The sequence below is a fragment of the Adiantum capillus-veneris genome, chromosome 6 (genome assembly GCF_014529385.1).
Source record: "Adiantum capillus-veneris isolate H3 chromosome 6, ASM1452938v2, whole genome shotgun sequence".
Classification (NCBI taxonomy): domain Eukaryota; kingdom Viridiplantae; phylum Streptophyta; class Polypodiopsida; order Polypodiales; family Pteridaceae; genus Adiantum; species Adiantum capillus-veneris.
In genome coordinates, this window is record NC_140936.1 from 159,014,359 (window position 1) to 159,079,190 (window position 64,832).

The 64,832-nt window shown below is 40.8% G+C and overlaps 1 protein-coding gene and 1 non-coding gene across 7 annotated transcripts; one reads left to right on the plus strand and one right to left on the minus strand.

Moving 5' to 3' along the window:
• Positions 1-23,779: 23,779 nt before the first annotated feature.
• TRNAD-GUC (transfer RNA aspartic acid (anticodon GUC)) lies at positions 23,780-23,851 on the plus strand. Its single transcript has one exon. It is a non-coding gene; the product is annotated as a tRNA-Asp (tRNA).
• A 934-nt stretch (positions 23,852-24,785) lies between these two features.
• Positions 24,786-31,598, minus strand: LOC147456591 (pentatricopeptide repeat-containing protein At5g27110-like). 6 transcript variants are annotated; one of them, XM_086515025.1, is made up of 8 exons: positions 31,371-31,598; positions 31,227-31,286; positions 30,952-31,011; positions 29,765-30,869; positions 29,619-29,681; positions 27,180-29,431; positions 25,488-25,531; positions 24,786-25,400 (listed from the first exon to the last, which is right to left on the minus strand). In XM_086515025.1, exons 1-8 carry the CDS (start codon positions 31,531-31,533, stop codon positions 25,380-25,382), a joined length of 3,768 nt encoding a protein of 1,255 aa, XP_086371151.1. In that variant the 5' UTR covers positions 31,534-31,598; the 3' UTR covers positions 24,786-25,379. The 6 variants fall into 6 exon arrangements, with proteins under 6 accessions (XP_086371151.1, XP_086371148.1, XP_086371149.1 ...); XM_086515022.1 differs by lacking the exons at positions 24,786-25,400; positions 25,488-25,531 and having other exon boundaries at positions 25,629-30,888; positions 30,965-31,011; positions 31,371-31,597; XM_086515023.1 differs by lacking the exons at positions 24,786-25,400; positions 25,488-25,531 and having other exon boundaries at positions 25,629-30,869; positions 31,371-31,597.
• Positions 31,599-64,832: the final 33,234 nt, after the last annotated feature.

Genomic DNA, 64,832 nt, shown 5'->3' on the forward strand with positions numbered 1-64,832 from the left:
GCTTGCATGTGATAACCTGATAATGTTTTTACTATATGACATCTGATATTCTTGTAGTTGGGCTACTACTTGGTTCTATAACTCATGCTTCGGGTAATGAGATTAATTGACATTTGGAAAGTTAGCTTCTTTCTTTCTTGATACATTCAACCTTAGCAATACTTATTGCTTGCGGAGACGATGGTTGCTCCTAGTTCTTACCACTTTGGAGTTGGTTCCTACACCTTGTGAATACATCTTGGAATATAATGGGATCCAGTCAGTTTTTGTTAACCTGGTGTTGGTTGACTCTTTTACTAAGGCCACTAGCTTTATGGTTGCACGCCTCCTAAATCACTCATAGATAATGCTTGTTATGAAATATGAAATATTCTCTTGTTTGAAGGATAGATTGAGGATTGATCCTTTTGCCATCTTCTTGTCAAGAATTGCAAACTAGCTACTTCTTGTTTGAAGGAATTCAATGTCCCCTTCTAAGTGCTTCTGAATTTTAAACTGGCCTAGCTGTTCCAAAATTGGCTTTATCTTGTCAAAGCTAGACACTGTACAAAGGTGAACCCTGTGACTCTTAGCAAAATGGTTTAGAAATTTTTGAAAAAAAGAAAAGACGTGAAGGCTTGTTTAGTCTTTGTTTTGACCAATAAGGGTGGTTGCATAGGATGCATTTGACTTGCTTACTATAGTACTTTCCGAGACCTCGTTTATTGTTGGTAGTAAAATTTTCCCATCTCGTTTACTTGGATTAGGAGGCTTGCTTGTTTATCAAGGCCTTGAAGAAATATGTTGACCTATCATGTGCTACTTCTATCTTGTCCTACTCAAACAGTGTCTCTTAAGGAGGAAGGTGTATTAAACTGTCTCATCTTTTCATAAAATCATTAAAAGAACTTTAAAACATGATGGTTGATATTTGGAGGATGGTTGGCCATAATCGGTTTAATGATGAAATGAACATCTTACTTGTCTATGGTCCTTAGAATGACTAGTCACCTAGGGAGAAATGAGAACCTTTTCAAAGTTCCCTTTTATTTCAACATGGAGGCACATGAGTTATCATTCTTTTCTTTAAGAATTGAAGCAAACTTACAGTTTCAAATCGCCGATAGTTAGTGCCTCATAGCTGCCTCACAACAAAAGATAAGATAAGAAAAATCTCTGACGCCATGCAAAACATGTCAAATTTTTATCAAACATTCCACAAGCTGCCATTCTTCCATGCTTGAGGGGTATAAGTCTATGACGTGAGTAGTCTTGCTAAATCCAAAATAAAAATGCAAGAAATGAGGCACCCACAATATGGTGTGGGTGTAGAGGAAGATCGGAACTTTGAGGATGGAGATAAAGCTCTTTGTGCATATGCTTCACCTTCACTTACTTAATGCTATCTCACTTGGACCAAGTCTAAAAGTTTTTGCTCTTCCTTTCTAGCACAAGAGGATTGATTTATTGTGGAAGCTTTATTTCTCCTGCCTTGTTGCATGATTATCTGACACTCCTTGATTATTGATGTTGGACTCCACATTTTTTTCTTGTTAAGTGAATTGTAGATGGTCAAAAATCCAATGGATTGGCTAAGTCTTTTGGATTGATTGCCATAGCTAAGAGCTCAAGGGAGTGTGAAGACGATGATGTGCAAAAAGGGGAGGACTGAGGGGCTTGTGTCCCAAGACCCCTTTTTATACTAGTGCTTGAGGAGGTTAGGACTTTCTAGGTTCTTCTTGACGAGGTTAGAATCTTCTAGAACCTTCTTGATCCTTCTGAATCCTTCTTCAACTTTCTAGAGCTTTCCAAAAACTTCTAGATTCTTTCGAAATCTTCTCCAAGCTTATAGAAACTTCTTGATCCTTCTAGTTCTTCTAGAACCTTCGAGATCCTTCTTCAACTTTCTAGAGCTTTTCAGAAACTTCTAGATTCTTCCGAAATCTTCTCCATACTTCTAGAAACTTCTAGAATCTCCTTGATACTTCTTGAATCTTCTAGATTCTTCTTGAGCCTTCTAGCAATGATGTAGGCGATGACATAAGCAATGATGCAGGCAGCGAGCGACTGACTCTCAAGCATCCATGACATAGCTCCTTTCGGAATTCTTATGGCTTAATAATGATAAAGCCGTAGGCAAGTCTAAAAAGACTCCATTATTAAGATCAAAGCTCCCGAGGTGTGCACCATATCCCCAATAGTGGGCTCAACAAAATCGATAATAGATCCCAGTCCCACTTACCCTAATATAATTAACAAAATCAACCATTAATAGGCTACTTAAGGACCTCTCTTCTTAAGCAAGAAAAGAGAAACCAAATGCTTTGATACCAATGTAATGGAAATGGCCTATGAACTTTGAGAGTAGCGGAATTAAGAAATTAGATAAAGCATTTTTGTGAGATTACTTTGTGAGCATAGCGGGTGAACTTAATTGATGGTAGCAACATAAACATGGTACTTAGTTAACTTGGCATAAACAATACTTTTGCAAGAGAGAGAGTTTAGAGAACATGACAATAGTTGAAGACATGATTCATATGGAGCCGGTCCCCCCTCCAATAGGCATTTGTATTATAGTTTCTCCCATCAAGAGAGACTTGGTACAATACAATCTTTTTGTTCCTTGTGACCTAGGTGATGCAATGAAGATGGAAAGCTTCATGCATCACAAACATAACATAAACTCTATAGAAAGAACTAACTATCCCAAGCCTCAGTCCCAAGACCTCAAACACCTTCGAAGGTGGAGAGAGCTAGCGGGGAATAAGGGTAGGGAAGAGGAAAAAGAAACATTCCATAGGAGAAAGAAATAGTTCCTCACTTATCATCACTCTTCTTGCTAGCACACATAATAGCATAGTAATGAAGATAGGCCATTATGGATGCATGAATGCTCCCAAAGCATAATCACTTGCTTGTTGTAACATGAAGGTATCTCAAAATATGTTTCACTACTTCTTAGTGCTTCATGCAAGTATTTGCCACAAATTTGTTAACCATTTCCACTACAAATGGAATGTCTGGTCTGGGGACTGCCATGGCCTACTCTTGAAGAATATTGCACCTCAGTCATTTTTGCTTTCGTAACATCATTTTTGGGAGCATCATTCTTGCTAAGTTTTTCATATGCATGCATTGGGGTGCTCAATGTAGCTTTCCCCATCTGCATCTTAAGACATTGCAAGACCTTGTGGATATACGTTTCTTGAGAAAACTCCAATATTCATGTTTTCTATCAGTCTTGATATGCACACCAAGAAAGTGACTTGCATCTTCCAAGTCCTTCTGTAATGGAAATGGCCTATGAACTTTGAGAGTAGCGAAATTAAGAAATTAGATAAAGCATTTTTGTGTGATTACTTTGTGAGCATAGCGGGTGAACTTAATTGATGGTAGCAACATAAACATGGTACTTAGTTAACTTGGCATGAACAATACTTTTGCAAGAGAGCGAGTTTAGAGAACATGACAATAGTTGAGGACCGGATTCATATGGAGCCAATCCCCCCTCAAATAGACATTTGTATTATAGTTTCTCCCATCAAAAGAGACTTGGTACAATACAATCTTTGTGTTCCTTGTGACCTAGGTGATGCAATGAAGATGGAAAGCTTCATGCATCACAAACATAACATAAACTTTGTAGAAAGCATTAACTATCCCAAGCCTCAATCCCAAGACCTCAAACACCTTCGAAGGTGGAGAGAGCTAGCGGGGAATAAGGGTAGGGAAGAGGAAAAAGAAACATTCCATAGGAGAAAGAAATAGTTCCTCACTTATCATCACTCTTCTTGCTAGCATACATAATAGCATAGTAATGAAGATGGAGAAGATGGCAAGCTTAAGCATTGAAGCATGACTTTTGGTTGGATTTGTATTCCATAGCCAAGAGTGTTGGTGTAGGCTCTCACTTCTCACAAGCTTCGAGAAGGAGGTGGAGTTCGTCTACTTTCACCAAGTGAGAATGAATCCACAAAATGAGTGTGTGTGTGGTGTATATCCCCCCAGCACCTCCCTTGCTTGCTTGGGGCGAGTTGTAGATTTTACACATGTTTCAAGCTCATTGGACCCCTCTCCCCCCTAGCCAATCACATGCTGCATGCATTCAAGTACATGGGTAGTCTTTGGACAAGTGTCCTCCTTACCCCTTAGAGAGAGAGAGCTTGAAAATATCTAAATATTTTTTGGGTGGAACTAGAATCTCATTGGACCCCTCTTTAGCCCAACCAATAGCATTCAAGCACACCATGTGGTTAAGCATAGGGAGAGTCTGACATGTGTCCCATGTTCCCTTTGGGTGAGTGGAAGGTTAAGTCAAAGATTCCCCTAACTTTGGGACTTTCATGCATAGGAAGCTTCTCAAGCACCTTCCTCATTAAGTTTGTAGGGTCTCCTTTTGACTCAAGCACCTTACCCCCCCATGCATGGGAAGCTTCTCAAGCACCTTTCTCATTAAGTTTGTAGGGTCTCTTTTTGACTCAAGCACCTTACCCCCCCATGCATGGGAATCTTCTCAAGCACCTTCCTCATTAAGTATGACAAGCACCTCAAGTACCTTAGTCATCAAGCATGACAAGCACCTCAAGCACCTTAGTCATCACGCATGCACCTTAGTCATTAAGCACGACAAGCACCTCAAGCACCTTAGTCATCAAGCATGACAAGCACCTCAAGCTTAGGTCGTGTTCCCACCTCAAGCTCAGCCTTAGCTTGCCTAAGGTCAAAGGACTTTTAACACTAACCATTGGAGGTCTTTAATGAAGCTAACCCTAAGGTCTTTTAAGCTCCATTAGATGCACATTGCTCTTTGATAGACTACCTCCTTTTGGACCCCTATTGAGATGTAACAATCTTTCCTCTTGGTCCCCTGCTGAGGTAAGTCTAGAAGCACTTATTGCACATTTCTCTTTGATAGACCATCTCCTTTTGGACCCCTATTGGAATGCAACCATCTCTCCTTTTGGTCCTGTGTTGAGATAGGTCTAGAAGCACATGTCTCTATTCGAACTCTTGTTCTCATGTGTTCTCTTGATCAGTTTAATATGAGGTAAAGTTAGATATGATATTTTATGACATTACCTCTCTCTTGAAATCATAGTCGTCCTCGACTATGAGGTAGAGAAGATAAAGCATAGTCATTAGTCCATGTTTCTTAGCGGGTAGAGGATCCCTTGTACCCTATGACGTCATTCCAAGATGGATGACTAATCCATTTGGTGCTTGGGAGACGTAGTTGCCGCAAGCATGTCTGCTCTTTAGTCCATATCATACTTCCAAAGTAGAGTGACAAGTTCTACTTGGTGTTTGGGAGACGTCATCACCACAAACATGATCCTAAGTATGCATACTTCTTAAATTTGTGCACAATAAAAAGAGAACTAGTCTTATACAACAAAAACATTGTTCATTTAAAATACATTTTCAAATGATTATTCTAAGGCATCATTGTAAGCATTGACAAGGTTCATATTATCCTTAAGCTAGGTTCTTCGCATCCATCTAGCATCTTTAAAAGATAATTCTTAAACTTTATAAGATATCGTGAGATAATCTTACTGTTTCTTAATACCTTGTCTTCATGTCATAGGATGGACTCAGATTGAAGTACTTGATCTCCGATTTTTGGAAGGTCTGCAACTATTGCTTCTTTTGATGACGCTCCTTTGTAAGGCTTACATAGGCTCTCATGGAAAACATGGTGCATGAGCCAATGGTTAGGGAAACTTTAATTGATAAGCCATCTTATTGATTGGCTTAAGAATTTAAAAAGAAACATAGTATCTTTATGCTAGTTTAGCATAATACTCTTGGTAGCCCATAGGATTCTTGGTCGTAGTATGCCTTAGACAAGCCTTGAGAAACTTTAGCAAGACCCAATCATTTTACTTAAAGGCTAAGGCTCTTCTGTGCTTATTAGCAATAGCTCTTTTTGCCTCTGCTTTGAGATGGATATAACCTCTTTAATCTTTCGAAAAGATTCTTGTGAGTCTCGGCTATATTCATTAGTAGCGAAGATCTTCCCATGTAGTTTAAGTAGTAAGGGACTTTTGGATCTTCTCTCTTTAAATTCAAAAGGTGCTTTCCCCATAGAAGTATGTACAATGTCATTGTACTCCGAGTAGCTTGAATAAGCTTTTCCAAAATCTAGAGATGAATTGTGGGCCTCGATCAGAAATTATGTCATCCGGTAATCGGTGATAATGATAGATATGCTGTAGAAAGAGTTTGGCCGTACCTTCGATGGTGATGGTTTTAGTGGTTGGAATGAAGTGTGCCATTTTTGTAAACTGATCCACGGTACTAAAATGGAGTCAACTCCTTGTGACAAGGGTAGCTCTACAATGAAATCCATGGAGATGGATGACCATGGTTTGGTTGGAATGAGCAAGGGATGGAGTAACCCATGAGGACGATGACGAGTGGCCTTTGATCTACTGCAAGTGTCACAAGTGCCTACATACTCCTTGACAAGCTTCCACATTTGAGGCCACCAAAAGTCATGGGAGAGAAGCTCAATTGTCTTATTAACCCCAAAATGCCCTGCTGATGGAAGATCATGCCGTTGCTGAAGTACCTCCAAGCATGTTGGTCCTGGCAGAATATAGAGAAGACCCTTATAGTAAATTAGTCCATCAATTTCTTGAAAGTCCTCATTAACCTCTTGTCCTTGTAGTTGTTGTCTAATATTCTGAGCAAGTGGGTCTTTGGCAATTTGCATCGTCACCTTAGAAAGAAAAGTAGAATCTTCAGGAGCTTGGCTCATGGTGGCGTTTAGCTTAAGTTGCTCAGGTTTCAAAATCAATGACTCTTGTTGATCAAATGCTGTGTCACCTTCTCTAGGTGCAAGGTAGGACCTTCTTGATAAGGCATCTGGCTTAGCTTGTTGACGGCCAGGTCTATAAGAGATTAAAAAAATAAAACCTTGATAGGATACCACTCTACCTGGCTTGGCGATGATTCAAGACGCGGGATGTCATGAAGTATTCCAAATTCTTGTGATTTGTATAGACAATGATCTTATGAGGAGAGCCTTCAAGTAGGTGACACAAGTGTCAAAGGAGTCGATAATTGCTAAGAGCTCTTTGTCATGGATTTCAAATTGATTTCTGCAACTGAGAACTTGCGGGAATGAAAAGGGACTGGATGTACTCGACCATCCTCTCCTACTTGGGATAGAATAGCGCCAAGGGCAAAATCTGAAGCGTCTATTTCTAGGATGAAAGGCTTTGTAGGATCTGCGTGAATTAGAATGCGTTGGTTCGTGAAAGCTTGCTTGAGAGTCTGAAATGCTTTCACGGCCTCTGAGTCCCAGACAAACTTATTATGGCCTGTCAACCTTGTAAATGCTATAACCACCTTGGAGCATCCTTGTATAAAGATACAATAAAAATTTGCAAATCCGAGGAAACATTGAACATCTCTTACCGAGGTGGGTGTCTCCCAATCAAGGATGGTTTGAACCTTCTTTGGATCCATGGAGATTCCCTTTTCAGAAATTACATAACCAAGAAATTCCACCTTAGATTGATGAAAAGAGCACTTCTCCAACTTTGCATATAACCTTGATGCACGAAGCTTTTCAAGCACTAATCGTACATGGTGCTCATGCTCTTCTTGATCCTTGGATTATATCAAGATATCATCCAAATATATTACCACAAAATAATCCAAATACTCCTGAAAGATCGTTCATTAAATGTTGAAAAACAGCTGGGGCATTTGTGAGACCAAATGGCAGGACGGTATATCCAAAGTGGCCATACCTTGTCTGAAAGGCTGTCTTCCATTCATCACCTTCTTTGATTCTGACTAGGTTGTAAGCACCACGAAGATCTATTTTTGTAAATATTCTTGCCTTGCCAAGGCACTCAAGAAGCTCTGGGATCAAAGGAAGGGGATATCGATTCTTGACGGTGATCTTGTTTAGGCCCCTATAATCCACGCACATCCGGAGAATTCCGTCCTTTTTTTACAAAGAGTATTGGAGATCCTGCTGGGGACTTTGAATGCCGTATGAATCCCTTAGCAAGATTCTCATCAATATTCTTCCATAATTCTACCAATTCATCTTGAGATAGCTTGTATATTGGGCCAAAAGGGGGTTGGGTTCCCTCCTGAAGCTCTATAGCACAATCATAGGGTCGATGCTCCGGTAAGAGGTCTGCATTCTTCTTCTCAAAAACATCATTGTAATCTTGATATTGAAGTGGCAATGCCTTCATGATTTTTGTTGTCGACGTGTCGGTTGGTGTTGCAAATATCAGGAAAGTTGGATTTTTTTTGGCTGCACGCATGAAGACCTTGGCTCCAAGATATATAGGCCTATTATGCCTTCCCTTCTTCTTTTGTACTTTTCGTGGGTCAATTATCCGAGCCCTCCAATCGATGTCAGGATTATGTAATTCAAGCCACGGTAGCCCAATAACAATTGGACTGCTTGGGCTTTGTATAATATTGAACGCTATTCTTGAAACATTCTCCTGCAATGTTACTTCTATGGGGCGAGTTTTACCTGACATTCCTTGATGCGAGGGGATGACCATCAATGACTTCTACATTTGCTGGATTAGACTTCTCCACAAGTGGTATGCCTTGTTCTTTTGCAAATTGTTTGTCCATGAAGCACGCCGTTGCGCCTGAATCTAGTAATGCTTCACAATACATGTGCCTACCTAGCATATGGATCTTGATTGGTAGCATAAAACTTGAAGTGGAATCAGCGGGAAGAAAGAGACCTTTTTTTGCTTGTCTTTTGTCCAACCGGTCGATCTCTAGTGGGGTTGGACGTCCATGTTTTCCGAACACGTTGAGACCATTGCACCATGAACCTTCATCCTTCTCTTCCTTGGACACTGTTGAACTAAGTGCCCCTGCTCTCCACAATACATACATAAGCCATTAATGCATCGCCTTTGCTTCTCCTGGGCTGAGAGAGGTTGAAACCGTGCTGAATCAATTTGCAAGGGCTCAATGCTTGATTCATGGCCCTGTTGAGGTGTGTAGCCATTATGTGTCACTTCTGTTTGGGGTCGCAATGGTGCCCCAAGACGCCTCTCTCGTCTCCTCTCAAATAGTCGATTATCACATTCTATTGCTTGAGAGATGAACTCGCTTAGTGTGTGAACCTTTGGCATAGTCAATAAAAGATCTTTTGTGTCATCCTTTAATCCCCACCGAAATTGGCTAATGCAATATTCCTCATGCCAAGTCAGATTTTAAGTGAGATGTTGAAATTTGGATGCATAGACGGATGCAGATCTTGATCCTTGGCGGAGATTTCTAAGTTTGGTTTCAGCAACCCTTGCTCTATCAGTATCCCCAAAGGTTGTAGAGAACTCCCGCACAAAGGCTTGAAAGTCATGAAGAAGAGGAGATTCTTTTTCAAGTAAGGGAGCAAACCAGGAGAGAGTCGTACCCGAGAGGAGGGTCCCAATAAGGCCTACTTGAGAGGCATCATCTGGATAACACTCTCGTTGCATTCAAATGAAGAGACACACTTGTTGAAGAAAACCTCTAAACTTTGATCTAGTCCCATCAAATTTTTCAGGCATGTTGACATTCGGCTCCTTCTTATGTTGTTGAGAATAGCTAGATCTTGCAGCTTGTGCTTGATGTGTGCTTGTGTCTTGAAGCTCTTGAATTTGACGTTGAAGATTTTGCAAGGCCGGTCCCAAGATTAGGGGTTTCCCTGCTTGAAGTTGAGCATTACTCTCGTGAAGTTCTTGTAATTGCGCTTGGATGCTTTGCAATGCATTGATGACACCTTCCATCATCGGCTCCATGATGGCTTGAGAAGATTAAGAGATGGTAGTCTTGTCAAACTGTTATGAGCGCGTATAGAGCTAGAAGAGAGCAAGAGGTGGCGCTCACAATGTACAAGAACTTGGATTTGATGATAAGCTTAATATTGATTACAAGACTTAATACTTTATTAAGAGAGCTAGATACAAGACTTGGATTACATGATTTGAGTACAAGACAAGGCTTGTTTGCAAGGACAAGACTTGAACATGACAAATAGAAGAGGGATTTCCTCATAGGAGGCTCACAACTGGTGTTGGCAGGACTGAGGGGCTTGTGTCCCAAGACCCCTTTTTATACTAGTGCTTGAGGAGGTTAGGACTTTCTAGGTTCTTCTTGACGAGGTTAGAATCTTCTAGAACCTTCTTGATCCTTCTGAATCCTTCTTCAACTTTCTAGAGCTTTCCAAAAACTTCTAGATTCTTTCGAAATCTTCTCCAAGCTTATAGAAACTTCTTGATCCTTCTAGTTCTTCTAGAACCTTCGAGATCCTTCTTCAACTTTCTAGAGCTTTTCAGAAACTTCTAGATTCTTCCGAAATCTTCTCCATACTTCTAGAAACTTCTAGAATCTCCTTGATACTTCTTGAATCTTCTAGATTCTTCTTGAGCCTTCTAGCAATGATGTAGGCGATGACATAAGCAATGATGCAGGCAGCGAGCGACTGACTCTCAAGCATCCATGACATAGCTCCTTTCGGAATTCTTATGGCTTAATAATGATAAAGCCGTAGGCAAGTCTAAAAAGACTCCATTATTAAGATCAAAGCTCCCGAGGTGTGCACCATATCCCCAATAGTGGGCTCAACAAAATCGATAATAGATCCCAGTCCCACTTACCCTAATATAATTAACAAAATCAACCATTAATAGGCTACTTAAGGACCTCTCTTCTTAAGCAAGAAAAGAGAAACCAAATGCTTTGATACCAATGTAATGGAAATGGCCTATGAACTTTGAGAGTAGCGGAATTAAGAAATTAGATAAAGCATTTTTGTGAGATTACTTTGTGAGCATAGCGGGTGAACTTAATTGATGGTAGCAACATAAACATGGTACTTAGTTAACTTGGCATAAACAATACTTTTGCAAGAGAGAGAGTTTAGAGAACATGACAATAGTTGAAGACATGATTCATATGGAGCCGGTCCCCCCTCCAATAGGCATTTGTATTATAGTTTCTCCCATCAAGAGAGACTTGGTACAATACAATCTTTTTGTTCCTTGTGACCTAGGTGATGCAATGAAGATGGAAAGCTTCATGCATCACAAACATAACATAAACTCTATAGAAAGAACTAACTATCCCAAGCCTCAGTCCCAAGACCTCAAACACCTTCGAAGGTGGAGAGAGCTAGCGGGGAATAAGGGTAGGGAAGAGGAAAAAGAAACATTCCATAGGAGAAAGAAATAGTTCCTCACTTATCATCACTCTTCTTGCTAGCACACATAATAGCATAGTAATGAAGATGGAGAAGATGGAGAAGATGGAAATCTTAAGCATGGAAGCATGGCTCTTGATTGGATTTGCATTCCATAGCCAAAAGTGTTGGTGTAGGCTCTCACTTCTCACAAGCTTGGAGATGGAGGTGGAGTTCCTCTACTTTCACCAAGTGAGAATGAATCCACAAAATGAGTGTGTGTGTGTGTGGTGTATATCCCCTCAGCACCCCCCTTGCTTTCTTGGGGCGAGTTGTAGCTTTTACACATGTTTAAAGCTCATTGGACCCCTCCCCCCCTAGCCAATCACATGCAACATGCATTCAAGTACATGGGTAGTCTTTTGACAAGTGTCCTCCTTACCCCTTAGAGTGAGAGAGCTTGAAAATATCTAGATATTTGTTGGGTGGAACTAGAATCTCATTGGACCCTCTTTAGCCCAACCAATAGCATTCAAGCACACCATGTGGTTAAGCATAGGGAGAGTCTGGCATGTGTACCATGTGCGCTTTGAGAAAAGGGGTGCCCTTTGGGTGAGTGGAAGGTTAAGTAAAAAATTCCCCTAACTTTGGGACTTTCATGCATAGGAAGCTTCTCAAGCACCTTCCTCATTAAGTTTGTAGGGTCTCTTTTTGACTCAAGCACCATGCCCTCCTATGCATGGGAAGCTTCTCAAGCACTTTCCTCATTAAGTTTGTAGGGTCTCTTTTTGACTCAAGCACCTTACCCCCCATGCATGGGAAGCTTCTCAAGCACCTTTGTCTTTAAGTATGACAATCACCTCAATTACCTTAGTCATCAAGCATGACAAGCACCTTAAGCACCTTAGTCATCAAGCACGCACCTTAGTCATCAAGCACGACAAGCACCTTAGTCATCGAGCACGCACCTTAGTCATCAAGCATGACAAACACCTCAAGATTAGGTCGGGTTCCCACCTCAAGCTCGCCCTAGCTTGCCTAAGGTCAAAGGACTTTTAACACTAACCATTGGAGGTCTTTAATGAAGCTAACCCTAAGGTCTTATAAGCTCCATTAGATGCACGTTGCTCTTTGATAGACTACCTCCTTTTGGACCCCTATTGAGATGTAACAATCTTTCCTCTTGGTCCCCTGCTGAGGTAAGTCTAGAAGCACTTATTGGACATTGATCTTTGATAGACCATCTCCTTTTGGACCCCTATTCAGATGCAACCATCTCTCCTTTTGGTCCCGTGTTGAGATAGGTCTAGAAGCACATGTCTCTATTCTAACCCTTGTTCCCGTTTATTCTGCCACATTAAATGATTTGTTTAATATGAGAAAATCATTTGGTAAAGTTAGGTATTATATTTTATGACACCTTCATAGAAATTTACGTGTTGAAAGTGACTTCTTCAAGATGGAAATCTTATCTTTAAACTTCACGGTAATGAGCATATCATTGACATAAAGTATCAAGATGATAAGTGAACCATCGTTCAACTTTCAGGTATACAAGCAATGATCTTCTTGGCTCCATACATAACCTTGGGACTACATGTAATTTTCAAATTTCTAGTAACACTACCTTGAGCCTTGCTTGAGGCCATACAGTGCCATATGTAGTCTACACAAGTTATGCCCTCATAGTTCAGGTTCAAATTCAAAACCCTCTAGCTTTTTCATGTAGACATCTTCTTATGGATCCCACTGAAGGAAAACCATCTTCACGTCCATATCTCTCTCTCTCTCTCTCTCTCTCTCTCTCTCTCTCTCTCTCTCTCTCACACACACACACACACACACACACACACACATGCACTGAGCTTTCCACAAGACCTCTGCTTTGAACTCTGCTAGCACTTGTAGAGTGCGCGGTGTGTGCGGAGTGCAAGGGAGAAGAAGAGCAGACCCATAGAGTGGGTGGAGCACAGAGTGAGGATAACAATGCCTCACGGATCCTTATTCCATTATGTATTAATAAATAAAGCTAAATGGGTTAGTAAAGGTAGATGTGGGTGTTTGACCAATTGGCTTGAATCTAAATACACACACTCAAGACAACATTTCGAGCTTTACAAATCTAGTGTACATGCAAGTTTTCAAAGACAAGAACATGTGAAAAATCACCTTAATAGGGCACAAATTAGGTTCTAAATAGGTATTCTACTACAACATTGGTATAGGTAGAGGCCAAGTTGCAAATCAAAGAGTTGGTCATTGTCAAGACAACCACAATCAAGGAATTCGTAGACATAAGAAAAAAATTAATGCAACTACCAACAAGGGTGTATATGAGCTAGAGATATTTTTTGTTATGTAGCATATGATGAATACTATGTGGTGATATTGTATGGTATGTGAATTTGAGTGCACTGAATCACATGACCAACTATGGTTAATGGTTTATGGACTTGAGAACTTTGGACAATCCTAGCTATATGTTGAAATTGGAGGAGATGATACATTGCATCTTATTGCACATTTAAATTATGTGCCATTATCTCTGATAGATTGCAAAGTGAAGCACATGGATGATGCATTTCATGTACCCAATATTCCAAAGAACTTTTTGTCTATTGGGAAACTAGTTGAGTAGGGATTGCATCTTAGGTTCAATTCTAATGGTTTCTATGCATAGGATTACAAGAAGAATGGAACATAGGTTGCACAAATAAAGAAAGTGGACAGAATGTTTAGTTGATGTATATGTACTCAAGATGAAAGCTTCAATGTTTGCACATGATTTAGGAGTTGTTATAGAAATTAAAATACATTTGGAGTATGTGAAAATGTGCAAAGGTTGAAGTTTAGGAGTTGGTATAAAAATTGAAATACATTTGGTATAAAAATATTAGACATGCAAATGTGAAAAGGCTAAAAATAATGCATATGTAAAGATTCTTATATTTCTAATGTTTAAGATGGCTAGATTACATAAATTTTGTGAGGCTTGTAAGTTTGGGAAGTAGGAAAAGGAATCTTCTCTTCATGAAAATCTTATAGGAAAAAATATGTTGGAGTTACTACATTTGGATGTATGGGTCTTGCAAAAACTACATCTATGGGTGGATGCAAGTTTCATGTCACATTCTTTAATGAACACACAAGGAAAGTATAAGGGTAACTGAGGTCTTTACTCACTTTGAAATTTTTTGAGGCTATGGTTGGAAAGCATATTAGACAACATGTAGTGTCTAGCATCTTGTATGATAGACAATCAATCTTCTTATGAAAAGCTACAATTTTTTTTTCTGAGAAATTTGCTCTCACAACCAGGGGTATATTGGGAATTTTGGAAAGTTTGAAGGGAATTTTGGGAAATTATGACAAAATTTTGCAAATATCTGAAATTTGAGGGGTTTTTTGGGAATTTCCACAAGTTAGAGGGGTATTTTGCTAATTTTCCCTAGATAAAATTATAGATACTATCTAGAGGTGAATGATTAACATAGTGGACCCCATTAGCTTGGAGATTTTTCCGAGCTAATCAATACAAAGAATTTGCAAGGTAGACCTCCATGCAAGAGGTTAGCTTGTACTCTTCTCCATCTCGTAGAAGCCAAGGACAAACAACTTTGCATAAGGAGACGATTATCAAGTAAGATAGGTCCTCTCACGGTGCATATGACAGTCGATTGACGGCGGACATCTCCCCTGCAAAAATAGCTAACTGTCACCATATAACATAAAACAGAATTGTAATTAAATTGTTTCAATCATATCACCTAGTGCACACATTCAATTGTATGGCACAAACCATAACTGCTAATTTTATATTGTAATTCTTTTTGTGGGAATTCATGATTTCAGAGGGTGGCTTGTGTCTTGTTGTTCTTTTGCTATGTGCAAAGCATATTTTTTGGTTAGCACATGTTAGATTGGATGCAAACACATCTAACATGTTTTGGTTAGTACATGTTAGATGCTGATTTAATATGGTAATTATTTTTGGAAAATTTCGTGATTTAAAAGGGTGGTGTGTATCTTCAAGTCCTACCCCTATGTTAGATTGAGGATTCAATTGGATTATGAAATAGCAAAGAAATCTCCCTCCAACGAGGGCGTGGAAAGATTTTTTCTTGCAAACACTACTCCAGTGAAAGGATTAGAAAAGCTCTCTCCAAAAACTCTCTCTATTCCCATCCCCAGAGATACACACGCTCATGCATTGATTGCATCATTTGTGAAGTGCACTATTAGTGTAGTGGTGTGTAAACCTAAAGCAATGGCATGGTGAACGAGAAAATCCTCGGGACCAATCGTTAAAAATAACGAATTATTGCTACTGTTAACAGCGTCTAACTAGCCAGGTAACCACAAGCCTCGACCAGCATTACTTGCAGGACTATCTTCACATTAACTCAAAAAATCAACAAAATAACCTTGGGATACTCTAGTAGGTCTTTATGCAAGTTACTATGAGGAAAATACTGCATTTCTTTGTGATAAAAAGGTGGAGTCTAAGATTATGCAAGAGGAAGATGATATGGAAATTTTTCTTTCTAGTATCAAGGATATCACTAACCAACTCATTTCTGAAGGTGAGGTCATTTCTGACAGTTTACTTGTACAAATTGTTCTAGATGCATTGTTAGACTCTCACCAGACTTTTGCTAGTACTTGGAGACTTATGACCCAAGGAAATCCTCAAGTTGTCATACATTATGCACATTTATGTTACAAGAATCGCTTTCAAGAAAGAATAGAGATAAACAACATGCAATTAGATAGGCTTTTGTTGCTTCTCAAGGAGGAGGTGGTAATAGAAATGCAGCCCCTTCTCATGGTTCTTCTATGAGTAGCAGATCACCTGGGTCTAGTGATTCTACTAGCAAAACTCATCTAGGAATTCTAGTGAGAAAGGCAAGAAGAAGATGTGTTGCCATTATTGCAACCGTTGAAGATCACTTGATAAAGAAATGTCCTAAATTGAAGGCAAAATAATCCAAGAAGAATGACGTTAAATCTTTTACTAGTGCAGCTATTGTAGAATCTTCTATAAATGAAGATTGTGATGAAGATGTAGATACATAATAGAATTCAATGCAGAGTGTACTTTATGATCCTTATGTCCTATATCCCAGTTGTTGTAGAGTCACATGTTTGGTACTTTGAAAGCAATGCTACAAAGCACATTACTTTGCATCATGACTTGTTTACCTCTCTCAAGGTTGTTCCTCATGGGAATACAGTCACATGTGGGAACAATGCTGGGAGTTACAAATATTGTGATAACTATTGTGAATGGAAGTTCTTTCACACTTGTTGATAAAATTTATGTACCAAGGATAAAAAAGAACCTTTTATCTGTATCTACACTTGTAAGACTTCATCTTGTTATCAAATTTGTGGATGATAGATATAGAGTTCATGATTTCACTTATGGTGATGAAATTTTTGCATCTATAAGCTCACTTTGTATAACAATTGTGGGTTTGCAAACGTATTTGTGGATTAAAAGGCCATTTTAAAAGAAAAACTTTGGCATGCACGTTTTGGGTATCTAAATTTTTCCAATTTATTGCCTTTGTAAAAATCTAGTATGGTTGCTTATTTGCCACCTCTTGAAGCACCTTCTAAGAATGTTTGTGAAGGCTATATTTTGGGCAAGATGCAACGTTCAAATTTTCCAAAGGATGGTTCAGTAAGGGCTACATGCATGTTATGAATTGTGCATATCAATGTTTGTGGACCTATGCAAATTCCATCCTTGGGTAATTACCTATATTTTGTGACTTTCATTGACTCCATGTATGCATGGGTGTATCCACTTAAATTTAATTCAAAAATGTTAATGTGCTTCAAGAAATTTGCAGCTATGACTAAAAATGTCTCTAAAGGTACTATAGGCACCCTTTGTTTAGATCAAGGGGGAAAGTATACGTCTCATGAGTTTAACGTATATTTGGCTAGTTGTGGGATAAAACACCAATGTAAAGTGTTGTATACACCTTAGTACAATGGTGTTGCTCAAAGAAAAAATAGGTCTCTTATGATAGCCAAGAGTCAAGCTTTACCACATTTTCCTTGGCTTGAGGCTATCATGTATGCTACTTTATGTGCTTAAAAAGTGTCTACCAATGCCTTGCAGTCTAAGATGCCTTATAAATCATGGCATGATCATAAGGCATCTATTGATCACATTTGTGTTTTGGTTGCTTAGCTTATGCTTTGATACCACAAACGCGACACAAAAAATTGGATGAGAACGTTTTCAAATGCATGGTTTACAATTTTGAAAGTAAGGATTACAGGTTGTACCATCCACAAATATTGGTTACATGAGATGTTGTATTTGTGGAGGACTCCATTCAGCCCTTGTTATTATGTACCATAGACAATAATGCAAGGTCACAATATGTTTATGAAACTTTGTTGCCTTTGTTTACTGGTGGAAACTTGAAAGTAAGTTCGGCAACATCTAGGGAATATCCTGAAAAAGCTCACTTCAGAGCTCACTCAAAACCTCAACTCGGCACAATAAGTATTGCTAAGGTTGAATGTATCAAGAAATAAACAAGCTAACTTTCCAAATGTCAATTAATCATTACCCGAAGCATGAATTATAGAACCAGTAGTAGCCCAACTATAAGAACGTTAGATGTCACTTAGGAAAAACATTATCAAGTTATCACATGCAAGCAAGGAAACAACAACATCAAGAGTTAACAACCCAATGTAGTTTTTGTAAGGGAATTAATCCATTAATAGCATATTAACAAAAAAGATGGAGTCCAACATCAATAACCAAGGAGTGTCAGATATTTATGCAACAAGGTAGGAGAAAGAAAGCTTCCACAATAAATCAATTCCTATCGTTCTAGAAAGGAAGAGCAAAGGCTTTGAGACTTGGTGCAAGTAGGATAACATTAAGTAATTGAAGGTGAAGCATGTGTATATGCACAAAGAGCTTCATTTCCATCCTAAGAGCTACAATCTTCCTCTACACCCACACCTTATTGTGGGTGCCTCATTTCTTGCATTTACATTTTGAATTTCTTTTGCATTCAAAGAAGTGAACTTTTTATATAGCAAGACTACTCATGTCATAGACTTATACCCCTCAAGCATGGAATAATGGCAGCTTGTGGAATGTTTGATAAACATTTGACATGTTTTGCATGGCTTCAAAGATTTTTTGATCTTATCTTTTGTTGTGAGGTAGTTGTGAGGCACTAACTATCGACAATTCAAAATTGCAAGTTTGCTTAAAGTCGTTAGAAAAGAATGAGAACTCATGTGCCTCAATGTTGAAATAAAATGAAACTTTGAAAAGGTTCTCATTTCTCCCTAGGTGTTCTAGGGACCATAGACAAGCAAGATGTTCATTTCTATGAACTCTCTATAGGCACACATCATTACTAACCCATCTAACCTTATTCATCAATACATAATAGAAAAAGGATTGGTGAGGCTTTGTTATCTTCACTTTGTGCTCCACCCACTATGTGTGTCTTCTCTTCTTCTCCTTTGTGCTCCGCATGCACAACACACTCTACAAAGTAGAGGTATTGAACTCCTTTTATTATGGTTATAAACCATGCAATCAAGATTCCACCGAGGCTCCACCTTATAATGATTGTAAAAAATACTACTATTAGATGCAAAGGACTCACATGTGTCTTCTATCTTCTAAATATAGTGATTCACACACATGCCCTTAGCTATGTCTGCAATTGCAACTTTATTGACTCATTAATGGTCACATCTAGTGAGCCCATATTATTTCAAGACTCCTTGGGGGAATTTTTGTCATATATATGCTTACTCGTTGTATCCTACACATTAATAAGTGACTAGTACATAACCTTTCATGCTCCTTGGCTCCAATCTTTGAGGGCATTTCACTTGTTGAGGAGTTCAATTCTCCAATGGCAATATTGGTGCATCTTCAAATACTCCTAAAATATTTTAACCATCAACAAAATGTTCATTCTAAACTTTTTGGCATGAAATTTGTTCTTATCCAGCTTCTCTTTGACAATTTTGTGGATACCATTATTAGATAGATTTGCTAAAACCTAGAAATATATACAAAACTTGTAGTGGACTAAAAATAGCAAGTGATTGTCACAACTTGTGACCACAATATATGAACATGCACCCAATATGATGTCTCAGATGGCTATGTAGTAGATGTGAAAAATATAGCTCCATCTGAGCTTCTCGCTACACGAAACAATAGAACTACGCAAATATAAACCTTAGCTTTCCTACATGTGAATGCTATCTAACTCCAAAACCAAGTACATAACATGTTCACAATGGAAATTGGGGAAGTTTGAGATCAATTTTTCTCAATGAGGAGAGATCTTTTGTTATGGATTCTGTATTTTCAAAAATGGTCTTGAATTCCTAAAATGATAGCTTTGGTTTAGAAATGGTATTCAAGAGTAGGCCATGGCAGTCCCCAGACCAGACATTCCATTTGTAGTGGAAATGGTTAACAAATTTGTGGCAAATACTTGCATGAAGCACTAAGAAGTAGTGAAACATATTTTGAGATACCTTCATGTTACAACAAGCAAGTGATTATGCTTTGGGAGCATTCATGCATCCATAATGGGCTACACAAATGCAAAATATGCAGGTTGTGTGGATAGTCAAAGATCCATGTCTGGCTTTGTATAATTCCTATTTGTTGGAGCAGTTGTGTCATGGAGGTCATGTCTCTACGTTTGTACTTTGTCTTCCATCATAGAGGCAAAGTATGTTTGGTTAGCTTGTCTAGTGGGAAACCTTGGCATTTATCAGATTCCAATGCTGCATCATGATAGTCAGATTTTTATTGCATTAGCAAAGAACCCCTTGTTTCACTCCAAGTCAAAACACATAGAGGTCAGGTATCATGTGATACGCGACATACTAGCTAGCCAGCACAAAGAGATAGGCAAGGTTTATACGGATGATAAGACCATAGATGCTTTCACAAAGAGCTTAGCCTCAAAGTGGTCTGCACATTGCATTGAGACGATGGGTGTAGGGTGAAGCCATTGGAATGCTTCACGATTATATATGTTGTACATACATAGGCCACTTGGGCCACATTGGCCTTCAAGTGAGAAAATATTGGGGTTCAAGCCAACTAACAGACCAAAGTCCATTACTAATCCATCTAACCTTATTCATTAATACATGATAGAATAAGGAATGGTGAGACATTGTTATCTTCACTTTGTGCTCCACCCACTCTGTGTGTCTGCTCTTTTTCTCCCTCGTGCTCCGCACGTGCCGCACACTCTACAAAGTAGAGATATTGAACTCCTTTTGGATTCTGTGTTTTCAAAAATGGTATTGAATTCCTAAAATTATATCTTTGGTTTAGGTATGTGTCGCTTTCCTAAGGTGAACATGATGGTTTTCCTTAGAACAATGAATTTCACTTCTTCTTCGAACCCTAAGGTGTCACTTTCAATTGCAAAGAGTGACTTGAATCTTCCTTCTCATCCCTCAAAAAAATCTCCCCTTTTTGCACATCATCCTCTTCACACTCCCTTGAGCTCTTAGCTATGGCAATCAATCCAAAAGACTTAGCCAATCCATTGGATTTTTGACCATCTACAATTCACTTAACAAGCAAAAAATGTGGAGTCCAACATCAATAATCAAGGAGTGTCAAATAATCATGCAACAAGGTAGGAGAAATAAAGCTTCCACAATAAATCAATCCTCTTGTGCTAGAAAGGAAGAGCAAAAACTTTTAGACTTGGCGCAAGTGAGATAGCATTAAGTAAGTGAAGGTGAAGCATATGCACAAAGAGCTTTATCTCCATCCTCAGAATTCCGATCTTCCTCTACACCCACACCATATTGTGGGTGCCTCATTTCTTGCATTTGTATTTTGGATTTAGCAAGACCACTCACGTCATAGACTTATAACCCTCAAGCATGGAAGAATGGCAGCTTGTGGAATGTTTGATAAAAATTTGACATGTTTTGCATGGCGTTAGAGATTTTTCGTATCTTATCTTTTGTTGTGAGGCAGCTATGAGGCACTAACTATCGGCAATTTGAAACTGTAAGTTTGCTTCAATTCTTAAAGAAAAGAATGATAACTCATGTGCCTCCATGTTGAAATAAAAGGGAACTTTGAAAAGGTTCTCATTTCTCCCTAGGTGACTAGTCATTCTAGGGACCATAGACAAGCAAGATGTTCATTTCATCATTAAGCCGATTATGCCCAACCATCCTCCAAATATCAACCATCATGTTTTAAAGTTCTTTTAATGATTTTATGAAAAGATGAGACAGTTTAATACACCTTCCTCCTTAAGAGACACTGTTTGAGTAGGACAAGATAGAAGTAGCACATGATAGGTCAACATATTTCTTCAAGGCCTTGATAAACAAGCAATCCTCCTAATCCAAGTAAACGAGATGGGAAAATTTTACTACCAACAATAAACGAGGTCTCGGAAAGTACTATAGTAAGCAAGTCAAATGCATCCTATGCAACCACCCTTATTGGTCAAAACAAAGACTAAACAAGCCTTCACGTCTTTTCTTTTTTTCAAAAATTTCTAAACCATTTTGCTAAGAGCCACAGGGTTCACCTTTGTACAGTGTCTAGCTTTGACAAGATAAAGCCAATTTTGGAACAGCTAGGCCGGTTTAAAATTCAGAAGCACTTAGAAGGGGACATTGAATTCCTTCAAACAAGAAGTAGCTAGTTTGCAATTCTTGACAAGAAGATGGCAAAAGGATCAATCCTTAATCTATCCTTCAAACAAGAGAATATTTCATATTTCATAACAAGCATTATCTATGAGTGATTTAGGAGGCATGCAACCATAAAGCTAGTGGCCTTAGTAAAAGAGTCAACCAACACCAGGTTAACAAAAACCGACTGGATCCCATTATATTCCAAGATGTATTCACAAGGTGTAGGAACCAACTCCAAAGTGGTAAGAACTAGGAGCAACCATCGTCTCCGCAAGCAATAAGTATTGCTAAGGTTGAATGTATCAAGAAAGAAAGAAGCTAACTTTCCAAATGTCAATTAATCTCATTACCCGAAGCATGAGTTATAGAACCAAGTAGTAGCCCAACTACAAGAATATCAGATGTCATATAGGAAAAACATTATCAGGTTATCACATGCAAGCAAGAAAACAACAACATAGTTTGGATCAGGGTCATCACAACCCAATGCAATTTCCATGAGGGAATTATTCCATTAATAGCAGTTTAGGCTGCCAGTAACTAAAAAAGTAGAGACGCTAATGGCACTAACTTAATTCTATTCCTTAGCATCTGTGAAAGAGACAAGATCAAGAAAAATTAGTTCCACAAGATTTTTTGAAAATTTCTAGGGGAAGGCTTTACTTATTTTAGATTTGGCAACTTGGTTGCAACATGCGTGTGTATCCAAAAAAAAGTGTCCCTATACAAAATATAACTAGCACCAGGTTATCAAAAGCTTGAAAGGTCCATGCTATATCAATGGAGGAAAATTACATTCCGAATGACAATAAGCATGTGTTAATGGAACCCTAAGGCCAATAGTCAGACTAGCAATTCCATCAATCCAGACTGCTCAATAGGGTAAAGGGGCCAATAAAAAACCACCCCCCTTTAGGAGGACTGCCGGGGCCAGTTTTTTTGTGCACTTTCGGACCCATTGTGAGACACAAATGGGTGAGAGTTGGGGTGGACAATGTAGCCAACTTGCAATCGTGGCCTTTAGATCTTGGGTTCAAGCCTTGTTGGCACAATGGCTCTAAATGCCCCCCCATTTTGGTTTCCTATTTACACCCATTTTTTATACACATAAAAAATGTTGTGCGGGCGTTCTTCGCCTGTATAAATGCAACTTGATTCCAGATTTTTGTTGCTGGTAGAGACGATCTCGATCTTCATTTTGAGCATCTAAGCACTCGATTCTGTTTAGCGTGCTTTCCGGAGTGTGTGTTTCCTCTTAGGTGGCCTTAAGTTGGCCCCTTTACCCTAGCATATCCTTTGTTTCAAAAAGAGTCAAAGGCAAGCAAAAAATAGTCCCGAATTCATCAAGTGTATTAGAGATGCAAGCTATACAGGCTATTGTTTCAAAAATCCTCTCTCTAGACATAGTCGTGAACACCTTAGAATGAGCGCATCCCTACTCGTGACTCTTTCCTCGACCTATGACCCCTTTGTTGGAAGCAAATGTATACCATCCTAAATTTCCCCACAATCCCTGATGGAACATTGCTATGTAATCCATCTTCGATAAAACCTATTTCAATGCAAAACCTAAGAGAAATGGACCTACCTCTACTACTCGGGCCCTCTCAATTACATGGAATCTCTGCAGGTAGAGGTCGATCGCACGACCTTGACCGCAGTAGTGATGTCGTTGCTTTAAGCCAAGCCAGCGCGAGGACTCTCTCTCTCTCTCTCTCTCTCTCTCTCTCTCTCTCTCTCTCTCTCTCTCTCTCTCTCTCTCTCTCTCTCTCTCTCTCTCTCTCTCTCTCTCTCCCCAATCTTGCATCTCGAGCTTCTGAGTTAATCGCAAGCAGTGTGAACGTGGCACTGACTCTTGAAGTTGATTTTGGCACAGCAGGGAACTGTGATATTAGAGTCAATTCATGCTTGCATTGCCGCTACACCACACAGGTCGTTGTAGTATAGTGGTGAGTATTCCCGCCTGTCACGCGGGTGACCCGGGTTCGATCCCCGGCAACGGCGATTTTGTTTTTTGCAACAATCCAACTCGTCTCAGCTATGGCCGGTGCCCAAGTCTTCATTTTTGTAAGGTGGCCCTTTCTAGCCAAAAACCTGCCTGTCTTCGTGAAGATTGCTCTTCACATCATACATACATTCTCCGGTGCCCTTCAAAATATGAAATCTCCAAATCTACACCTGAATTTTGAAGCCAAATTCAACACAAAAATATATCAAGTCACATAGATAACTGCAACCTTGGGAATTTGGTCTCCAACATGATTGTAAACTAACATAACAATGCCAATACATACAGAGCTTGCCAATTGGGTCACGGGGCTATGGAGGCAAACATAGGCTTGCCATGTGCGCATTGAGTCTTGCAATTGAGTGTACGAAATGATGTTGACAAAATGCTGATACATGTGCACCGAAAAATGGCATGTGCTATCCGTCTGCTCATGGCCTCAGACGGCCATGCATTCAAATGTTAACGATCAAGAAAGAAGCATGAAGGTGTACTACCAAGAGCAGCAAAATAAGGAGTTCAAAATGTACAATATATGTTCTTGCATCGCATCACCTGGAGTTCATCCTTGAACATGGCAAGCAAGCAAGCATGTGACAACCGTTCCTCAACCTTGTGCTCACCTTCCATTCTACCACAGATGTTGTGCAAAATTTACCCTCATCCTTGCATACCTAATGCTTCAATGGTGGAAGATGCTATGGCAACTCTCTCTCTCTCTCTCTCTCTCTCTCTCTCTCTCTCTCTCTCTCGTAGTGTCCTCACCCTTGTTACCAAGTTGTCATTCCGTGTAAGTTACTGTTGATTTTTTTGGTAGCTTCAAGCACTATTGACTAAGCTGCTGTAGGCTAAACGTCGATCAGTTTTGCAAGTGCAACTACGAGGCATAGCTGAAATCCTCTCTAAAAGGACTCTCAAGACTATTTAGATGCATGGTTAGAGATAAGCCCATTTTCGACACTTCTAAAATCATCCAGAATCGCCCCATTTTTTTGCATCTAAACTCACATATGCGTCTGTGAGTACCTCTAAATGGCTATGCTGCACAAATTTTCTAAGAGAAGACCAGGAAAAACATCCACCTTGTAACCTTTACAAGTAGTTCTGCGTACAATGTACTCTACTCTAGGTCCTCTTATGTTCTCCATAGGCACACATCATTTGCTAAGGTGGTCAAGTGTGATGCTTGGGCCAATCCTCCAGCCTTTTCAACGACAAATTGAGGCTGCCCATATATAATGTTGTTTGCACCACCCAATAAGAGAATTTTATCTTTTCCTTCGCATTCGATACCGCCACAACCATCTCGTGCCTTACTATTGATCATGGAAATGTCTAAAGTCCCTCCGGCCAATAACAATCAAACAACCAGATGAGACTACAAAATATTATTAGCATCCAAAAAAGCCTCGATTCTGGTGTCAAATTTCAGGGCTTGAAATTCCTTCCTCATTACAGGGGTGTAGGTTCGGTTCCTCCATTAATACTCGCAACTATGGAAAGGGCCCTTTCTGACAATGAGCTTCAAAGGCAGAACAAGGACACCTACAGAAAAGGCAGTGCAAACTCTTAATACCAAAATTTGACTAGATCAAGACATGCAATTCTGTCATTTCAAGGACCCAACCTTACCACATTACTAACACCGTCAGCAGGCTCGTCCAACCTTCTCTTTACTACACAATAAAAACATAAAAATTGTGTCACTTTGTGTGCTCAACAAGCAATGTACAAACAGTTCCCATGTTACAAATAAGACAATGCGAGGCCCGATCATCAAAAGAAAGCCCAAGTTTAATTGGATAACCCATTGCAGTTGAAATTGCTTCTAAATGATGCAGAAACCCTTTTAGTGGATTGGCCCATTGAACTCGAACATATGAGTTCAATCAAATCTGCACTACCACACCATTGTTATTCTCACTGGTCATCTCATATAGAAGTAGATTGTAGCAAAGCTTCTATTTGTTATGTCTTGCACGCCTCTGTGGAAGCGTCCAACTCCTTTACTCTTGTCCTTATTCTTCTCTCTTTCAAGAGGATTCTAACACACATTCACTTGGACAATTTTCTTGGGGGAGAACTAATATCTATACCCACAATATTGAAACCTTTAACCACCACACAAAGATTTGGGGAAGACGCGCCTCTGCATTACTTTCGCCCACCTTCCATTGTTGATGAAAATCCAAAAGTTCCAAAAGTGAAACTCTTGAGAGTATAAACCAGCTTTCCTAAATGCTTGCAGAGAATGTTGTGATTTCTTAAAGGTGGTGAGGGGGCTTTGTGCTGCATTGAATCATACCTCTCAGCCATTCAACAACATTGCTCTCAGCGCAATGGTCATCCACGTGGTAAGGAACTTCTAAAATCTCTTGAAACAGATGACGCAATGTTCCTCTCCATCAACATGGGAATCCAAAAAATACTACAAACCTTCACTTTTTATTGAATAAGTGCCATCTTTGAGCAACTGTATCAATAGACATGTCTCGCATCCGATAGTTTACAATAGAAAATGTCAAAAAATATTGTACCATCAATGACATGGCTTTCCCTGCAATAACAAGACCCTCAAGCCTGGTTATCTGTTACTTGCTCCAGCACCTTTTCTTATTTCATTATCACAAATCGACCCTCGAACTGCCCACCTGTGCACATGCTTACATAATAAAAAACTGTGCCCCTTTAATTTCTCCTTGCCATTCCCTTTCAATAATAATCATCTCCTTGCAGTAGGTCCTTTCTGTTTAATCATGCATTTGCAACAGAACATCAGCGATACGCTTCCAGGGGCAAAGTCCACTGCACAGGCTGCACTAGCCCCTTTGCAAAGGCCCAAAAAGGCACAAACAGATGAAAGGTACTTGTACCAAATGAAGTCATATCAGTAATATGTCTTGCTTTGCACAATGTTCCTTGATTGCACTGTCCACAAAGAACATGCTGATGGTGAGAGAAATATCTCTGAGAACAAAGGAGCTCTGCATGATACATTCTTCAAGAACCGTCCAGTGGTTCAGAATGCTCATGATCTCAGCGGTGAAGTTTCTTTACATAAGGGTACACCACCATGTATGTCAAGAGCAGACTCGTATTTTCTATTCACAAATACAAGAGTACATGGTAAAGTCTGATTTCTGTTCACATACCCACCAACTGCCTAGCCATAGTCATTGCAACAGCAAACTCCATCCTTGAAATGGTGAACAAATTTTGTGTCTACTATGATAATTTCCCTGCATTCACTTTTAGAAATCATCATCACATCTCTATGACAATCCGGGCAAACCCTCAGATTTTTGGCTACACGAATCGTTGAACCTTGAGGTAAACTCAACAGCCCAAATGCTATTGCCAGCTTCTCACAATGTCCACAAGAAGCATCTTGCCTTTTATGGTCTAGGGGTGAAAGCTTACTAGAGCTCTGCAGCTTAAGTGATTTCAACTTTGCATGTATGTCATCCACTCGAGGGTGACTGTTATCTCCCACCACAAACTCATGCACATTATTGTTTACCTCAATCGAAGCCCTCCCCGGTTTTTTCCATGTTGTAGCATTTTTCCGTCGAATTTCTACCTTCTCAGAATCGGCCTGCATACCGACCTGGAGATATAGACTAGACATATGAACATAGTGGGCAGCACACTTATTCTTTAAGTAATCAAAACACTGCTGTCCAATAGTCAAATTCCTATGAAGTTCACAGGATCTTAGCAGAGAGGTCCACGCAACACTGTCAGCAGCATAAGGTAAACTATCAAGCAGATCTTTGGCCTCATTTATGCAGCCGTTTCGACTTAGAAGATCAACCATGCAACTATGATGCTGCAGCATGGGTTCAAGGCCAACTTCATCTCTCATCCTTTTGAAGTAGAGGCTGCCTTCATTCACAAGCCGAGCATTGTTGCATGCTGACAATATCGATAGATAAGCAACATTATCTGGTACAAATCCATCTTTTTCCATCTCATCAAAACAATCTGAGGCTAAGACATACTCATTGTGCTTAGCATAGCCTGAGATCATTGCACTCCAAGTTACAAGGTCTTGTGCTGGCAATCTGAGAAAGACAATGTTTGCATCTGCGAGGCTTCCACAGTTGGCATACATGTCGATAAGCGTATTTCCAATGCTTGTTTCCATGTCAAAGCCATTCTCTACAATTAGAGAATGTATCTGTCTTCCTTGTTCAAGGGCAGTAACACTCGAGCATAATTTTAAAATGAGCATAAACATGACCCTGTCCGGGTTGATGACTTCTACTAGCATTTGCTTAAATAATAGTAGGGCCTCCCTGGCATGTCCATTGTTAAACTGACTTGCTATCAGTGAATTCCACAAGCGTACATCCTGATTGTGAAATTGGTTAAAAACAACAGCAACACTTTCAAGGTGCCAGCATCTGCCATACATATCGATAAGGCAGCTGCTTACTTCAGAGTCCTGTAGGCCACTTTCAATAATCAGAGCATGAACTTTCCTTCCATCGTCTAATAATTCTACACTTGAGAATGCTCCCAGAATGCAAAGGAGTGTGGCCCGTGTTACTGCCACACCTTCAACTTGCATCATCTGGAACAAGTGAATAGCCTCCTTAACTTGACCATCCTGAATATACCCTGCAATTAAGGTATTCCAGACAACGGCATTTTTTATAGGTAGGCATTCAAACACTTTCTGTGCATTCTCAAGGCTCTTAGCTTTTGCGTACATGTTGATGAGGCTGCTGCCAACAAAGAAATCCATATCATAGCCTTTTTTCAGTACCATGAGATGCACCTGCATGCCGTCATTCATGTCTGCCAATATAGAACAGAACTGAAGCACAGATGCACAAGTAATCTCATTTGGCTCAAAGTTCTCTCTTTGCATCTGATCGAACAAAGAGAAGGCCAGTTGAGTAGAGCCCTTCTTTGCAGCAGCTCTGATCATTATGTTCCAAGATGCCACATCACGTTCAAACAAATTAGAGAAAACAAATGCAGCATCCATAATACTATTACACTTTGCATACATATCAATTAGAGTATTAGAGGCCTGAACATCCAACTTGATTCCACTCTTCACAACTAGAGTGTGTACACCCTGTCCGATCTCTAAAGCTGCTAAATTAGCACAAGCTTGCAGCACGCAGATGAGAGTAACTTGATCACATTCAACATCAGTGTCTTGCATACACTGATACATTTGTATTGTCTCCTCATAAAGTCCATTTTGAACAAAACCTGCAAGCAACACATTCCATGTAACAAAGTCTCGTGCTACCAACTTATCAAATACAATGCGTGACTCATCAAGACTCCCACATTCAATGTACATATTGATCAGGCCATTGCCAATAATCGTATCCGAATCAAACCCAAACTTCACAATGTATGCATGTGCCTGCATGCCACAGATCAAACAGCTAGTGCTAGAGCACACTCCTAAAATGCAGATAAATGTACTCATGTCAACTCCCCCAACTTCTTGTAGTATTTGATCAAGAACACCAAGAGCTTCAGTCAAATACCCTTCCTCTGCATAAGCTTCTATCACCACAGTACACAATGCCACATCTCGATGTGGCAACCTATTAAATAGCAAACAAAGATCACATAGACCAGCTAATCTAAAATAAACTTCAGTCAAAGCTTTCCCAACGCTCAACTGGGTCTCCAAACCACATTCAACAATGTAAGCATGAAGAAGCCTTACATCATCATAGCTGCTACATGCTCTTATAAGGCAAATGCATGTAGCTTCCCTGAGTTCAACACCTTCTTGCTCCATTTTCTGTAGAAATGGCAGACACCCCTGAACACTTCCATACTGTATCAGACCTGTGATCACAGCATTCCATGAAATTAAATTTCTCTGTGGTAAACTACGACCCAGAAACATAAAGTCCTCTCTGCTTCCACACCTGGCATACATGTGAATGAGAGACTTATTGACATCCACGTTGGAGTCAAGCCCTGCTTTCAAAATGTGGTCATGAACCTGCATGCCTTTTTCAAGCCATTCTTTACCAGAGCAGACTTGAAGTATGGATACAAAAGTAATATCATTTGGTGTCGACTCTGAATCCTGCAATTGATTGTATAATTCAAAGACCTGTCTGGAACAACCATGCTGGGAATATCCTGACAATAGTGAATTCCAAGTAATTAAATCTCGATTTGGTAACGAAAGAAACACAACCAACGCCTCATCGAGTCTTCCACAACCTACATACATATGTACAAGGGAGTTTCCCACGTAAAGGTTGGATGCATAACCATTTTCAAGAACCATCCTGTGAGCATCCTCACCATCTCCTAAACCTTCAATATTGGCACATGCTTGGAGGACTGACACATAGGTGGTTTCGTTTGGTTTCACCTCTGACTGCTGCAACTGTTGGAAAAGATGGAGAGCCTCTTGTCTGTCCCCGTGTTGTGCATGCCCTCCAATAAGGACATTCCATGCCACTACATCCTGAGAAGGTAGTTTTCGGAAAACCAAGGCCGCATCCTCAAAACTTCCGCATTTTATATACATATTAGACAAAGTATTCCCAATCAAGGAGCCTGAATCAAGCCCCCTGCTTGCAAGGTAAACATGTAAATGTTTTCCTTGTAATAAGTCTCCTGAAATGGTGCAAGCTTTTATAAGACAAAAGCAAGTTACCTCATTTGGCTCTGTACCCCCCTGCTGCATTATATGGAAAAGTTGAAAAGCCTCTTGACAAAGCCCGTGAAGGACATGACCTAAAATCACTGCCGTCCATGTCACCACATCTTGTTCTGGCAATCTGAGAAAAGCCATACATGCATACTCAATACTTCCACACTTGGCGTATACATCTATAAGGGTGCTTCCAAGAAAAGCATCTGAAAGAAACCCTTGCTTAATCATAAGGGCATGGATATCATTGCATTGTGTTACACTATGACAATCCTTGATAAGAGTGACGATTGTGTTATGATCTGAGTGAACCATCTTTAGCCACATCCGATCCGGATGCAGAAGACCACTTGGACCAGGCCCTAAAACACAAAAAGGCCCCTTAAAAGGACTCAGTGTGTGCAAAGCAAGCATCCTTTTTGCATGACTCAAACTGATAATCACCTTGTTGACTTACTTGTTTTGTCATCTCAATGGGCCACTTGTTCCACAACCGCAAATAATCTGCATCTCAGGAGCGAGCAAGAAAAGTTAGGCAGCTATGTGGGGATTTTGCACAAGAACACAGAACCAAAAAAACAATACACATCAGCAAACCCAATACATGAAGAAGGCTGAAATGTGCATGTACACCACAGGAGGAAGCAGACAACTAAGAACAAATGACAGGAGCAAACCCATATAGCCCAGAGATCTAGGAAATCGGAGGGCAGGATCACCTGGTTGAGGGGATTGGGCTCCTGCATCGTGAGGCCATTTGTTCCACGACCAAATGTTCTCTGATGAAAACAATTGAAAACCCAAAATTGCGATTAGAAACCTTAAGCTAGCAAAGAGAGAGCGTGCATGGAAAACTCTCCAACCTTGAGCAGGAGTGGTTAGTTGCTGAGAGTGTAAGAAACAGGCGGGAGGTTTCCATCTCCGGAAGCAGGCATAGGCAGTAGGCTTGGGAAAATGAGAGCAGAAAGCTTCCTCTCCCGTAGCATGCAAGCTGCTGCATTGGCATGAAGCCTCTACGCACAACATGTCACGGTAAGCTCCACCTGCCTCAGCACTCAGTGAACACCAATAGCCACGGAAATTCCTCTCTTTTTTTTTTTTTCCCGGGGGGAGGGGGGATCAATGGCCCAGAGTAGGCGCCGCGAGGAGAGTGCAATCCGGGCCGTCCGATCGTCATTTGAACAATGTGTGAACTAAGAGTGAACTCAGAAGTATGTTAAAAAATGACAAGAATGGATCAACGGCGATTAAACTCCATCCATCGATCCCTTGACTCTTCCCGTGGTCTTTATTGACTAGGGGGGTCTCCCTAAGCCACTAGGTGGAGTCCGTAATATCAACTATGGATGTTGAAGCCGCTACACCAAGCGATTCTAGACTCTACTCTCGGATTGTAAAAACTAATCTCATGATGAAAACTAATTGAAAGATCTTGAGAGAAGTTTCTATCGGGGGTAGGTCAACACTATGTATATGGGCAATCATTGCTAATTAAAGTGATTTGAAGACCTTATTCTTTGATTCTCTTCAAAAAAAGGTCTAAATATACTTTAAGCAGTTAATGTGGGAGCTTAACGTTTGAATGTGCCAGCGCAGGTTGTTTTTTATTTTAAAAGAGATACGTACAACCTAATAATAAGAGCTTTGCAAGAAGGTATGTTTATATCATTGGAGCATCTCAAAAATCCACTTGACTTGAAGAAGTGGTGGAGATTAAATGATAAGATGCTTTTGGGAAGAAAAGAAGGTGACATTCCATGTCTTTGTATCAAAGACAAACCAGATCCACGGATTGCATGTATCGAGGACTCGGAAAGCATTTTCAAAGGAGCTCATATTGAAAGAGAGCACATATTTTCACCGCAATGTTAATAACACAATGGAGAAGATCAAGGCAACATGGTTTATTGGTGGCCAAAAGCATGGCATCCCCCTTATCTACCTACATTAAGGACTTCATCAATGCATGTGGATGCAAGCACCCAAGAAAGCATGCTCTTCAACCCTCTTAATACCACAACATGCTCAATAAGAAGCCTCCAAATGTAATAACTACCATTAAGGTTGTTGTAGAGGAGGGCGGCTTAAGAGCATCATGATTGAGTACAAGGTTAGATTAGTCATTGTGCGCTCAACAAAGACTTATGGTCCTTTTAAGAGCATGGAGAATGCTTCCCATCTGGAGTGCGTTATGAACATGTTCTTCATGATTCCCCAAGAAATATCCTTCAAACATATCAAGTAAGCCATCAAGGTACTATTATATTGCTTTAGCTTTTATAAAAATAAAAAAAAATTTGTAATATGGGGGTAGATTTGTAGAGACGAGCCATTCTTTATTGTCATTCGAGATGAATTGATGTAACAAATGGCCATACATATTAGTCATAATAATGCATGGGCAATTGTTAGTACTTTCAAGACAAACAAGTATGGACTACCCTTGTTTGCATCCGTTTTGCCCAATCCACTTGGAGTTAGTATGCCAATATGGTTCATGATGTGTGCATGCAAAGATCTTGTCACAAGGTCATTTCTTTAAAGGTTACTGTTAAAATAATATTTCTCTAGAATGGGAAGTTTTCGAACAGTGCTCTAGTCATTGATAAGTCCCAACAAGAACTTGAGGCTTGTTTAGCAGTTATGAATGATGAACCTCATTCTTGGATCCTTGAAAATAATGGAAGTCGATAAAAATTGCTTGTCATGTGTTTCTATGATGGTTTCATGCTCTCTTGATACTAAGAAGACTTGTGTGGAAAACCTCCTCCCACAGATAAGCTCCAATGTCGTGACAACCTAGGATACTGCTATGCTACTGTTACCATATACATGTGGTAGTGATGTGTGTGAACACACTTGGACCGCCGGGGCATTTTTTCCCTCTTTAGGAGGTTTTTTCCCCCGTGCATTGTATATACGCCCATCACTCTAGGGCTATCTATCTTTCCATTGCACACTAAGTAACACACTCTCTATTGTGTGCCTTGAGCTTCCTTCGTCTTCTCCAAGCTGTCTGTGTTTCTCTGCAACCCTAATTCCAACAATTGGTATCAGACCAGGTCACGTCTTCCCGGGCTTAGTCGCCAGCTGCTCCAGAACACGCCTGCTCACTTTCTCCGATTTCAGTGAGCTTTGGCGAGCGTTCACAGGTCGACAAAAATTTTGGGAAAACTCGGAGAGCTTGGTCTGCTCAGAATTTTGATTTGGGCTCATTTTGGCCTCCGTTTCCACTACAGACAGTACTGCACAGGCTATTTCGTCATTTTGTGCAGAATTTCTTCAGTGCCGTTTTCTGCATAAGAGGTGCATTATAGTCTTCTACGGTTTGTGCTATATAGCACAGGTTGTTCCCGCTCCGTTTCTCCTGTTTTCGGGCATTTTTCACATCAGGTGCAGCATTTACCATGGCTGACAACAACAACACAGATGTGTTCAAGATGTTTGCTGCTGTGCTGAGGACAGGTTGGATGGGGACAACTACCCTATGTGGGCTTATATGATGCAATATGTTCTTGTGTCAAAGGGTGTCTGGAACATTGTGCAAGGCATTGATGTACGTCCTGGTTCTGATGATGTAGGCGATGTTGAGGATGTTGCAGGTCTTGCTGCAAGAATTGCAGCTGTTAGAGTTGTTTTGCCTACGGCAGAACAATCTCGTTGGGATGTCAAGGATGCGCAGGCTCATGCATTGATTGCGTTGTCTGTGAAGCGCACAATTGTTCCTCACATCCGTTCAACAGAATCTGCAAAACAGGCTTGGGATATTTTAGCAGGTCTTTATGCAAGCCGCAATGAGGTTAAAATTGCTTTGCTGCGTAAAGAGCTGGAGTCAAAGATTATGCATGAGGAAGATGATATGGACACTTTCCTTGCTAGTGTCAAGGATATCAATGAGCAGCTTATTTCTGCAGGTGAAGTCATTTCAGACAGTTCCCTTGTGATGACTGTTCTTGATGCCTTACCAGATTCCTACCAGACTTTTGCTAGTACTTGGAGACTTATGACCCAAGGAAATCTTGAAGTTTGTCAAGTTTGATGCATTATGCACATTGCTGTTGCAAGAGTCACTTTCCAGAAAAAACAGGACTAGGCAGCGTGTAGTTGAACAGGCTTTTATTGCTTCTCAAAGAAAGGGTGGTAACAGTAATGCAGCCACTTCTTATGGTTCTGCTGCGAGTGGCAAAAATTATGTTCCTAATGCTTCTGTTGGCAGCACTTCGTCTGGCAATTCTGGTGATAAGGGCAAAAAGAAGATGCGTTGCCATTATTGTAAAGCCAATGATCACTTGATCAAGTCGTGTCCTAAGTTGAAGGCCAAAGAGGCTAAGAAGAAAGAGGGTGGTTCCACTGTAAATGCTGGTTCCACTACAAATGCAGCCATTGTTGAGTCTTCTGTGAAAGGAGACTGTAATGCTTATGTTGATGCAGAATGGGCTTTTAGCGCAGAGTGCACTTACAATCCTGTTGTCCATGATGCATGCTTGTCAGTTGCTGCAGATTCACATGTGTGCTATTTTGACAGTGGTGCTACAAAGCACATTACCTCACATCGTGAATTGTTTACCTCTCTCGAGTCTGTCCCTCATGGGAATTCAGCCACTTGTGCCAACAACGCCTCTTATCCAGTTCAGGGAGTTGGAAAGATTATGCTCACTGATGCTAATGGCAGTTCCTTCACACTTGTTGATGCACTTTATGTACCTGGGATCAAGAAGAATCTCTTGTCTGTATCCACACTTGCTAGACTTGGACTTGTAGTCAAATTTGTGGATGACAGATGTACAGTTCATGATCTCAGTTTTGGTGATGAAATTGTTGCATCTGGCCTTTTGTGCCGTGGGCTGTATAAGCTCACTTTGTATGACAAGTGTGGACAAAATTTTGCAAATGATGTTGCAGATTCAAGGGCTATTTCAGATGCAAAACTTTGGCATGCACGTTTTGGTCATCTGAATTTTGCCAGTTTGCTGCGTTTGCGTGTTTGCAAAAATCTAATATGGTTGCTTCTTTGCCGCCTCTTGAAGCACCTGTCAAACATGTTTGTGAAGGCTATATTTTGGGTAAGATGCAGCGCTCTAAATTTCCAAAGGATGGTTCAGTTCGGGCCACATGCAGGTTGCAGCTTGTGCATAGTGATGTTTGTGGGCCCATGCAAACTCCGTCCTTGGGAAATTACCTGTACTTCGTGACTTTCATTGATGATTACTCTAGGCATGCATGGGTATTTCCGCTTAAAGCGAAGTCCGAAGTTTTTATGTGCTTCAGAAAATTGCTGGCTATGGCTAAAAATGTATCAAAATGTACTATGGGCACCCTCCGTTCCGATCGAGGGGGGGGAGTATATGTCTCATGAATTTAATTCATTTCTGGCTACTTGTGGGATAAAACACCAATGTACAGTGCCTTATACACCTCAGCAAAATGGTGTTGCTGAGAGGAAAAACAGGTCACTGACGGAAATGGCACAATGTATGGTCAAAAGTCAAGCTTTGCCGCATTCTTTTTGGCTTGAGGCCATTATGTGTGCCACTTATGTACTTAACAGGTGTCCTACGAAAGCTTTGCAGTCTATTACTCCATATGAAGCATGGCATGATAGAAAACCTTCTATTGAGCAGATGCGTGTTTTTGGCTGTTTGGCATATGTTTTGGTGCCACAAGTGCAGCGCAGAAAATTGGATGATAAGGCTGTCAAATGTATTTTTGTTGGTTATAGTGCTGAAAGCAAAGGTTACAGGTTGTATCATCCACAAACAAAACGTATTTTGGTTTCTCGGGATGTAGTGTTTGTGGAAGATTATGTTCAGCCCATGCTGTCATGTACTAGAGACGGTAATGTAAGCTCACAGGACATTTATGACACTTTGTTGCCTCTTTTCAGTCGTGGAAATACGAATGTAAGTTCCGATGAGGCAAATGTACAGCCTATGGGGGTTTCTGAAAATGTTCTAGATCTGCCTATTACTGATGCAGATGTACATGATGTACTTGATGAGGAAAGGGTTGAAAATGAGCAGGCTAGAGGTATGCCAAAATGGCTGGTGCAAACTTTGCGTGACAGTAAATTGGATGCACCTTTGTCTAGTCGTACTCGTTCAGGCTCTCGCCATGCATCTTATGCATCAGATTGTTATGCTTTGGCTGTGTCTAGCTTACATGATGTTGAGGAGCCTCTGACTTTTGATGAAGCACAAAATTCAAAAAATTGGATGACTGCCATGCAATCAGAATATGATGCACTTATAGAAAATGACACATGGACTTTATGTGATTTGCCTCCTGGCAAAAAGGCCATTGGTACGAAGTGGGTTTACAAGTTGAAACGCAAGCTTGATGGTGAGATTGATCGCCATAAGGCTCGACTTGTTGCAAAGGGTTATGCATAGCAAAAAGGCATAGATTATGAAGAGACTTTTGCTCCCACTTTTCGTATGACTACTGTGCGTTTTCTATGTGCATTGGCAGCTCATTTTGGTTGGGATGTACATCAATCAGACATTGTTACTGCTTTCTTGAACGGTGACATATTTGAGGAAGTTTATGTAATGCAGCCTCGCGGTTTTGTCATAAAAGGACAAGAGGACAAAGTGTGCAAATGTAACAAGGCTTTGTATGGGTTGAAGCAATCTCCTCGTGCTTGGTATGAGAAAGTTGACACTCATTTTGTCAAACAAGGCTTTCGTAACAGTCCAATAGAAAGCACATTGTATGTAAAGCGTGAGGGTGATGTACTTCTCATTGTGGTTCTTTATGTTGATGATTTGTTGATCACTGGACCAAATGAGAGACATATTGCTGAATTTAAGGCTGATTTGAATGCTACTTTCAAGATGAAAGATTTGGGGCTGTTGCATCATTATTTGGGTATACATTTTAAGCAGTGTGATGGTGGTATTGCCTTGTGTTAGAAAAGTTACATAGAGACATTGCTATGTAAGTTTGGACTTGAGGATTGCAAACCTATTGCCACTCCCATGGAAACAGGTTTGAAGTTGAGTCTACATGATGCTGATGATCCTGCTGATGTCACTCTTTGTTGTTGGCTGCCTCATTTATGTATGCAACACGAGGCCGGATATTCAGTTTGCAGTCTCACAGGTCAGCAGATTTATGAATAGCCCAGGGTCTAAGCATTGGCAAGCTGTCAAGAGGATTTTCCGCTACCTTAGTGGCACTTTACATCTTGGCTTGTTTTATCCCAAGGGGGGATTATTGCCGCCAGACTTACATGCTTTTTCGGACTCAGATTGGGCTGGTTGTTTTGACACGCGAGTGTCCACAAGTGGTTTTTGTTTCATGCTTGGCAATTCATGTATATCATGGTTGAGCAAGAAGCAACCTACTGTGGCCACTTCGAGTTGTGAGGCTGAGTACAGGGCAGTCTTCACAGCTACGGTTGAGTGTGTATGGCTCAGACGCCTTATGGCTGATTTGGGTGTTGGACAAGACACTGCCAACACTATCTACACTGACAATCAGAGCGCATTGGCAGTTGCGAGGAACCCAGTTTTTCATGCTCGCACAAAGCACATTGAGGTGCATTACCACTATGTCAGGGAGAGACTCTCAGCAGGAGAGATTAACTTGGCTTATGTGCCAACACAGGACAACCTTGCAGATCTTTTCACAAAGGCATTGTCTCGTGAGAAGCTTGAAGCTTTCCGCAAAGCTTTGGGATTACTCCCCTTTGTGGATTGATCCTGTCCTCAGGGCATGGCACTTCCCTTTACTCATGTGCCAGCTCTCGTTCACCGCATCACTCCAGGGGGGATTTGTTACCATATACATGTGGTAGTGATGTGTGTGAACACACTAGGACCGCCGGGGCATTTTTTCCCTCTTTAGGAGGTTTTTTCCCCTGTGCATTGTATATACGCCCATCACTCTAGGGCTATCTATCTTTCCATTGCACACTAAGTGGTAGTGATGTGTGTGAACACACTAGGACCGCCGGGGCATTTTTTCCCTCTTTAGGAGGTTTTTTCCCCCGTGCATTGTATATACGCCCATCACTCTAGGGCTATCTATCTTTCCATTGCACACTAACACACTCTCTATTGTGTGCCTTGAGCTTCCTTCGTCTTCTCCAAGCTGTGTGTGTTTCTCTGCAACCCTAATTCCAACAGCTACTCGCCTCCCAACTACCCCCTCTTATAGGGCCCTCTGTGTGCTATCTTTAGGAGATCCCTAAGCTTACCACTTATCCCTTGGTCTAAGACCCTATCCCACTAGCTACCCTAGTTTTGACATTGCTTCCCCCTAAAAAAGAGTTTTGACATTGCTCCCCCCTAAGCTCCAATGTTGTGACAACCTGGGATACTGCCATGCTACTCTCCTCCCAACCACCCCCTCTTATAGGGCCCTCTGTGTGCTATCTTTAGGAGATCCCTAAGCTTACCACTTATCCCTTGGTCTAAGACCCTATCCCAATAGCTACCCTAGTTTCTACATTGCTCCCTCCTAAAAGAGAGTTTTTGTCCTCAAAACATCATATTGAAATCTTATCCTGAAGGTATTGGTGTATCAACGTTTGGTATGACTATCTATCTGCTCATAACAAAGACTGAATATTTGCAAATTTGTAAGGATGTCTTAGAGATTCTCCCTTGGTTCCAAAGGGATCTCAAATTGGATCTCAAACTAATAGAAGAGCCTACCTCAAATGAGATGATGTGATTGAGGAAAACTTGTTGCTCCAACTTGTGAAGCAATTCTTTTTTAAAACCTGGAATGCTTACATACTAGTACAGATAAGTTGAGTGCAACATTTGGACTTGCCTTTGAGACATAATAAAGTTTGTCTCCATATGTCTAAGTCCACAAGTACATTAACTCTCCACATGCGGAGTAGATCCCAAAAATGGTTTTGTTCTCTTGAAAGAAGAAGAACCATATGTGGAATCATTGAACTAAAAGGAATCCCAAATACTTCTTAATTCCACATCAAATAGATGTAGCACATTGCTTAGTCTTGCTTACACATTAACAGAACCCACACCCATGTACTTAAAAAATCTTACCCATGTGGTTGTAGGGTACCTCTTATTTGGGTAGCCAAAAGGTGATCATACCTATGAGGTCCAAAACTAAGTTAGCTTTAAATAATTTAAAGAAAACACTAGGACTTGGAGGTAACTCCAATACAACATAGTCTTGAATCAAAGTTTCACTGGAAAAATAATGTGGCGTATATTCGCTCGTCAATATTGGACAACTAGCTCGTGGCTATAGTTTTACGAGTCGTATTCACCCTAACCATGTTGTAAATTTAGAACACTCTCCTCATGAATTTTTTAGTAGATTATATAGGTGCATCTGGTTCATAGGTGATGGAAAGATTGTCAAGCAAGCTGTAAGCAATACACATATGAAATCTAGAATAACTTGCACATCCTCATAAATGTTAGATAATAAATATCCATGTGAGTAGACTCCATGTAACATCTGTTAGTTAACTAGATAACCTAAGTGTTGACCAATGCTAACACCCTTGTCAAAGTTTGTTGAGCATCAAAGTTATTTGGTTCAGTTTTAACTCACTCACAACTCAAGCTACCTACAACCATAGAATGAAGTTGCCAATAGGCGCTTGAATCCATTATCCAAAAGCCCAAATGCTCTTGAAAATTGTGGAAAGCTTGAAATTTTGTACAGAACTTTAATTGTATACACAAAAGAACCTTCCTAGGACTTTGTCATAGGACAACCTCTTCCTGGAAGCCCCTGCAACACACTCCATAAGTGCTTGGTTAGGCTTGTCAAATGTTAGCTTCGGTCTTTTCCAATAACTTTTAACAAGGGTCAAAGGGCAAACCTAATGTATAGAATACCACTATAGATTACTCAAAAGGAAAGCCTCAAAGAAAAGCTTTCAATTTGTATAATTTATATATGCTTCCAATGAGGATGATATTGCAAAAGCCTCTTTGACATCCATTTGGCACTTTCAAGGCCATTATTCCTATACTTTAAGTAAATACTTACGATCCAACATGCCACTATAGGTACAAGTGTCTTGATGGTATGATAGCTTCAAGAAAGGGCATAGAAGACTAATGTGAAAGGCATTGTGAATTTTCCAAGAGACAAGAATAGCTAATAAAAAATAAATGGCATTAATCTATTGAACTACTTTGAAAGTGTCATAATATCGTGGTTCTAACTTGACTACTAGGTTGGTCTCTACACTCTAAGACATCACTTTTCAATATGTAGCCTAACAAAATCACCCTCTGTGAATTCCATGGATTGCCTCTTTTTGTTGGGCCTACTTAACATAACACTCTTTTACGTTTGAGTTTCTTGTTTTGCTTTCTCTAAAATTTGGATGTGTTGTTGTGCAATTTCATCAACATGTTGAACTTCATTAAAAAATGCGGGACAATGGAGTAGCCCAAAAGAATTTATAAACATTTTCAAATGGTGCTTTGTTTGTGGATGAGAGATGTGTGTTATTGTATTGTATGTATCCCATGTACCCAATCTCTCCTAAGCATAGGTTCGTAAAAGATCTAGCATTAGGACTTGTTTGGGGTCTTTATGGGCTCTTTTATTTGGACGTATCGTGAAATGGTTAAAGTGTTAATCAAGCTTTGACCAAGATAATGGGCTAGGCCTAAAAATGCATATTTCTTTTTATACAAAAACGAAAATAGAACAAAAGGAGATCTAATCATTAGATCCACTCACCTAGGAAAAGAATATAGTCTTAACTACCTGACGGTGGCCTTTTGGCTTCTAGTATTGTCCCCCCCCCCCCCCCCCCCTTCCCTTCCCCTTTTGGGAGGTGTTGCAGGTCTCTCTCTCTCTCTCTCTCTCTCTCTCTCTCTCTCTCTCTCTCTCTCTCTCTCTCTCTCTCTCTCTCTCTCTCTCTCTCTATCTATCTATCTATCTATCTAGTATCTATCTATCTATCTATCTATCTAAAGCGAGTTTAATGGGTTATACGTGAGTAATGGCTTCTTTTTCTCTCTCCAAACGCCATAGCCTACAGATTTGGAGCTCCTCTAGCTCCCTCACCCTCTCCACCCTCTCTCTCATGCAAGAGCTCAACATAGCCCTTTTCCATCTACTGTGTAGTGGTGCAGATCTACACATACGTGAAATCTCAAGCTCCCTCTCCATCTCCATCCCCATGTCTGACTAAACCACAATCTCCATCTCCATCCACATCTTCCTCTCCATCTCCAACTCTATCACAATCTCCGTATCCATCTCCATTTTCATATCTTGATGCAATGGCTTTGCAAGACATCACCAACAAACCCTCAAATTTTTGCTTGCACGTGGACTTGGATCAGGAGTACGCAACTATGCGCAGTAATCGATATAGAGGATCTATTCCCATGGGTGTGCTACGATTGCAAGGGACAAATCCATTGATCTTTGGAAGAATGGAACTATCTACCCACTTAATTGACAGGCTGGTGCATCTCCACCTTTTTGCAACATCACACAGGTTATATGCTTCTTGGGTGATGGCTTCAATGGATTTTTAGGGTATTGTGAGAGACTCCATTCTCTCTTTTTGCAAGAACTCACAAAGAGAAATCAAGCTCAACACAACCTAGATATGCTTTAGGCATCAAGCTTGAAGGAAAAGGAACAATTCACTGCATCTTTTGTGGGAGAAAAGGAACAAGTGATGGTGTGAGTCAAGGACTTAACAAGGCAGGTTGTAGAGCAGAAGGCAAAGCTTGATGAGGGTGTGGAAAGCATTGATCGAGTTGTGGTTATGTTCGCCTTTGGTATTTAACTCAAAACCTTTCATGGCGTGTTGATCACTTCACACCTACCCATGGGATACAATGCAAGAAGATGAAAGCGCAAAGCTATGGGGCTCCTTTCCAAATTTGGAGGCGCTCACAAGAGATGTTTGCGACAAACAAGGTAACTTTACCATTTGAAGTAACCGACTGTTGTTGCTACTATTTGTTAATTGACTCCATTTTCTTTGCAAAGCAGGGATTGTGCAAATACTAGGTTGCAACAATACAGAGGATTTAGTGCAGGCTTCTATCCTTCAACACATTGTTCATGAGAAGGATGTCATCAACATGATATCTAATCCTGCAAATTTCATGTTGCACCAAAGTGTTCAAAAATTTTAGTTAAAGGACCTCCAAGACATTATTAGGCCTATTGATATGCTTATGGTTTATGACTCAGCAGGTGTCAGTGATAAGGGATATAGGGCATTGTATACTTGCATCACAAGACATCTACGTAGCAAGGTAATGACACGGTTCATACTTCCAACACCGTACATTATGATTAAGGCAAGAAAATTGTCAAACAATGATGCTGCCACATTGCTAGGTGGCTACAAGTGGCTTGATGATAGCATGCCAATGTCTCCATCAATTTTTTTTGTCTACAGCACGTTTAACAATGTCTACATTGAGGTAGAATCACTACAGTGAGCTATGATTCAATATTATGATCTCAATATTGGAGACCAATGGAAAGGTTGTTTTTGTGCTTAAAGTATATGAATGTCAAGTTGTGAAAGGCCAATGATTGGAGCGTACAAGACTCACCCTCATGAGTAGGGCATTGATGGGAAAGGGCATTGGCCAAGGCATACAAGCAACGACAAGAGTAAATTCCATGTGATGCAAGGATACTCCCTACTCAAAGCAAAATCAACACTCCTGCATGGACATGTAGAGAGCAGCCTTCACCACCCCCACCAATCCAAAAGAATCGTAGGTGGAGGCCTGGTACTTGTGCTCTTAGAAGGATACAAAAATATCAAAAGAGCACAAAGCCAATAATTATCAAGGCATCATAGGCTAGTAAAAGAAATTATGTTTCAATATCTGGCAGCGTCAACACCTCGCGTAGAGAGTGCAATCACCTCCCTTAGGAGCACTACAGCAAGGCGTGGAAGATACTTTGGTTTCTCTTTTTCAAGATTCTGTGTTGGCCATGGCACATGCCAATAGGGTTACCATTAAACTCAAAAATATGGCATTAACAATGCGTCTATGTGGTGATGATTACCTCCATCCCCACTAGTTAGGAAAGCCTTTGTAACAGTTAATGACTTCAAAGTCTCACAGAAGATGTAACTTTTTACAAATCAATGAGAAAAGCGTGCCTTCTGGTTTGATTATGTGTTGGATTTGTTTTTTTAATCAATTTTAATGGTGTTGGTACAATGAAGATAACATTTTTATCATTGTATACATGCAGTGTAGTCTTGTAATAATCATGTTGATTGAGATAATGCGTTCAAATCATATCCAAGGTAAAAAGGTTGAGGATCAAAATACGTTGCCAATGCCAAACAAGAATTAATAGGCCGCCAAAAGTGCCCCTAGGAGCAAGTGTGGGCCCGGGGGAGGCCAATAGGCTATACTCGGGGTGCAAGCCGGCCAGACAAGCTGCCCCATGCAGCACAAGGCCCTGGGAGTGGGCTTCTGGCTAGCTTGCGCCCCAAGTATCATCCAATAAGCTCCCCCAGGCCCCCACCTGCTCCTAGGGGAACTTTTTGGTGGCCTTGATGTACACCAATTGGAACTTAAGTGCTAGTGATGCCTCTTGTTGAGCAAACAACATCTCCTCCTTGGGCTCGACTTCTTTTAGTTAGATGCTTGGACTAGGCAAACTCCACCACCCCCACCAATCCAAAGAAGCATAGGTGGAGGCCTAGCACTTGTGCTCTCTATGAGATATGGAAATATCAAAAGAGCACACAATCAATAATTCCCAAGGCACCATTTACAAGGCTAGTGTATACATGCAATGTAGTCTTGTAATAATCATGATGATCGAGATAATGCGTCTGAATCATATCCAAGGTCAAAAGGCCACGGATTAAAATACGTTGCTAATGCAGAACAAGAATTAATAGGCCGCCAAAAAGTGCCCCTAGGAGCAGATTGGGGCCCGAGGGAGCCCATTGGGCAATACCCAGGGTGCAAGAAGTCAGGCCAAAAGCCTGCTTTGCGGGCCTTGTGCTCCATAGGGCGACTTTGGCATGTTTGACCGGGGGTGTCTATTATGGTAGAATAGAATGATGAACCGGGGGTGCACATTCTAAACTTATGGTAGAATAGAATGATGAACCCTTATAGATCTCATTGCAGCCCTACACTATCATTGGGTCAAGATCGTGTACAGACATAAGATGAAAACCCAACTTTGGAGCATAAAGTACCTTGGAGGGTCAAACATGCCAAAGTCGCCCCATGCAGCACAAGGCCCGTGGAGCGGGCTTCTAGCCCGGACTTGCACCCCGGGTATCGCCCAATGGGATCCCTCGAGTCCTCACTTGCTCCTAGGGGCACTTTTTGGCGGCCTTGATATGCACCAATTGGAAGTTAAGTGCTAGTGATGCCTCTCGTTGAGAAGACAACATCTCCTCCTTGGGCTCCGCTTCTTTCAGTTAGATGCTTGGACTAGGTAGCCTCCACCACCCCCACCAATCCAAAGAAGCATAAGTAGAGGCCTGGCACTTGTGCTTTTTGTGACATTCAAAAATATCAAAAGAGCGCATGGTCAATAATTCCCAAGGCACCATTTACAAGGCTAGTGTATACATGCACTGTAGTCTTGTAATAATCATGATGATCAAGATAATGCCTCCAAGTCATATCCAAGGTCAAAAGGCCAAGGATCAAAATACATTGATAATGCCAAACAAGAATTAATAAACCACCAAAATACGTTGCCCCATGGAGCACAAGGCCCTTGGAGCGGGCTTCTGGCCAGGCTTTTAGCCGGCTTTCACGCTAGGTATCACCCAATGGGCTCCATCGGTCCCCCACCTGCTCCTTGGGACACTTTGTCAAACAGGCCAAAGTCGCCTTGTGGAGCACAAGCCCCTCGGAGCGGGCTTCTAACCAGCTCGCACCCAGAGTATCTCCCAATGGGCTCCCTTGGGCCACCACCTGCCCCTAAAGGCACTTTTTGGCGGCCTATTAATTCTCTGTTGGCATTAGCAACACATTTTGATCCTCGCCTTTTGACTTTGGATTTGATTCAGACACATTATCTCGATCATCATGATTATTACAAGAGTACACCGCATGTATACACTAGCCTTGTAAATGGTGCCTTGGGAATTATTGATTGTGTGCTCTTTTGATATTTTTGTATCTCACAGAGAGCACAAGTGTCAGGCCTTTTTACTGATCATGGCTGGTTACCAATGCAGGATGCAGTCTCTTTAGCATCCGTGATACCTTGCCCAAGAGCTAGGCCATAATATCCTAGTAAAGATCCAACGCTCTTGTCACCAAAGCTGAAGAGTGAAACTTCCCTATTTATAAGTATACATTTGTGTGCATTTTGGGCTATGGGATTTTTTGCAAGAATGAAACTAAGTTCCCTGCACTTGAAAATTTCGCGTGTCCGTCATTTGAGTAGTCATTCTGGATGACCCAAACCATGTTAGCATTGAAGCTTGGGAGGTAGTTCCACAATGAACCATCTTTCCCTTTAGATTTTGTGTTTGAGCTACCTTTCCGTTGTGCAAATTTCCATTTCTTTTGTGGTCTACAAAAATATCAATTGTGATGGGGGGGGCAAACACAAAAATCTTGAATAACGAGTGTGAAGGGAATGTTGGCACATTACCTTGGTTGCATCGACGAGGACTTGATTAGTAGCATCCATTCTTACTGGCAGAGTGCAAGGGGCAATTGCATGTGCCTAGGGATGGATAGAGCAAGATAAGTGGAGAAGATGAGAGAAGCTTAAAAACAATAAAGTGACTTTCAAAAGTGGGCCCTGCAAGTCACCTATAAAGGAGACAATTAAAAAAAGGACACTTGTATAAAACTTAAATTTCAGAGGTAGTGTTGCAGTCCAAACACCACAATTTTAAACCGCAATCCCACCACCCACCACAACTCTAAAGCCACTTAAATGCTTCTAAAATGGAAAATTAGACATTCCCAAATCACAAAATTAGACAAAAATGTATTGTTTTAATATGAAGTATTACATTGCAATGGCAATTGTTCTCTTGATATGAATACATCTAGCGAAGGGGATACTCTTAGAAAGAAAGGCCCTCTCTTTTCTCTTACACAAAGGGTTGCCACCAATTACAAGCAAGTAGTCCGTTTTGAGTCAAACCTAAGCACCAAGTACTCCCTGCGATTTGCCATATTCCAATCAGCATTGACGACCACATCCCACACTTCCTCCTGCTTGTACACATGCACTTCAAACAGCTCCATATCAGTGATGTCCAAATTGAGTGCTTCCCATTCACCTCGCATCTGCTTCCATCATCAATAAGGGAATATAATGGAGATTTTTTGCTTCGCGATGTGGTATAGCATGATCATTTTCTCTGTCACAACAATGCACTTTAAGGTATCCCCATTGTGTTGAACAATCTTTGAGTCCCAAGCAGATGGAAGGAAGGCATTCATTGCTCTTCCACCCTTATCAATACACATGGTAGGCATCCAATGAACATTGTCTACCTTGAACAAAAAAACAAAAAGATGAAGAGGCATAAAAGATGTTAGTGTTGTTTGATGTGACCCGTACGTGCACTTCATTGCATTGAAGATTTTGTTTTCAATCGGCCTCCTAGTTAATACAATAGAGGTATTGTCAAGAGTTGGAAAATCACCATCCGTGAGTGTTGGTGAAACTAAGTGTTTTCAAGGTCCCGTAGTCATTCCATGTCGTTGGGACTACATACTCTGCATCAAAGAAGAAGATGGACCATTTTGCATGCTCCAATGCAGTGCATCTGGAATACAACAATGAGCCGAAATCAAAGTGATGAGCCTCAAAATTTCCAAAGAGCACCTCTAGAGGCTCCCATTCCATAAATGTCGACGAAAAAATATCTACACAATCCAAACACCATGTCCACAGAGTTTCATCATTAGAGACTTCATGCGAAAGCATAAGAAACAACACTAGAAATACTTACAATTAGCAGGAAAGTGCTTGCGATTGGCATCTTTGATTTGTAGTTGAGAAGCTTTGTAGATGTGTTGTTTCTTCACTTGCTTTCTTCCATCAGCCGCCTACTTCATCTTCAATATACTACCCTTCCAATGATGAGACTTCAATCCAATGAATCACCATGAGACTTTGTGGGCTCCCTTTGTGCTTGTCTGCATTGTCACCCACATCCTTGTCACAAATCTTGTGGTTACCCAATGGCCATTGTCTTCTTGCTAGTTGCTGCAATAGAATGAGTCTACCCTTGAACAAGGTCTACGACTCATGGTATCCAAGCTTCTTACACTGTAAGAGTTGAAGCTCCCTTAGCCCTAAAGCTTTGCAAGTTGAAGGTTCCTAAACACTAAATATTTTTAAGCTAAAGGTCCCTAACCCTAAATCTTTGCAAACTAAAGGTCCCTAAACCCTAAGATTGGGTAGTTGAAGCTATTAAGCTCTACAAGATTTATATGAGCCCCAAAGATGAGAGTGAAGAATGGGTGCAACCATGAGAGGAGGGACTCCAGTAAGGGAAAAATGGACTATATTACAAGCTCTCCATAGCCAAAAAGGATCCAAAACTCAGAACTATACTTGGGAGAGAAGGGGAAGGTAGATTGGAGAGAGAGGAGGCCAAAAAAGGTACTCTTCCAGTAGGAGAGAGAGTGAAAACCGAAAATTTTGGTTCTAAAGTGAGGACAGATCAGATATGACATGTAGAGAGACAAGAAGTGAGTGGAGGGAGGGAAAAGTAGATTTGAATGTCAAGTTAATGATGGGGGGTGTTTCTGGGGTCAGCACAATTCAGAATGAAAAATAGGCCCAAATATTTTATTTTTGAAGATTTTGCAAGTTTTCTATCCATTTAAAAAGAAAAAAGACTAAAGTCCAAGTTTGACCCCTAGAAATTAGGGGCTGACAAACCCAACATTTCTGCCCACATAGATTTCTCCTATTGCTCCACTACTTAATCATTATCATCAGGCTTGGGACAGATTAAAGGGCCCAAGAAGACCCCAAACAAGTCTTAATGAATTGTGCTATTACTAACTTTTGTGTGCCCATTGGATTCAAGATGAATTGGCAATGTGAAATGAATTTGAGTGCTCAAATCAGTAAAAAGTGTAACCCAAAAATCATTGCAGAAATGTATATTTCCATCAAACAATGGATTTAGGCATACCACACTTAACAAAATGGTGTTCAAGAAATAAAAGAGTTGTTTGCTTGGTGCAAAGGGTCTTCTTACAAGGTAGAAAATAAGCATGTTTGCTAAACCCAACTATGACGGTCTAAATCATATCATTTTTTGCATGAGTGAGGGCCAACTAGCAATAAAATCCATGGAAAGATACATTGCCATCACGATTAAGAAACCATACTGCTACACTTTGATGAGTTGACATGTAAAACGGTTTGCAACATATGTAATGACATATTTTTGGACTTTGAGGCCAAAAGAATTGAAATTCCACCATGTGAATGGATGTGGCAATTCCAAAGTACCCAATATAATGTGGTTCATGACATTCCTTAAAAACAAGCTCACTTAATGGGAGTGTAACACACAACCTCTTTTCATAAAACAAGTATATATCATGAAAATAATGCCTGACATGAAGCAAAATGTAAGATTGCAAAAATGAGCATACATTTCACCAAAATAAAAGTTAAGAACATAAGTATTAACCATGCTTGAAAAAGTTTCCGTGGAAACAACAAAAATGTGATTAATTGAGGGTATGCAATCTAATGCATCTGCAACCTTACTTTCATAACTAAGTTGAGTGTGAATAAGTCAATGAAAACTTTTAATGAATGATGTCCACCTAACATGTCAATCAAATATCAATGGTTGTGAAATTAAATGAAAAATACTTTGCTAGCCAGTCTTTATAAAAAAAAATAGAGCTCATCAAGTAACGTTTCTACAACTTCAAAGCATGCATAACAACTAACAATTCATTATCATAAGTGCTATGAGTTAGCTCATTGGGTTCCAAATTTCTACTTTTATATGCAATGGGATTATTTTATTGCATCAACATGGCATGTGTACCACAGCTACTAGCATCAATTGTAACAAAAAAGAATGGTCTTTGAAATCATAAAGGTGCAAGTTAGGAGCATAGTAAATGTATATTTGGGAGTCTCACAAATTTTTTGATATTGATTAATCCAATGGAAAGATGTATTAATGCTTGTTATCACTCTTACTAAAAACCAAAATTTCATCAAAGAAACCATCAAAAAATCTTGATACTTTAGAAAGATGTGATTCATCTTGAGGGAGAATATAGATTGTGTATTTGTCAAACCAAACGACATGACAAAGAATTCATAATGCCCAAATTGTGTGTAAAATGTACTTTTGTAAACATCACTCTCTACCATACTCATTCGATGATAACCAAACTTGCAATTGATCTTACTTGGCACACATGCACCACTTATCTAGTAAGTCATCAATATGAGGAATAGGAAATCGATTCTTTATGTGATTTTAGTTAGTTCTCTATAGTCAATGTACATACAATAACTTCAATTTTTCTTTTTGACTAAGAGAACCGGTGCATTAAAAGGTGAACTAATTCGGGTTAATTGAACTATGACTCAATAATTTGTCAGTTTTCTTTTTGACTGAAAGTGAACTAAAAGTGAACTAATTCGGCTTGATTGAGCTACAATTGCACTTTAATTATCTTTTATTTAAATATTATTTTGACAATATGGTAGTCTATATAGTGGTGCACTACATTGGAATAGCTATATGGTATGCTCCTCTACTTTGAAGAGAGGTAATCCTGGAGGTAGGTTTAAAAAAACAAATTCTTTATACTTCATCAAAAGAGTTTCTTGAGAAGGAAAACAACTTATCCTCATGTGTTTTAGTTTCATTGATAAGAACCAAAAATTGTTTGTCATCTTTTTATGTTAGCCTTTTAGCTTAGGTGTGACTAAAAGAGGTTCGAGTTCTACCTTTAAGTCTACTTGTAATGTGTAAAGTTTTTTATCATGCGTGATAGTGAGTATATGCTGTTTATAATCAATTTTTGGACTAAAAGGGTGTCTCTAAAGAATACCTAAAATTAAATCATTATTTTTCAATAGTGCAACAAGAAAATCTTGTTGCCATATACATGTGGTAGTGATGTGTGTGAAGACACTAGGACTGCCCGGGCATTTTTTCCCTCTTTAGGAGGTTTTTTTCCCCGAGCATAGTATATACGCCCATCACTCTAGGGCTATCCATCTTTCCATTGCATACTACGTAACACACTCTCTATTGTGTGCCTTGAGCTTCCTTCATCTTCTCCAAGTTGTGTGCGTTTCTCTGCAACCCTAATTCCAACAATTGGTATCAGAGCAGGTTGCGTCCTCCCGGGCTGAGTCATCATCTGCTCGGGAAAGCTCAAAGAGCTTAGTCTGGTCAGATTTTTGATTCGAGCTCATTTCGGCTCCTGTTTCCACTACAGGCAGTATTGCACAGGCTATTTCGTCATTTTGTGTAGAATTTCTGTCAGTGTTGCTTTCTGCATAACAGGTGTCTCATAGTCTTCTACGGTTTGTGCTATATAGCACGTGTTGTTCCCACTCCGTTTCTCCTATTTTCGGGCAGTTTTCACATCAGGTGCAACATTTACCAAGGCTTACAACAACACAGATGTGTTCAAGATGTTTGTTGCTGAGGATAGGTTGGATGGGGACAACTACCGTATGTGGGCTTATATGATGCAACATGTTCTTGTGTCAAAGGACGTCTGGAATATTGTGTAGGGCATTGATGTACGTCCTGGTTTTGAGGATGTAGGCGATGTTCAGGATGTTGCAGGTCTTGCTGCAAGGATTGCTGCTAACGAAGTTGTTTTGCCTACGGAAGAACAATCTCGTTGGGATGTAAAGGATGCGCATGCTCATGCATTGATTGTGTTGTCTGTGAAGTGCACCATTCTTCCTCACATTCGTTCAGCAAAATCTGCAAAACAGGCTTGGGATATATTGGCTGGTCTTTATGCAAGTCGCAATGAGGCTAAAATTGCTTTGCTATGTAAAGAGCTGGGGTCAAAGATTCTGCATGAGGAAGATGGTATGGACACTTTCCTTGCTAGTGTCAAGGATATCAATGAGCAGCTTATTTCTGCAGGTGAAGTCATTTCAGACAGTTCCCTTGTGCAGAATGTTCTTGATGCCTTACCAGATTCCTACCAGACTTTTGCTAGTACTTGGAGACTGATGACCCAAGGAAATCCTGAAGTTGTCAAGTTTGATGCATTATGCACATTGCTGTTGCAAGAGTCACTTTCCAGAAAAAACAAGACTAGGCAGCGTGCAGTTGAACGGGCTTTTATTGCTTCTCAAAGAAAGGGTGGTAATAGCAATGCAGCCACTTCTTATGGTACTGTTGCGAGTGGCAAAACTTCTCTTCCCAATGCTTCTATTGCCAGCACTTCGTTTGGCAATTCTGATGATATGGGCAAAAAGAAGATGTGTTGCCATTATTGTAAAGCTAATGATCACTTGATTAAGTCGTGTCCTAAGTTGAAGGCCAAAGAGGCTAAGAAGAAAGAGGTTGGTTCCACTGCAAATGCTGGTTCCACTACAAATGCATCCATTGTTGAGTCTTCTGTGAAAGGAGACTGTGTTGCTGATGTTGATGCAGAATGGGCTTTTAGCGCAGGGTGCACTTACAATCCAGATATGCATGATGCATGCTTGTCAGTTGTTGCAGATTCACATGTGTGGTATTTTGATAGTGGTGCTACAAAGCACATTACCTCACATCGTGAATTGTTTACCTCTCTCGAGTCTGTCCCTCATGGGAATTCAGCCACTTGTCCCAACAATGCCTCTTATCCGGTTCAGGGAGTTGGAAAGATTGTGCTTACTGTAGAAAATGGCAGTTCCTTCACACTTGTTGATGCACTTTATGTACCTCGGATCAGTAAGAATCTCTCGTCTGTATCCGTACTTGCTAGACTTGGACTTGTAATCAAATTTGTGGATGACAGATGTACAGTTCATGATCTCAGTTTTGGTGATGAAATTGTTGCATCTGGCCTTTTGTGCCGTGGGCTGTATAAGCTCATTTTGTATGACAAGTGTGGACAAAATTTTGCAAATGCTATTGTAAATTCAAGGGCTATTTCAAATGCAAAACTTTGGCATGCATGTTTTGGTCATCTGAATTTTGCCAGTTTGCTGCATTTGTAGAAATCTGATATGCTTGCTTCTTTGCCGCCTCTTGAAGCACCTGTCAAACATGTTTGTGAAGGCTGTATTTTGGGTAAGATGCAGCATTCTAAGTTTCCAAAGTATGGTTCGGTTCGGGCCACATGCAGGTTGTAGCTTGTGCATAGTGATGTTTGTGGGCCCATGCAAACTCCATCCTTGGGGAATTACCTTTACTTAGTGACTTTCATTGATGATTACTCCAGGCATGCATGGGTATTTCCGCTTAAATCGAAGTCCGAAGTTTTTATGTGCTTCAAACAATTTCTAGCTATGGCTAAAAATGTATCGAAATGTACTATGGGCACCCTCCGTTCCGATCGAGGGGGGGAGTATATGTCTCATGAATTTAATGCATTTCTGGCTACTTGTGGGATAAAACACCAATGTACAGTGCCTTATACACCTCAGCAAAATGGTGTTGCTGAGAGGAAAAACAGGTCACTGACGGAAATGGCACGATGTATGGTCAAAAGTCAAGCTTTGCAGCATTCTTTTTGGCTTGAGGCCATCATGTGTGCCACTTATGTACTAAACAGGTGTCCTACGAAAGCTTTGCAGTCTATTACTCCATATGAAGCATGGCATGATAGAATGCCTTCTATTGAGCAGATGCGTGTTTTTGGCTGTTTGGCATATGCTTTGGTGCCACAAGTGCAGCCCAGAAAATTGGATGATAAGGCTGTCAAATGTATTTTTGTTGGTTATAGTGCTGAAAGAAAAGGTTACAGGTTATATCATCCGCAAACAAAACGTATTCTTGTTTCTCAAGATGTAGTGTTTGTGGAAGATTCTGTTCAGCCCTTGTTGTCATGTACTAGAGACAGTAATGTAAGCTCACAGGACATTTATGACACTTTTTTGCCTCTTTTCAGTGGTGGAAATACGAATGTAAGTTCCAATGAGGCACATGTACAGCCTATGCGGGTTTCTGAAAATGTTCTAGATCAGCCTATTACTGATGCAAATGTACATGATGTACTTGATGAGGAAAGGGCTGAAAATGAGCAGGCTAGAGGTATGCCAAAATGGCTGGTGCACACTTTGCGTGACAGTAAATTGAATGCACCTTTGTCTAGTTGTACTCGTTCAGGCTCTCGCCATGCATCTTATGCATCAGATTGTTATGTTTTGGCTGTGTCTAGCTTACATGATGTTGAGGAGCCTCTGTCTTTTGATGAAGCAAAGAATTCAGAAAATTGGATGAATGCCATGCAATCAGAATATGATGCACGTATAGAAAATGACACATGGGATTTATGTGATTTGGCTCCTGGCAAAAAGGCCATTTGTACGAAGTGGGTTTACAAGTTGAAACGCAAGCCGGATGGTGAGATCGATCGCCATAAGGCTCGACTTGTTGCAAAGGATTATGCACAGCAAAAAGGCATAGATTATGAAGAGACTTTTGCTCCCAATTGTCGTATGACTATTGTGCGTTTTCTATGTGCATTGGCAACTCATTTTGGTTGGGATGTACATCAATAAGAGATTGTTACTGCTTTCTTGAATGGTGACATATTTGTGGAAGTCTATGTAACGCAGCCTCGCGGTTTTGTCATAAAAGGACAAAAGGACAAAGTGTGCAGATGTAAGAAGGCTTTGTATAGGTTGAAGCAATCTCCTCGTGCTTGGTATGAGAAAGCTGACACTCACTTGGTCAAACGAGGCTTTCGTAACAGTCCAACAGAAAGCACATTGTATGTAAAGCGTGAGGATGATGTACTTCTCATTGTGGTTCTTTATGTCGATGATTTGCTGATCACTGGACCAAATGAGAGACATATTGCTGAGTTTAAGGCTGATTTGAATGCTACTTTCAAGATGAAAGATTTGGGGCTGTTGCATCATTACTTGGGTATACAGTTTAAGCAGTGTGATGGTGGTATTGCCTTGTGTTAGAAAAGTTACATAGAGACATTGCTATGTAAGTTTGGACTTGAGGATTGCAAACCTATTGCCACTCCCATGGAAATAGGTTTGAAGTTGACTCTACATGATGCTGGCGATCCTGCTGATGTCACTCTTTACCAAACTGTTGTTGGCTGCCTCATTTATATATGCAACACGAGGCCAGATATTCAGTTTGCAGTCTCACAAGTCAGCAAATTTATGCATAGCCCAGGGTCTAAGCATTGGCACGCTGTCAAGAGGATTTTCCACTACCTTAGTGGCACTTTACATCTTTGCTTGTTTTATCCCAAGGGGGGATCATTGCCGCCAAAGTTACATGCTTTTTCGGACTCAGATTGGGCTGGTTGTTTTGACGTGCGAGTGTCCACAAGTGGTTATTGTTTCATGCTTGGCAGTTCATGTATATCATGGTTGAGCAAGAAGCAACCTACTGTGGCCACTTCGAGTTGTGAGGCTGAGTACAGGGCAGTCTTCACAGCTATGGTTGAGTGTGTATGACTCAGACGCCTTATGGCTTATTTGATTGTTGGACAGGACACTGCCAACACTATCTACACTAACAGTCAGAGCGCATTGGCAGTTGCGAGGAACCCAGTTTTTCATGCTCGCACAAAGCACATTGAGGTGCATTACCACTATGTCAGGGATAGGGTCTCAGCAGGAGAGATCAGCTTGGCTTTTGTGCCAACACAGGACAACCTTGCAGATCTTTTCACAAAGGCATTGTCTCGTGAGAATCTTGAAGCTTTCCGCAAATCTTTGGGCTTACTCCCCTTTGTGGACTGATCATGTCCTCAAGGCATGGCACTTCCCTTTACTCATGTGCCAGCTCTCGTTCACCGCATCACTCCAAGGGGGATTTGTTACCATATACATGTGGTAGTGATGTGTGTGAACACACTAGGACCACCGGGGCATTTTTTCCCTCTTTAGGAGGTTTTTTCCCCCGAGCATAGTATATACGCCCATCACTCTAGGGCTATCCATGTTTCCATTGCATACTAAGTAACACACTCTCTATTGTGTGCCTTGAGCTTCCTTCGTCTTCTCCAAGCTATGTGCGTTTCTCTGCAACCCTAATTCCAACAAATCTTATGTTTTAATTTCTCTTAGCTAGTATTACAGACCCTTTACCATATTCACCTAATTTAATTTGTTTCCTTGAAAAACCGCTTTAAATTTATAGTTTGTGAGAGTGCTATGCGATTTCAACTTTTGTGCAATGCATGTAAAAATAAAATCATGTATTCTTCCATCATCATGCACCAATTTAAAAGAATCATTGTCAATCGTTACTTGCATATGTAAAAGTCTATTAGTTCAGGGGTAGAGGTACATGTGTCATCTTGATCATTTGAGTTACCTTGTCAATCATGATCACCATTAACAACCATTTACATTTTTTTTGTGTCCATAGTGTGTACCTAAACTTTGGGTAAACTTTGTTGTTGTTTTCAAATCCTCAATAAAATGCAAAGAAAGTTATAACTTGTTTTGAGGACACTTGTTAGTTGTATGTCATATTCTATGACAATTATAGCAAACAACAGTTTTCGAATAGGGTTTTCTATTGTTCTTTTGTCCATTATTGTTGTTGATGTGACTTGAGGAGATTTGTCATGTGACTTGAAGAAAGAAAGGTCTAAAGGTTTAAAAGCATTATTGTTTACGTTTTTTTCTAGTACCATTTCTATTTGTGTTCTTTGGTTGTTGCGATTGATTGTAGGGTTGTTGCAATTGACTACTGTTACCATTACATATCCTAGGCTGCAAAGTAGTTATAGCCATGTCACAGTGAAAAAGTGGAGTTTTTTTTTTAGCATTTACGAATTTTGATTTGGATCTCTGTATGTAGCAGGTGCAACATCATGAGCTTAGGTTAAGCTCATGAGCTAAGGAAATAGCTCGCTCCAAAGTATGCTAACAAAACTTGTTCACTTCACTACACAAAGTCAACTATAGCCCCCCATATACTTTCGTTTGAAGATATAGCGAAAAACTTTTTTCATACTTTTTGAAGATCAAGGAGAATATGTCAAAGCCTGTCTGTGGAATGTATAACAATTTCATGTTTCTCATATTGAAGAGTATCCCATACATATTTAACTTTTTTTAATATTGAGAAAGAAGAAAGTATTTCTTCACCATCCTTTAAAATTTCTTCCATTTCTTTGATCCATTACATCATTTGTGGATTACAGTCCACCGAAGAGAAGCACGTTCAATCATTGGATTTGTTGCACATTAGATCCAATTTTGTTCATCAAATTTTTCTCCTTGAAGTAGTCTTCCAAAAAAGATAACCAAGACAAAAGCATGAGAACCTCTTTTCTTTCATCAAACTTTGTGAAAGTAAAAGTCCTTTGAAAAAATCCTACTTTCTTTTCTCTTAGCTTGAGCGTTTAAAGTGTGTTTAACCACTTTGAGAAATCATTTGTCTTCTTTGTCATCTTCATCGTCTTCATGGTTGCGTTTATGAAAGCTTTCTTGTTGTAACTTCTCTAGTTGTTGTTCAAGGAGACTACGAGCCTTGTGCTCATGTAAAACTCTTGGAAAAAAAACATCAGTCTTTTGATCCATAACAAAAGAGTAAACAATAATATTTTTATAAAAAAAAGAATTAACAGGATTTGAATGCAAAGCCAAATAGACTCAATAAATTGCAAGAGGAGGTAAGTGAAAAAGAAAAACAAAATGGAATCATCACCCGATGAACAAGGTGGTAAAGTTTACTTGATTTGGTTGAGGTCGGTGTTGGGCTCCACCCCCTCAAGCGATAGTATCTGCGGCGGGTTTTATATATATATATATATATAGCACTTGTGCTAAAAATAGCACCAACAAGTGTTCTAGTGCCTAGAATAACTCTACAATATTGCAACAAGCTCTAATACCACTAAGATGACCTCAGATACTAGCATGCTACTCGCTTCCCAACCACCTCGTCCAGTAGAGCTCTCTGACCTTGTAGGAGACCCCTAAGGTCAACACTAGCTACCCTAGTCTTGATAGATGCGTGTAATAAGTGTAGAAATAAACTCATGTGTGCTTCCATCATCATCCAACAATTTAAAAATCATCATCAATCTTTACTTGCATACTAAAAAACTATAGTTGAGGAGTAGAAGTACCTGTGTTATCTTGATCATCCAAGTTACCATGTTGCTCATTTTTGCCATCATCAAAGTCATCTAACATTGCTTGTCTCTATGTTGTGTACTTTAACTATGTTGTTGTCTTCGAATTCCTAGGAAGTGCCAAGAAGGTTTTGAGGATAATTAATAGTTGTGTGCGCCATTTCGCGTTTCTTTGAATTGGGTTTGATGTTGTTCTTTGACTTTGAGGAGATTTATTTTGTAATTTGAAGAGAGGGACATTTGAAGGTTATAAATATTTGAAGCGTTATTGTGTATCCTTCTTTGGTCAAAACCAGTCAAATTTTAATTATTTGGTTACTTACTAAGATTGATTGTAGTGTGTTATGGTTGACTGTTGTTGCCATTAAATGTTCTTGGTTCTAAAGTAGTTGTACCAACGTGTCATGACAAAAATAAAAGAATATTTTTTATAAAACATTCGCAACTTTTGATTTGGATCTCTCCTTTTGACAACTTTCACATCATGAGCTAAGAAAATAACGTGCTCCAAAACTTGTGGACAAAGCTTGTTTCCTTCACCTTGGCCTTGCTTGACCAATAGTGAGTACCCTTCTACATACCGTGTGGCCCAAAAATGCAGAAGAATGTGAGCATCTCCTCAACTTGTAGAGGTTGATAGTCTTGTGCTTTAATCGAGTCATGAATTGGGATAAAATTTGATAAGATACCGATTTCGAAGTTATCAAGTTGTCAACAGTAAGCTAGACAAAGATACTTGGGCATTCTTTAAATTAATTGATCGACATATCATCATAGTGGAGAAAGCATGATTAAACAATTAGAGGCACATCCTTTTCCCATTGGTCAAATCCAATAATTTGTTGTTACTTGCAACCTGAGCCCTTGCATCAGCCATTAGAGTGACTATGCCTTTCCTAATATCTTAGAGAGTTAAAAAAATGACATACCATTCTACTTTATTGTATCCTTTATCAAACGAATAGATTTTTTGTTACTTTTTTTGCATATTCTATTCCTTCCCAAAGTGCCATTATAGCACCAAGAATGTATCTGGCTTTGACGAAGCTTTTTTTCTCCTTTTTGGTCCATTTTTTTAAGGTGATGTAGAGACAAACAACCAACACCTTGGCAAATATCTTGTAGGCAGCACATGTGATGGGATGCTAATTGTTAGTTCTCTCTTTCTCACTTGTTTTATGTAGTAGCTTGATAAAACTTGTATGAGACTCTCCTACAAGGCTTGGAGGTTAGGGGTGAAAAAAGGCACAATATTGGACGAACTTAGCATGAAGCTAATCATATCCAAGACTCTTTCCTTTTTTTATGAGAGACTTTGTAGCTTCTTAGATACATCACAAAGTAAACGGAGAATCTAGCCATAGAGCTAGCGATGGAGAGACTTAGGATTGTTGGTATATGGATATTTGTCCTTTTGCTTTCAATACCTCAATTGATTGGACCCCACTAAAGTGTTAAATCGACATAGGATGCATTTTGAAATTGAAATTTACAGGCCATACCATATTCTTATCCTCAGCACAGCAGGGAAAGTTTTTTTTCTCGGGCTTTAATAACTTGAATATATTTGGGGCAGATTTTTGTCAATCCACTGGCTCTTGAAACAAAATTCGTGTGTTGAAATTCATTTTGTTCAAACTGGGCAAGTTTCAATCTGAGCTGGCTGGCCACTTCTTGAGAGTCTTCATTGCCTACATTAGTGGGCTTGGGCTTTTCCAACTGCTCTTGCTTGGCATATCTCTTCGTTGTTTGCTTAATGTGTGATTTGCTTGACCAAACGATTGTACTGAACAAATGAAAGTTGTGTTTGTTTTAGGGCCGCTCACCACTCTCTTGTTTGGTTATCTCAGTTCCCTCTTGAAGAGCACGTCTTGAGTTCAAGACTTGTCAGATAGATCTTTGAGACCTCTTGCTGGATTGTTGCTACAACGTTAAAACTAGTGCCATGAGACGAGAGCACACTTCAAAGGGAGGTGCTTTTGGGGGACGTCACTCACAGACAGTCTCGGATTGCCTTCCGACGCCAAGTGCGGTGAAAGAAGAGGGCTTTTTTGGCTCGACTAGAGCAAATTCTATATCAGCTATTCTTGAGTCGAGACTTAGGTGAGGCATGGCGACTCTTTCATGAGCACTCCCCCCCCTCTTCCCATTAATTCTACAGAGGCCTGGGGCAGTATGCATCATCGCTGTACACAGTTCCTGGACAGCCGCCTCTTCCCGACCCCCCCGAGCCATGCCCAGACAAGATTGACCAGAGCCTATGAGGCATTGGGTGGATTGGAGAGGATGTGTTCACACATTCAGTTTCAAGAGCCTCGGACAAAGCTCTGGCTTTTTGATACTCTGGTAGCTTCTGCATTGCTCTATGTAGTTCAGACATGGGCGCCTTCTTTGGACCATCATGGGAGGTCGGGTCGCACCGATGGATGGAGAGGCATGGAGAAGCCTCTGGTCTCGATGATCTCACCGATTATTAGAGCCAAAGCTTCAGTACCACATGACATTATTCGAGCAGAGCTAGCTGTGCTCCCCCCCCCCCCCCCCCCCCCCCACTAATGGTTGAGGCGCTCACCAGATCAGTCTCCTTTGTACACTGTTTATGGGACCTTCCCATAGAGAGATATGTCCGCCTCGCACTTGAGTCCTCTTGACTGTTAGCTAGCTATGCAGGGAGATACAGCATGCTGGCATGGGGAGATGACATCATGGTTTCAGGTACATGGGTTCAGCATGGAAAAATTGCCCCCCTTCTGGATGCTCTGTCACAAAGTGATGACATGTCTGCCCAAGAGCACGCGGGAAAACCCTAGCCCTGACTGCTGCTGAAAACCCTAATTCTGCAAACCTTACCCTAAAACCTGCAAACCCTAAAATCTGCCAGAAAACCTAACCCTAACCCTAACCCTAAAACCTGTCCTAAACCCTAACCCTAAAACCTGGCCTAAACCCTAACCCTAACCCTAGCAGTAGGACAGAATTTCCGTGAAATGCGCTGGCATAATGACGTGGCATCGAACGGAATTCTCTGGAAATTGCGGCGCTGAAAATTGAAGCTTTTGCTTTATTTTGGCTCCGCAATTGAGCATGAGAGAGAGAGAGAAATTCCCTTGCTTTATTTTAAAAAAACTCAAGTGAGTTTGTGAGAGGAACTGAGTTTGCTTTTGATTGGAAGCTTTTGGGGCTCTGCTTTTGGCATCCCTTGTAAACAATAAATAAGCGGTTTTGGGCTCACTCTGCAGAGCATCTGGACGCAGAGTCTGAGAGTGAAACCCTAACCGCTCTCTTGTACTTTGATCATTGATTAATACATAAAGAAATACCGAAAGGGGCGCAAGTCTTTGGGGTCAATATCTCTAGGCACGGAACTCCGCCGGGCCAGTGCAAATCTATTGTGATCTGTGAATTGTTTTGAAGTGGTTATTTGGTGTTGTTGTGATTGATCCTTGACTTGGAGTGTCCAAAGTCTGTTACAGTGGTATCAGAGCCCGGCCGATTTCTCTTCTACGGGAAATCCGATCCCAATTTTTTTTCCGCAGCACCTATGGCTTCACGCAAGGATCAGTCAACCCCCTCTGCATCCGGAGATGCGGGCAGGGATCACAACGAATATTCCGGCAGAGAGTATGGCCCGCCTCGGCCTACTTAGGCGGAGCAACGAGAGATGAAGCGTCGTCAATTGATTGGCGATGCAACAAAGATTATGCTCAGTTTTGCGAAGGACCCGAAGTTGGCAAAATATATGAGCGAGACTTCTTTTCAGGAAGTGCATGCGCAGTGGCAGAAAACCACACCACCACCCCCGAAACCCGCTCTCAAGAAACCTTCTGATCACAAGCAATATTCAGAGAAGGAATTAGAAGAGGTGGTTGATGCACGGATTGCTCAGCTTTTTGACGCGCGGAAGAAAGCCAAAAAGCACGGCAAAAATCAGAGGAAAGGCACTAGCTTCCCGGGTTATTTGGGTCGTCAATTGACATTTGACAAAGCAAAGAAACAGAAGAAGCGTGTTCGATTTGAAGAAGTACCCAGTTCTTCTTCTTCTTCTTCTGACAGTTCTTCTAGCTCTTCAGATTCGAGCGAAGAAGACAGAAAAGGCAAAAAGCGAAGCAAGAAACAACGCTTCGGAAAGGGCAAGAAAAAGGCAAAGAAGTCTAAATCTCGCCCAGTGACTGACAGTTCTACAGAGGACTCGTCTACAGACAGTTCAGACTCCGATGATGGAAAATTTTATCCGAACGAGAAGAATTTTCATAAAGCCAACCAGTATGACTTTCTGAAAGATAAAAGCAAGAAAGTCCGAGAGTTTAAGGAAGGTGGACAGACGATCAAATTTGACAATTTTCAGGATACATAGATGCTTCGAAGGCTGTCTTTTATATAGCAGTTTGACATCGCTTTCGCGGGAGGACGCTACTCAAAGCACTCCAAGATTTAGAGAGCTGCCTCTTACTTTAAGGGGAATGCTCGAACATGGTGGTCCACGCTTCTTTTAAACAAGACTGCGCCAGTTAAATGGCTGAAATTTAAGAAGCTTTTTATTTCTTCTTGGTTGATGAAAGAGTATGAACGCGATATACGAACTGCTTGGAACCATCTTCGGATGACCAAGAGAGATACAGTGAATGCTTACTGTGAGAGATTCTGGAGCTCTTTTCTACTCGCCTCTTCATTCAAGAAGATCTCGTTCAAGAACAGATTGAGCGGTTCACCTTGGGTCTACCTACAGAGATCCGAGATCACTGCTTGGAACAAAAGTCAGCTTCTATTCAGGAGTTGATGAGTCATGCGAAGCGGGGCTTTGCAATTCACTCTGGCAGTCTGACCTACCCCACCGATGAGGCCATGACACAACGAGCCGAACAGACTTCTGGGAATGAAAGTAGAAAGAGAAAGAGCAACCCAAAGAAGAAGGATGCACGACCCAAGCTTACTCCTCAGGAGCGAGCTCGCTTCATCAAGGAGGGGAAGTGCTTTGAATGCAAGGAACATGGACATACCTCCGCTAAGGGCCCTAAAAAGGCACCGAAAGAACAGAATGATAAGGACGACGACAGGCCTGAGAGTTCGAGAGCAGCTGAGGAACGTGGCAGAAAAGGCAAGATGAAAACAGGACTGGTTCCAGATTGTGTGGGTACCGATCCCAACACCATGGACGAGAGTACAGAACTTTGTCGAGCTTGGGGCAAAGTGAAAGATCAAGAGGCCCTGATCTTCTTTGATGGAGGAGCCAAGGCCAACTTCATGTCACCGGAACTGGCGGTGTGGCTCGAGATCACTCCCAATCGGATGGGACCACTTGCGGAGGCAGTTCTAGCGGCACCTGGCAAGGACGTAGCCATTACACCTGTCATTGGCAAACTTCGGTTGCATTGTCAGGGGTATTTGGCATAGTAATAGGGAATGGCCGTTTTCAGGTCTCCATTCCCTGTTCCCATTCCAAGTTCCCGTTCCGAATCCCCGTTCCGTGTTTCAAACGTGAGTACCCGTAACAGGGAATGGCATTTTGTTCCGCGTTCCCGTTCCGTTTTCCCGTTCCTGGTAACTATGGTATTTGGGGCATGAGGACTTTTTCATAATGCCTTTGGAGGGTTGTGATGTTCTCTTAGGGATTCCCTGGTACCACAAGAACAACACCGTGGTCGATTATCGGGCGAGGAAAGCGACATTGACTACAGAGAAGGGCAGAACCATTGTACTTGATATCAAACTGAAGGGCGAGTATGTCCCTATTGTATCGGCTTCGGCCATCTCTAAATTAATAAAATCTAATCTGTTTGTTTACTCGATCTTTATGAAAGAATTGAGCCATAAGGATAGGACAAATATGTCTAAACTTGATAAAGAACGCCAAGATTTTCTCCACTCACGCCGATTATTTCTCAGAGGGCCTACCAGGCGAGTTACCACCTGCTCGTCCTGAAGATCATACGATTGATCTGATACCTTGAAGCACACCACCGAACCGGCCACCTTACCGTGTGAGCCGAGCACAGAATAAAGAGATTATGAACCAAGTGAAAGACCTCTTGGAAAACGGTCTTGTCCAGCCTTGTACTTCACCGTATTGCTCTCCAATGTTGTTGGTTTTGAAGAAAGACGGATCTTGGAGAATGTGCATCAATTATAGAGCTCTCAACAAAATCACCATCAAGAACAGATTTCCGATTCCTAGGATCGATTATATACTCGACAGATTACAGGGATCCTCGTGCTTTAGCAGGATTGATCTGAAGAGAGGATATCATCGGATCAGAATCGCGCCGGGAGACCTCTACAAGACAGCTTTTCGGACGACTTTCGGGTTATTTGAGTTTTTGGTGATGCCTTTTGGCTTAACCAATGCTCCTACGACATTTAACATGCACCCTCTCCGACTCTTACACAGTCCGAGATCACCAGGCCCATCTGCCAAGACCTAACTCAGCTAGATACCAGGAGGCCTTGGGTATAGCCGGCACAGGAACTGGGCACGAAGATGGCTTTCTATAGAGAGCGTCTTCTCCACCTTATTGTAGATGGTTTTGTGACGAGACCCAGATACATCGACACCCACTTATCTCATGGGATACAATGCGCTATTGGCCAGATATGCACATATTCACACTAGCTTCGGATGAAGACTGTTAGATACAACAGAGGACCAGCAGAGGCTAGGACGTCCCCTATGTCACATGGAGCCTGAGACAATGTTGCACTCCACATGCCACTGCCCACACTATGAATGGTTCTTCCATTGGTGGTAGACGTGAATTATACCAGATGTCTGGGACTGTTTTTGCTCAAGCTGCGCAAACGCATAGAGAGCCTGATGAGAGGAGAGGCTAGCCAGTCTCAAAGACGGATCACAGACTTCTTTAGAGCGGACCTTTTGAAAAGCCGGAGGTGCAGCTACCACAACAGAGCTCACATTCTCCTTACACAAGAGGCACGCTGATCGATCGAGCCACCGAGCTAGGGAGATCCAGACGCCCACGACTGCGGAGGACTACACAGCATTGAGGGAGGCTGCATCAGAGGATTCGGGTCACTTTGGCCCGACATGCACGACGCCCAGTCAGACTACTGACCATGGAGGAGATTGTTGAGATCCGCCAGTGACCGATGATGGATCTCCTGTGATTT

Coding starts and splice junctions, on each gene's coding strand:
- LOC147456591 (XM_086515020.1), bottom strand. CDS start 31,533: ATGTTGTGCGTAGAGGCTTCATGCCAATGCAGCAGCTTGCATGCTACG. Junction 31,012..31,184: donor TAGATCTCTGGGCTATATGG/GTTTGCTCCTGT, acceptor CCTGAGATGCAG/ATTATTTGCGGTTGTGGAAC. Junction 30,889..30,964: donor CCATTGAGATGACAAAACAA/GTAAGTCAACAA, acceptor AGTCCTTTTAAG/GGGCCTTTTTGTGTTTTAGG.